This window comes from Homalodisca vitripennis, chromosome 1, assembly GCF_021130785.1.
Source record: "Homalodisca vitripennis isolate AUS2020 chromosome 1, UT_GWSS_2.1, whole genome shotgun sequence".
Taxonomy (NCBI): Eukaryota; Metazoa; Arthropoda; class Insecta; order Hemiptera; family Cicadellidae; genus Homalodisca; species Homalodisca vitripennis.
This window is the reverse complement of record NC_060207.1, coordinates 2,240,776-2,312,864: the sequence shown is the minus strand read 5'-3', so window position 1 is coordinate 2,312,864 and position 72,089 is coordinate 2,240,776.

The window sequence follows — 72,089 nt, the reverse complement described above, 5'->3', positions numbered from 1 at the left end:
TCTCAAAAGTACACATCCCTAACTAAAACTATAATAACTATACTGGTTAGATAGTTCCTCCTTATGGGATCTCAACAGTACACAATCTTACGTAATACTATAATAACTATACTGGGTATAATGTTCCTCCTCGTGGATCTCAAAAGTACACATCCCTAACTAAAACTATAATAACTATACTGGTTAGATAGTTCCTCCTTATGGGATCTCAACAGTACACAATCTTACGTAATACTATAATATCTATACTGGGTATAATGTTCCTCCTCATGGATCTCAAAAGTACACATCCCTAACTAAAAATATAATAACTATACTGGGTAGAAAGTTCCTCCTCGTGGATCTTAACAGTACACATCCCTAACTAAAACTATAATAACTATACTGGGTAGAAAGTTCCTCCTCGTGGATCTCAAAAGTACACATCCCTAACTAAAACTATAATAACTATACTGGGTAGAAAGTTCCTCCTCGTGGATCTTAACAGCACACATCCCTAACTAAAACTCTAATAACTATACTGGTTAGATAGTTCCTCCTTATGGGATCTCAACAGTACACAATCTTACGTAATACTATAATAACTATACTGGGTATAATGTTCCTCCTCGTGGATCTCAAAAGTACACATCCCTAACTAAATCTATAATAACTATACTGGGTAGAAAGTTCCTCCTCATGGATCTTAACAGTACACATCCCTAACTAAAACTATAATAACTATACTGGGTAGAAAGTTCCTCCTAGTGGATCTTAACAGTACAAATCGCTACCTAAAACTATAATAACTATACTGGGTGGAAATTTCCTCCTCGTGAATCTCAACAGCACACATCCCTAACTAAAACTCTAATAACTATACTGGGTAGAAAGTTCCTCCTCGTGGATCTCAACAATACACATTCCTACCAAAAACTATAATATTATACTGAGTAGAAAGTTCCTGCTCGTGGATCTCAACAATACACATTCCTACCAAAAACTATAATATTATACTGTGTAGAAAGTTCCTGCTCGTGGATCTCAACAGTACACATTCCTACCTAAAACTAGTTTAATAACTATACTGGGTAGAAAGTTCCTCCTTGTGGATCTTAACAGTACACATTCCTACCTAAAACTACAATACTTATACTTGGTAGAAAGTTTCTTCTAATGGGATCTCAACAGTACACATCCCTACCTAAAACCATAATAACTATACTGGGTAGAAAGTTCCTCCTTTTGGGATCTCAACAGTACACAATCTTACCTAAAACTATAATAACTATACTGGGTAGAAAGTTCCTCCTTGTGGATCTCAACAATACACATTCCTACCAAAAACTATAATATTATACTGAGTAGAAAGTTCCTGCTCGTGGATCTCAACAGTACACATTCCTACCTAAAACTAGTTTAATAACTATACTGGGTAGAAAGTTCCTCCTTGTGGATCTTAACAGTACACATTCCTACCTAAAACTACAATACTTATACTAGGTAGAAAGTTTCTTCTAATGGGATCTCAACAGTACACATCCCTACCTAAAACCATAATAACTATACTGGGTAGAAATTTCCTCCCCGTGGATCTCATCAGTACACATTGCTACCTAAAACTCTAATAACTATAGTGGGTAGAAAGTTCCTCCTTTTGGGATCTCAATAGTACACAATCTTACATAAAACTATAATAACTATACTGGGTAGAAAGTTCCTCGTAGATCTCAACAGTACACATCCCTAACTAAAACTCTAATACCTATACTGGGTAGAAAGTTCCTCTCATGGCATCTCAACAGTACACGTTCCTTCCTAGAACTATAATAAATATACTGGGAAGAAAGTTTCTCCTCATGGGATCTCAACAATACAAGTTTCTACATAAAAATATAATAACTAAACTGGGTACAAAGTTCCTCCTCGTGGAACTCAACAGTAAACATTCCCACCTAAAACTATAAAAATTATACTGGGTAGAAAGTTCCTCCTAGTGCCTTTTATCAGTACACATTCCTACCTAAAACTGTAATAATTATACTGGGTAGAAAGTTCTTCCTGGTGGATCTCAACAGAACACGTACCTACCTAGAACTATAATAACTATACCGGGAAGAAAGTTTCTCCTCATGGGATCTCAACATTACACATTTCTACCTAAAACTATAATACCTATACTGGGTAGCAACCTCCTCCTCGTGGATCTCAACAGTACACGTTCCTACCAAAAACTATAATAACTATACTGGGTAGAAATTTCCACCTCATGGTATCTCAACATAAAGGGTCCCCACCAAAAACCCTAATAAGTATACTACATAGAAAGTTCCCCTTGTTGGATCTTAACAGTACACGTTAATATTTAAAACTATAATAAATATACTGAGTAGAAAGTTTCCTCCTCTGGATCTCAAGAGTACACACCCCTACCTAAAACTAGTATAATAACTATACTGGGTAGAAATTTCCACCTCATGGTATCTCAACATAAAAGGTCCCTACCAAAAACCCTAATAAGTATACTAGGTAGAAAGTTCCCCTTGTGGGATCTCAACAGTACACGTTCCTACCTAAAACTATAATAAGTATACTAGGTAGAAAGTTTCTCCTCATGGATCTCAACAGTACACATTCCCTACCTAAATACTATTACACTACTATATAAAAGTATATAACTATACTGGGTAGAAAGTTCCTTCGATCTCAACAGTACACATTCCCTACCTAAAACTATAATAACTATACTGGTAGAAAGTTCCTCATGGATTAACAGTACATACCTAAAACTATAATAACTACTGGGTAGAAAGTTCCTCCTCGTGGATCTCAACAGTACACATTCTACCTAAAACTATAATAACTATACTGGGTAGAAAGTTCCTCCTTATGGATCTCAACAGTACACAATCCTTACCTAAAAACTAATAACTATACTGGGTAGAAAGTTCCTCCTCGTGGATCTCAACAGTACACGTTCCTACCTAAAACTATAATAACTATACTGGGTAGAAAGTTCTCCTCGTGGATCTCAACAGTACACATCCTACCTAAACTATAATAACTATACTGGTAGAAAGTTCCTCCTCGTGGATCTCAACAGTACACATTCCTACCTAAAACTATAATAACTATACTGGGTAGAAAGTTCCTCCTCGTGGATCTCAACAGTACACATTCCTACCTAAAACTATAATAACTATACTGGGTAGAAAGTTCCTCCTCGTGGATCTCAACAGTACACATTCCCTACCTAAAACTATAATAACTATACTGGGTAGAAAGTTCCTCCTCGTGGATCTCAACAGTACACATTCCTACCTAAAACTATAATAACTATACTGGGTAGAAAGTTCCTCCTCGTGGATCTCAACAGTACACATTCCTACCTAAAACTATAATAACTATACTGGGTAGAAAGTTCCTCCTCGTGGATCTCAACAGTACACATTCCCTACCTAAAACTATAATAACTATACTGGGTAGAAAGTTCCTCCTCGTGGATCTCAACAGTACACATTCCCTACCTAAAACTATAATAACTATACTGGGTAGAAAGTTCCTCCTCGTGGATCTCAACAGTACACATTCCTACCTAAAAACTATAATAACTATACTGGGTAGAAAGTTCCTCCTCGTGGATCTCAACAGTACACATTCCTACCTAAAACTATAATAACTATACTGGGTAGAAAGTTCTCCTTCTTCTGTACAACACATAAAGTACTAAAAACTATACTGGGTAGAAAGTTCCTCCTCGTGGATCTCAACCCTACTGGGTAAATCTAATACATAAAACTATAATAACTATACTGGGTAGAAAGTTCCTCCTCGTGGATCTCAACAGTACACATTCCTACCTAAAACTATAATAACTATACTGGGTAGAAAGTTTCCTCCTCGTGGATCTCAACAGTACACATTCCTACTAAAACTATAATAACTATACTGGGTAGAAAGTTCCTCCTCTGGATCTCAACAGTACACAATTCCTACCTAAAACTATAATAACTATACTGGGTAGAAAGTTTCCTCCTCATGGATCTCAACAGTACACATCCCTACCTAAAACTATAATAACTATACTGGGTAGAAAGTTTCTCCTCATGGGATCTCAACAGTACACGTTCCCTACCTAAAACTATAATAACTATACTGGGTAGAAAGTTTCCTCCTCATGGATCTCAACATAAGTACACGTTCCCTACCAAAAACTATAATAACTATACTGGGTAGAAAGTTCCTCTCATGGGATCTCAACAGTACACATTCCTACCTAAAACTATAATAACTATACTGGGTAGAAATTTCCTCCTCGTGGATCTCAACATACACATTCCTACCTAAAACTATAATAACTATACTGGGTAGAAAGTTCCTCCTCGTGGATCTCAACAGTACACATTCCTACCTAAAACTATAATAACTATACTGGGTAGAAAGTTCCTCCTCGTGGATCTCAACAGTACACATTCCTACCTAAAACTATAATAACTATACTGGGTAGAAAGTTCCTCCTCGTGGATCTCAACAGTACACATTCCTACCTAAAACTATAATAACTATACTGGGTAGAAAGTTCCTCCTCATGGATCTCAACAGTACACATTCCCTACCTAAAACTATAATAACTATACTGGGTAGAAAGTTTCCTCCTCGTGGATCTCAACAGTACACATCCCTACCTAACACTATATTAACTATACTGGGTAGAAAGTTGCTCCTTATGGCATCTCGACAAAAACCATCCCTACCTAAAACCCTCATAACTATACTTGGTAGAAAGTTTCTCTCATGGGTTTTTAACAATACACGTTCCTAACCTAAAACTATAATAACTATACTGGGTAGAAAGTTTCTCCTCATGGGATCTCAACATTACACATTCCTACCTAAAACTATAATAACTATACTAGGTAGAAAGTTCCTCCTCGTGGATCTCAACAGTACACATTCCTACCTAAAATTATAATAACTATACTGGGTAGAAAGTTCCTCCTCATGGATCTCAACAGTACACATTCCTACCTAAACTATAATAACTATACTGGGTAGAAAGTTCCTCCTTATGGGATCTCAACAGTACACGTTCCTACCTAAAACTATAATAACTATACTGGGTAGAAAGTTTCCTCCTCGTGGATCTCAACAGTACACATTCCCTACCTAAAACTATAATAACTATACTGGGTAGAAAGTTCCTCCTCGTGGATCTCAACAGTACACATTCCTACCTAAAACTATAATAACTATACTGGGTAGAAAGTTCCTCCTCGTGGATCTCAACAGTACACATTCCTACCTAAAACTTATAATAACTATACTGGGTAGAAAGTTCCTCCTCGTGGATCTCAACAGTACACATTCCTACCTAAAACTATAATAACTATACTGGGTAGAAAGTTCCTCCTCGTGGATCTCAACAGTACACATCCCTACCTAAAACTATAATAACTATACTGGGTAGAAAGTTCCTCCTCGTGGATCTCAACAGTACACATTCCTACCTAAAACTATAATAACTATACTGGGTAGAAAGTTCCTCCTCATGGATCTCAACAGTACACAATCCTACCTAACACTATAATAACTATACTGGGTAGAAAGTTGCTCCTCATGGCATCTCAACAAAAATCATCCCTACCTAAAACCCTCATAACTATACTTAGTAGAAGGTTTTGCTCATGGGTTCTCAACAATACACGTTCCTACCTAAATTATAATAACTATACTGGGTAGAAAGTTCCTCCTCATGGCATCTCAAAATAAAACATCCCTACCAAAAACCCTTATAAGTATACTAGGTAGAAAGTTCCACTCATGGGATATCAACGGTACACGTTCCTATAATAAACTATAATAACTATACTGGGTACAAATTTCCTCCTCGTGGATCTCAACGGTACACATTCCTACCTAAAAGTATAATATTATACTAGGTAAAACGTTCCTCCTCGTGGATCTTAACAGTACACATTCCAAACTAAAACTCTAATAACTATACTGGGTAGAAAGTTCCTCCTCGTGGGTCTCAACAGTACACATCGCTACCTAAATCTGTAATAACTATACTGGGTAGAAAGTTCCTCCTTGTGGATCCCAACAGTACACATTCCTACTTAAAACTTTAATACTTATACTGGGTAGAAAGTTTCTTCTCATAGGATCTCAACAGTACTCACCCCTACCTAAAACTATAAAAACTATACTGGTTAGAAAGTTCCACCTCATGACATCTCAACATAAAACGTCCCTACCAAAAACCCTAATAAGTATACTAGGTAGAAAGTTCCCTTTATGGGATCTCAACAGTACACGTTCCTACCTAAAACTATAATAACTATACTGAGTAGAAAGTTTCTCCTCATGAGATCTCAACAGTACACATTCCTACCTAAAGCAATAATACGTATACTAGGTAGAAAATTCCTCCTCGTGGATCTCAACAGTCACATTCCAAACTAAAACTAGTAAAATAACTATACTGGGTAGAAGGTTCTTCCTCGTGGATCTCAACAGTACATATCCCTACATAAAACTATAATACGTATACTAGGTAGAAAGTTCCTCCTCGTGGATCTCAACAGTACACCTTGCTACCTAAAACTATAATAACTATACTGGGTAGAAAATTCCTCCTCGTGGATCTCAACAGTCACATTCCAAACTAAAACTAGTATAATAACTATACTGGGTAGAAAGTTCTTCCTCTGGATCTCAACAGTACACAATCTTACCTAACACTATAATAACTATACTGGGTATAAAGTTCCCCTCATGGGATCTCAACAGTAAACGTTATTACCTAAAACTATAATAACTATACTGAGTAATAAGTTTTTCTTCATAGGATCTCAACAGTACACATTCCTACCTAAAACTATAATAACTATACTGGGTATAAAGTTCCTCCTCGTGGATCTCAAGAGTACACCTTGCTACCTAAAACTATAATAACTGTACTGGTTAGAAATTTCCTCCTCGTGGATTTTTCAGTATACATTCCTACCTAAAACTATAATAATTATACTGGGTAGAAAGTTCCTTCTCTGGATATCAACAGTACACACCTCTACCTAAAACCTTAATAAGTATACTGGGTAGAAAGTTCGTCCTCGGAAATCTCAACAGTACTCATCTCTAACTAAAACTATAATAACTATACTGGGTAGAGAGTTCATCCTCGTGGATCTCAACAGCACACATCCCAACCTAACACTATAATAACTTTACTGGGTAGAAAGTTGCTCCTCATGGCATCTCAACAAAAATCATCCCTACCTAAAACCCTCATAACTATACTTAGTAGAAGGTTTTGCTCATGGGTTCTCAACAATACACGTTCCTACCTAAAATTATAATAACTATACTGGGTAGAAAGTTTCTCCTAATGGGATCTCAACATTACACATTTGTACCTAAAACTATAATAAATATACTAGGTAGAAACATTCTTCTCGTGAATCTGAAGAGTACACATTCCTACCTAAAATTATTTTAGCTATACTGGATAGAAAGTTCCTCCTCGTGGATCTCAACTGTACACATCCCTACCTAACACTCTAATAACTATACTGGGTAGAAAGTTCCTCCCTATGGGATCTTAACAGTAAACAATCTTACCTAATACTATAATATCTATACTGGGTGTAAAGTTCCTCCTCGTGGATCTCAACAGTACATATCCCTACATAAAACTATAATAACTATACTGGGTAGAAAGTTCCTCCTCGTGGATCTCAACAGTACACGTTCCTACCAAAAACTATAATAACTACCGGGTAGAAAGTTCCTCCTCGAGGATCTCAACAGTACACATTCCTACCTAAATCTATAATAATTATACTGGGTAGAAAGTTCCTCCTCTGGATCTTAACAGTATACATCTCTACCTAAAACTCTAATAACATTACTGGGTAGAAAGTTCCTCCTCGTGGATCTCAAGAGTACACCTTGCTACCTAAAACTATAATAACTGTACTGGTTAGAAATTTCCTCCTCGTGGATTTTATCAGTATACATTCCTACCTAAAACTATAATAATTATACTGGGTAGGAAGTTCCTTCTCTGGATATCAACAGTACACACCTCTACCTAAAACCTTAATAACTATACTGGGTAGAAAGTTCGTCCTCGTAAATCTCAACAGTACTCATCTCTAACTAAAACTATAATAACTATACTGGGCAGAAAGTTCATCCTCGTGGATCTCAACAGCACACATCCCTACCTAACACTATAATAACTATACTGGGTAGAAAGTTGCTCCTCATGGCATCTCAACAAAAATCATCCCTACCTAAAACCCTCATAACTATACTTAGTAGAAGGTTTTGCTCATGGGTTCTCAACAATACACGTTCCTACCTAAAATTATAATAACTATACTGGGTAGAAAGTTTCTTCTAATGGGATCTCAACATTACACATTTGTACCTAAAACTATAATACCTATACTAGGTAGAAACTTTCTTCTCGTGGCTCTGAAGAGTACACATTCCTACCTAAAATTATTTTAGCTATACTGGATAGAAAGTTCCTCCTCGTGGATCTCAACTGTACACATCCCTACCTAACACTCTAATAACTATACTGGGTAGAAAGTTCCTCCTTATGGGATCTTAACAGTAAAAAATCTTACCTAATACTATAATACACTGGGTATAATGTTCCTCCTCGTGGATCTCAACAGTACATATCCCTACATAAAACTATAATAACTATCCTGGGTAGAAAGTTCCTCCTCGTGGATCTCAACAGTACACGTTCCTACCAAAATGTATAATAACTACCGGGTAGAAAGTTCCTCCTCGAGGATCTCAACAGTACACATTCCTACCTAAATCTATAATAATTATACTGGGTAGAAAGTTCCTCCTCTGGATCTTAACAGTATACATCTCTACCTAAAACTCTAATAACTTTACTGGGTAGAAAGTTCCCCCTCATGGGATCTCTACAGTACACATTCCTACCTAAACTTTAATAACTTTACTGGGTAGAAGGTTCCTCCTCATGGCATCTCAACATAACACATCCCTACCTAAACTTTAATAACTTTACTGGGTAGAAGGTTCCTCCTCATGGCATCTCAACATAACACATCCCTACCTAAAACTCTAATAACTTTACTGGGTAGAAAGTTCCCCCTCATGGGATCTTAACATTACACATTTCTACCTAAAACTATAATACCTATACTGGGTAGCAAGCTCATCGTCGTGGATCTAAACAGTACACGTTCCCACCAAAAAACTATAAAAACTATACTGGGTAGAATGTTCCTCCTTAAGGATCTTAACAGTACACATTACTACCTAAAACTTCAATAATTATACTGGGTAGAAAGTTCCTCCTCTGGATCTCAACAGTACACACCCGTACCTAAAACTATAAAAACTATACTGGGTAGAAATTTTCACCTCATGGCATCTCAACATAAAACGTCCCTACCAAAAACCCTAATAAGTATACTAGGTAGAAAGTTCCACTCATGGGATCTCAACAATACACGTTCCTATAATAAACTATAATAACTATACTTTGCAGAAATTTCCTCCTCGTGGATCTCAACGATACACATTCCCACCTAAAAGTATAATATTATACTAGGTAAAAAGTTCCTCCTCGTGGATCTTAACAGTACACATTCCGAACTAAAACTATAATAACTATACTGGGTAGAATGTTCCTCCTTAAGGATCTTAACAGTACACATTGCTACCTAAAACTATAATAACTATACTGGGTAGAAAGTTTCTCCTCATGGGATCTCAACATTACACATTCCTACCTAAAACTATAATACGTATACTTGGTAGAAACTTTCTTCTCGTGGATCACAACAGTAAACATTCCTACCTAAAATTATAATAACTATACTGGGTAGAAAGATCCTCTTCGTGGATCTCAACTGTACACAACCCTACCGATCACTCTAATAACTATACTGGGTATAGAGTTCCTCCTTATGGGATCTTAACAGTAAACAATCTTACCTAATACTATAATAACTATATTAGGTATAAAGTTCCTCCTCGTGAATCTCAACGATACATATCCCTACGTAAAACTATACTAACTATACTGGGTAGATAGTTCCTCCTCGTGGATCCCAACAGTACACATTGCTACCTAAAACTATAATAAATATACTAGGTAGAAAGTTCCTCCTCGTGGATCTCAACAGTACACATCCCTACCTAAAACAAAAAAATATACTGGGTAGAAAGTTCCTCCTCGTGAATTTAAACCATACACATTCCTACCTAAAATTATAATAACTGTACAAGTTAGAAAGTTCCTCCTTATGGGATCTCAACAGTACACACCACTACCTGAACTATAAAAACTATACTGGGTATAAAGTTCCTCCTCATGGCATCTCAACATAAAACATCCCTACCAAAAACCCTAATAAGTATACTAGGTAGAAAGTTCCACTCATGGGATCTCAACAATACACGTTCCTATAATAAACTATAATAACTATACTGGGTAGAAATTTCCTCCTCGTGGATCTCAACGATACACATTCCTACCTAAAAGTATAATATTATACTGGGTAAAATGTTCCTCCTTGAGGATCTTAACAGTACACATTAAAAACTAAAACTCTAATAACTATACTGGGTAGAAAGTTCCTCCTCTGGATCTCAACAATACACATCCCTAACTAAAACTATAATAACTGTACTGGGTAGAAAGTTCCTCCTCGTGGATTTTAACAGTACAAATCGCTACCTAAAACCATAATAACTATACTGGGTAGAAATTTCCTCCTCGTAAATCTCAACAGTACCTATCCCTAACTAAAACTATATTAACTATACTGGGTGGAAAGTTCTTCCTCGTGGATCTCAACAGTAAACATTCCTACCTAAAACTATAATAATTATACTGGGGAGAATGTTTCCCCTCGTCGATTTTATCAGTATACATTCCTACCTAAAACTATAATAATTATACTGGGTAGAAAGTTCCTCCTCTGGATCTCAACAGTACACACCCGTACCTAAAACTATAAAAACTATACTGGGTAGAAATTCCCCACCTCATGGCATCTCAACATAAAACGTCCCTACCAAAAACCCTAATAAGTATACTAGGTAGAAAGTTCCCCTTGTGGGATCTCAACAGAACACGTTCCTACCTAAAACTATAATAAATATACTGAGTAGAAAGTTTCTCCTCATAGGATCTCAACAGTACACATTCCTACCTAAAACTATAATACATATACTAGGTAAAAATTCCTCCTCGTGGATCTAAACAGTCACATTCTAAACTAAAACTAGTATAATAACTATACTAGGTAGAAAGTTCCTCCTTATGGGGTCTCAACAGTACACAATCTTACCTAATACTATAATAACTATACTGGGTAGAAAGTCCCTCCTCTTGGATCTCAACAGTACAACTTTTTACTTAAAACTATAATAACTATACTGGGAAGAAAGTTCCTCCTCTTGGAATTAAACAGTACACATCCCTACCTAAAACAATAATAACTATACTGGTTAGAAAGTTCCTCCTCGTAAATTTTATCAGTATACATTCCTACCTAAAACTATAATAATTATAGTGGGTAGAAAGTTCCTTCTCTAGATCTCAACAGTACACATCCCTACCTAACACTATATTAACTATACTGGGTAGAAAGTTGCTCCTTATGGCATCTCGACAAAAACCATCCCTACCTAAAACCTCATAACTATACTTGGTAGAAGGTATCTCTCATGGGTTTTTAACAATACACGTTCCAACCTAAAACTATAATAAATATACTGAGTAGAAAGTTCCTCCTCTAGATCTCAAGAGTACACACCCCTACCTAAAACTAGTATAATAACTATACTGGGTAGAAATTTCCACCTCATGGTATCTCAACATAAATGGTCCCTACCAAAAACCCTAATAAGTATACTACGTAGAAAGTTCCCCTTGTGGGATCTTAACAGTACACGTTAATACCTAAAACTATGATAAATATACTGAGTAGAAAGTTTCTCCTCATAGGATCTCAACAGTACACATTCCTACCTAAAACTATAATACATATACTATGTAGAAAATTCCTCCTCGTGGATCTCAACAGTCACATTCCAAACTAAAACTAGTATAATAACTATACTGGGTAGAAAGTTCCTCCTTATGGGGTCTCAACAGTACACAATCTTACCTAATACTATAATAACTATTCTATGTAGAAAGCTCCTCCTCTTGGATCTCAACAGTACACGTTCCTACAAAATACTATCATAACTATACTGGGTAGAAAGTTCCTCCTCGTGGATCTCAACAGTACACCTTGCTACCTAAAAGTATAATAACTATGCTGGGAGGAAAGTTCCTCCTCGTGGATCGCAACAGTACACATCCCTACCTAAAACAATAATAACTATACTGGTTAGAAAGTTCCTCCTCGTGGATTTTATCAGTATACATTCCTACCTAAAACTACAATAATTATACTGGGTAGAAAGTTCCTTCTCTGGATCTCAAAAGTACACACCCCTACCTAAAACCATAATAACTATACTGGGTAGAAATTTCCTCCTCGAAAATCTCAACAGTACTTATCCCTAACTAAAACCATAATAACTATACTGGGTGGAAAGATCATCCTCGTGGATCTCAACAGTACACAATCCTACCTAAAACTATAATAATTATACTGGATAGAAAGTTCCTCCTCGTGGATTTTATCAGTATACATTCCTACCTAAAACAATAATAATTATGCTGGGTAGAAAGTTCTTCCTCGTGGATCTCAACAGTACGCGTTCCTACCTAGAACTACAATAACTATACTGGGAAGAAAGTTTCTTCTCATGGGAACTCAACATTACACATTTCTACCTAAAACTATAATACCTATACTGGGTAGCAAGCTCATCCTCGTGGATCTCAACAGTACACGTTCCCACCAAAAAATTATAATAACTATACTGGGTAGAATGTTCCTCCTTAAGGATCTTAACAGTACACATTGCTACCTAAAACCATAATAATTATACTGGGTAGAAAGTTCCTCCTCTGGATCTCAACAGTACACACCCGTACCTAAAACTATAAAATCTATACTGGGTAGAAATTTCCACCTCATGGCATCTCAACATAAAACGTCCCTACCAAAAACCCTAATAACTATACTGGGTAGAAAGTTCCTCCTCGTGGATCTCAACAGTACACATCCCTACCTAAAACAAAAAATATACTGGGTAGAAAGTTCCTCCTCGTGAATTTTAACCATACACATTCCTACCTAAAATTATAATAACTAAACAGGTTAGAAAGTTCCTCCTTATGGGATCTCAACAGTACACACTCCTACCTAAAACCATAATAACTATACTGGGTAGAAATTTCCTCCTCGTGGATCTCAACAGTACACATCCCTACCTAACACTATATTAACTATACTGGGTAGAAAGTTGCTCCTTATGGCATCTCGACAAAAACCATCCCTACCTAAAACCCTCATAACTATACTTGGTAGAAGGTATCTCTCATGGGTTTTTAACAATACACGTTCCAACCTAAAACTATAATAACTATACTGAGTAGAAAGTTTCTCCTCATGAGATCTCAACAGTACACATTCCTACCTAAAGCAATAATACGTATACTAGGTAGAAAATTCCTCCTCGTGGATCTCAACAGTCACATTCCAAACTAAAACTAGTAAAATAACTATACTGGGTAGAAGGTTCTTCCTCGTGGATCTCAACAGTACATATCCCTACATAAAACTATAATACGTATACTAGGTAGAAAGTTCCTCCTCGTGGATCTCAACAGTACACCTTGCTACCTAAAACTATAATAACTATACTGGGTAGAAAATTCCTCCTCGTGGATCTCAACAGTCACATTCCAAACTAAAACTAGTATAATAACTATACTGGGTAGAAAGTTCTTCCTCTGGATCTCAACAGTACACAATCTTACCTAACACTATAATAACTATACTGGGTATAAAGTTCCCCTCATGGGATCTCAACAGTAAACGTTATTATCTAAAACTATAATAACTATACTGAGTAATAAGTTTCTCTTCATAGGATCTCAACAGTAGACATTCCTACCTAAAACTATAATAACTATACTGGGTATAAAGTTCCTCCTCGTGGATATCAAGAGTACACCTTGCTACCTAAAACTATAATAACTGTACTGGTTAGAAATTTCCTCCTCGTGGATTTTTCAGTATACATTCCTACCTAAAACTATAATAATTATACTGGGTAGAAAGTTCCTTCTCTGGATATCAACAGTACACACCTCTACCTAAAACCTTAATAAGTATACTGGGTAGAAAGTTCGTCCTCGGAAATCTCAACAGTACTCATCTCTCTAACAACTATAATAACTATACTGGGTAGAGAGTTCATCCTCGTGGATCTCAACAGCACACATCCCAACCTAACACTATAATAACTTTACTGGGTAGAAAGTTGCTCCTCATGGCATCTCAACAAAAATCATCCCTACCTAAAACCCTCATAACTATACTTAGTAGAAGGTTTTGCTCATGGGTTCTCAACAATACACGTTCCTACCTAAAATTATAATAACTATACTGGGTAGAAAGTTTCTCCTAATGGGATCTCAACATTACACATTTGTACCTAAAACTATAATACCTATACTAGGTAGAAACTTTCTTCTCGTGGATCTGAAGAGTACACATTCCTTCCTAAAATTATTTTAGCTATACTGGATAGAAAGTTCCTCCTCGTGGATCTCAACTGTACACATCCCTACCTAACACTCTAATAACTATACTGGGTAGAAAGTTCCTCCCTATGGGATCTTAACAGTAAAAAATCTTACCTAATACTATAATATCTATACTGGGTATAATGTTCCTCCTCGTGGATCTCAACAGTACATATCCCTACATAAAACTATAATAACTATACTGGGTAGAAAGTTCCTCCTCGTGGATCTCAACAGTACACGTTCCTACCAAAATGTATAATAACTACCGGGTAGAAAGTTCCTCCTCGAGGATCTCAACAGTACACATTCCTACCTAAATCTATAATAATTATACTGGGTAGAAAGTTCCTCCTCTGGATCTTAACAGTATACATCTCTACCTAAAACTCTAATAACTTTACTGGGTAGAAAGTTCCCCCTCATGGGATCTCTACAGTACACATTCCTACCTAAAACTTTAATAACTTTACTGGGTAGAAGGTTCCTCCTCATGGCATCTCAACATAACACATCCCTACCTAAAACTTTAATAACTTTACTGGGTAGAAGGTTCCTCCTCATGGCATTTCAACAGAACACAACGCTACCTAAACTTTAATAACTATACTAGGTAGAAAGTTCCTCGTCATGGGATCTCAACAGTACACGTCTCTACCTAAAACTCTAATAACTATACTGGGTAGAAGGATCCTCCTCATAGCATCTCTACAGAACACATCCCTACCTAAACTTTAACAACTATACTGGGTAGAAAGTTCTTTCTCATGGGATCTCAACAGTACACATCCCTACCTAAAACTTTCTGCGTATAATATCATACATATATCACCAAGTGCAAAGAGGGGTCTCCTTATCTATCTTCCTGTTGTATGTGGACAATAAACAGAATATAAATGCGCATTGTTGCAAGAATACTTGTTAGTTTCTTTTTAAACATCTCTAAATAAGAACTATAAAGTCATCATGCTTTCAATTTTCTTAGAAATATTTAGTGTAAAAATTAATCACAATAATGTTTATAGTATCTCTGAATGGAATTTGGATGTTAAGTTATGGCTTAGCTTTGAAATTTTACTTCAGCAGAGAATTGCTATTGCTGCAGTTCATGATCAATATAATTACAAAAACTTGCTTTATTAGTGTTTATTTTGGTAAATTACAAATTAAAACTCAGGTCTTTACAAATTATATTCTATGTGGATACAAATATATGTAATATTATATTATCATTAATGGAATAATTATTTCAGCACCACTATTTGGCCCACAATATATGAGTTTCACTATGAGCTAAAATTATAAAATAGCTTTTAATGTACTTTAAAGGAGCAATTTTGTTCCCGAACATGAAGAACATGATAGATAAACGGGAGAGAAGATTTTGTCGAGTTGGGAGAGAGCGTACTGTGAGTATAGGTACGATTATTATGATGAATATGTTGCAATCGTAGTTATAAGCTAAGCAGATATATTTTATCTTATTCTTTGGTCACAAAATGAGAGTAGTACTGTTGAGACGGAGTTCTTACCTTTACCTGTTATACAGCTACAACAGTCGCAAAGGTATTCTGCTTCACTCTGTATTAGTGTGCATGAACCTTTTACGTTTTAAATTTTCATAAATAATACTTGAGCATTACTAGGTTCAATACCTAGTGTATTTTGAAATAAAAAAAAACCAAATGAAAGAAAATCCTCAACACGAATGTATGATACAAATACATTTTAACGGAGTTATAAAGAGAAATGTTATACTGTATTGTACTTATTTAAGTAAATTTGGACGCTCTAGAAAATAGCCCAGATTTTTAGAGACACCTCAAAATCTAGTAGGTATTAAATGAATACCTTTTACTATACTTTTTATTGTTTGGACGAGGCCTTTCGAAATCAAAATTATCATCGTCATGCGACTCCACATATAAATTATCAACTATTTTCAAACCACAGTCAAAAAAACTAAAAGGTATGAGTGGCAAAAATAATTACACATTACAGGAAAATATGCACTTATAATGCTTTCGAATATTACTTAACAGTTGTTTACTAATTAGCATTTCACTGAACGTGAGATTAACTTAGCTGAGGTATATTAGATAACCGAAAAAATATAATTTCTCATGGTATTTTCTAGTATTTTGAGTTCCACTCGATCAGTCGACTAGTGCGGATGGCTTATCTTATCAAGAGTCTATAGTGCGGTGCGTGTCGTGGCTTGCCGTCCGGTGTGCATGAAAGCATATGTTAACATTTAATCAGATAATTAATAACTATAACTTATAATACTGCTGTCACGTTAAATTACACTGGGAAAACTTGTTAGTGAAATTTACGTATTAGTGGATTTTTTTCTGGTTCACGGCAAAGACATGTTTGATAAGTGCGGGAAGTGCGATCTAGAAATATCACAAACCAAAGATGGTTCGAAGTGCCCAGACTGTAATATTATGTTTCACTTGAAATGTCTAAATCCCGGCTACGCAGAATCGGGAAAGAAGGTTACGCGTAAAAATGCTAAATGTGACGGTTGTTTATCCGACACATCATCGACCGCTAGTCAGGTGCGTGACGATCGCGAGTTTAACTTGACTTCATTAATGGATGCCATCGCCGCCTTCAGGAAGGAAACACAAGAACAATGGAGCCGAGTTCAGTTGCAGTTATCCACGGTCCAAACTGATGTGAAAGAGGTAAAGGCTGAAGTGTCCTTGCTTAAAACGCAACTAGATGAAACGACTGTAAAGACGACCAAATGTGTTTAGTAATAAATAAGCTGGAAACCGAAAAAAAGGAACTAAAAGTCCAATTAGCCGCCCTAAACCTACAAATGTGCGATATCCAACAGCATACTCGTAAGAATATATTGATCACGGGCATACCGGTGACGCCTCAGGAGGACTGTTTGGCGATCTTGGACTCTATTGCACGAGCTCTGGACATACCGTTCCGCATCCCAGATATCTCTGTAGCGCATCGTCTATCCCCAAGGGAAGGCGACTCAAGACCGCCTGTCATAGTGGTCAGCTTCGTGTCACGGGCTGTCAAGGCTGTGTGGTTGGAGGCGAGAAGAAGAGTGAAGAAACTGTCTGCCAGGGACCTGCATCCATCGTTTCCAGACCAACATGTATATATGAACGACCATCTAACGTCTCACACCAGAGCCATATTTAATGGGGCGCGTGAACTCATAAAAGCAGGCAAGTTGTCATCAGTGTGGACCAGTGACGGACGAATCCTCGCGAAGAAACATGAAGGGGGGAAACCCTTTCGCATCCTACATCAACAACATCTGGATGAATTGAGAGCAGCATCCTACTCAGCAGCTGCCAAATCCGTACCGAACCCCGCTAACCCCCTACCAGTCTAATGTAAGACGAGCTTAACCTACTATACGCTAAGTGGCAATAATTGTTAAAATTGTAGACCTCAATTGATCCAAAGGAGTTACATTAATTTGGGGTGATTTTCTATGAGTAGAATTTTATTTATCTGTTTTTTACTGAAATTAAACAATGATTTTTTTTAACTGAAGTCTAAACTTTTGCTATATATCCTTTCAATAAAAACTGTATGAGTTAATATTTGATTTTTGATTATTAGAAGTAAGTAACAATATAAGTAAGTTCTATTTATAAGGTAATATTCTTCTGTCGCATTTATCAATACGCATATAAAAGCGTACATATGCGTTTTGTTTACATTATTGAAGGGAGTAGCTCTCAAAAAGTATGCTTAAGAAAATACAGTTGCAAAGTCAGAAAAATGTTTTTCTGTTTAAGCTTAATACAAGTCAAGTATTTATTTTGTTAGTATGTAGATACAAATATTATATCGAATGTTTCATTATTTTGTGAAATAGGTGCGGTTGTGTCTATTTTATCTGGGACGTATTGTTGTGAAAATGTCCTAGAAGTAAAATTTGTAGAAGCTCAGTTGGTTTTAGTTTTATTTCCATATCTCATGTGAGAGATTTTTTGTTTGTACAAAAGCATAGTAAAATAATTATAGTATGAGATAAACACAAGAAACATTATAAAACTATTTTGTATTTATTGATCAGATATCGAGAGAAACCACTTTTCTAATTTGGATAGGAATTGTAGTAAGTATTAATGTTATACAAGACAATTCAAACATAAAGATTGTTTGTATGGACTAATCAACTTAATTAGTTTTAATATTTTAATTGCCAGTTCATATGTGTGTGAGCGCCCGCGAGTGTGAATGAGAGTGTGTATGTGCATGTGTGTGTGTGTGTGTGTGTGTGTGTGTGTGTGTGTATGTGTGGGCGTGTGCGTGTGTGTGTGTGCGTGTGCATGTGTGTGTGTGCGTGTGCACGTGTGTGCGTGTGCATGTACGTGTGCGTGTGTGTGTGCATGTGCGTGTGTGTGCATTTGTTTGTGTGTGTGCAAGTGTGCGTGCGTGTGAGTGTGTGCACGCAAGCGCATGCATGTATACAATCCAATCTCTGTGTAGTTCTGCAAGTCATACTTTCCTTTTTAAATAATTTACTTGTCTTAATAGTTAAAAGTCATTATTTATAAGGAATAATAAACTGAGGTATGTACTGTTATTATCTTATCATTATACATTAAAAGTAAATTGATTACGATATGCATGTATTTAATCATCTATGTTGCTCTCAAATTACAAATTATAAATTATATCCCACGATCGTATGTACGTATGTATGTAGGCATAGAATGATAATAATCTAAATTAGCCTGTTATTTATAATTATGTTGCTTATCATACGTCTGATAAACGGACTGAGATAGAATGGTATTTTTCATGATAATTTCCACAGGTTTTGTCATTAAGTTCTCATATGTACTATTTGCTCCTGTAACGTGTCTATAGTAAGGTTATCTTCTATAAACAAATCACAACTATTTTTGTTTTAGTATAAGAGCGATCAATTGTGTTCTGAACTAATAACCCTTTATCTTAAGAATGCACAAGTTCCAATGGAATTCAATAATTATTAAACTCAGTATAAAATAATATTAATTTTAATGAAATTTTAAAATCAATAATACAGCAACGCCAAGCTTTCCTTTTTTACTTTTAATTTATTCTCAATTAAATCTTATTTATAACTCATCAAAACTTTACAAGTCCAGTCTTAAAATTAACAATCAGTCAGTCATTTAACAATTGTATCCTTCTAGTTCTCAGTGCTAATGTTTTCCACAGAAACTCAAAATTAAAATCTTCATTAAACTTCAAAATAAAATAATCTTCTTCAAATATAAAATGATATAAATAATAAAATAATACTTCTTCTCAAAATAAAAATTAAACAAATTAAGGTAATATTAAAATATAATATATGAACCAAGACAATGTCCAACCAGTTAAAGTAAAAAATTTATCAATTTCAAACTACTTATTTTCTGTAAGTTTCCAATTTACAAATCATTGAATTATCCAGAATTATACGCTTGGCTTTGAATGTTAAATTTAGGAACTTGTTAAAATATTTATAGAATCTCAGAAGATTAAATAAATTTTCTTTTTCAGTAGGCTATTCCTGATTAAACCAAATTGTACAGGAAAATATCATCAAGTAATTTTCTATTTCAATATTAAATTCTAACCTTCACAGTACCTCGCACTTCTCCTGAAGACTTCACCAAGTAACCAAAATGACTATTATATATTACTTAATTGAAACACAACTTTAAATTTTGAAAAGAATTTTAAATCTTACAACTCAACCTTCTTGCCGAAAAATCAATACGGCAAGAGTAGGCTATCACTTAACACGACTACACTCTCTGAGCACACAGCAAAGAATCCCCTGAAAACGTGGTTGAAGCCACCGGAAGGATCTAGAAGTCCCTCCCACCATCTAATCAAGCTAACATTGGCCAATCAAAATTGAGCAACACAATGTCTGTGTTGAATGGTACCTATCCAACCCAGACATGTAACCTGTGCTCAATACCTACATACAAAAGGAAGCTTCTAGCATTCCTTGAACCCGAATTGACAAGAAATTCAGCACTGCTGGAAGGCTCACAATCTTACAATTCAACTATTATATAAGTTTACAATTCTCTTAATTAAAAATAAAAATATTCCTACATTCAATAATATAGGAAGCATCCTATAGCTCCCTTTACTGGAATGTTTCTAGTTATATAATTAGTTCTACAAAGTGTTATGTACTAGATGTATAAAAAAGACAATTGTTAAATGGCATCATTTAACCACGAACCGGAATTCTAGGATCTAGTCTAAATCCACAGAGTAATTATATATTAAAATTAAAATTTACATACAAGCTTTTTTTATTAGAGATGTGTTCAAACACTTGCTATATACCTAAAAATATAAGTACATATATGTGATTTCAGCCTACATATGCCATTGTTAGATGCATAAATTGACAATTAATTAGAGGTTAATATTTTAATCGCCAAATGATTATCTATAATATAATCCTAACACCGGACGGCGGCATCGAAATCCCAGAATGATTCTAGAGGACGATCCCCTCGACGAGCCGATAATTAAAATTAAAACCTGTTCGGATATCAACAATTTTACAAATTCGACATATTTCAAGCGGTCCACTAGTAACCGCGGATCCACATTCAATATATTACACCAAAATATTCGAAGTTACAATAAAAATATAGATGAATTTTTAATTTTATTGGATAGTTTAAAAACTAAACTGCATAGTCTTAACAGAAGTATGGCTCGATAACGAAAGTGAACTAATGCATTTGAATGGGTTCAAATTATTTGGATCCTACAACAACATTAATCGATCAGATGGGCTTGTTATCTATATAGATAGTGCGTTATCGGTGTCTTGCAGTAAGCTGAGACTTGGAGGGGTGGCCACCGCCTTATCTCTTGACTTCAATTGGGCCGGTCTCCCTTGTCAATTATTGGCTATTTACCGCAGTCCTAATTTAAACATTGTCCTCTTTAATGACGCCTTGGATGAGTAATATAATATCAATAGAAACAAATTTTGTTTCTTAGTAGGGGATATTAATTGTGATATTCTTAATATTAATTCGAATTCACAGGAAGAACGGTACATGGATATTCTGAGCGATGCAGGTTTCGTGGGGTGTATAGATAGAGTAACGCGACAGTCTAGTAACACTTGTATTGATCAGATTTTTGTAAAATTTCATAATTTGAGTCAAATTAATTCTATAATTCTAGAAACTACAGTGACTGATCACTATTCAGTTTTGGCCCAGCTATATTTACAAAAACATACACACTACTCAATGCCTGAACCGTTTTATAATACGTATGACTGGGTAAATATTGGTAAAGATCTTTTAGACACGAATTGGGAACCTGTTTTAGAGAGTGCGATGTTATTTTCGGGGCAAGCGAAAATATTCGCAACTTGCCAGATAGCCAGTCGAGCTGGGTTAGAAATTTCCAGGGTTCGAGAATTTAATATAACTAGTATTTATTGTTAGGAGTCGAATCAGAGGGCCCTGCGGAAGAAATTGATACTTCCAAAATAACGTTGGGCTTACTTCATCACGTCAAACTCCAATAAAATTTTGGAAGAAGTAAAAAAATAAAAAAAATAATCTTGCTCAGAAAAATAAAAAATTTCTTGTTCTAGGAAAAGTTATTGTTCAAGCGAGTTCGATTTTCGAAAACAACTGTATTGTTTATTAATACGTCGGTCAGTGAGGAATTACAAGTAAGCTGAGTAGTCTCCACTGATAACTTGGTCGGGGAGTCGTATGCAGTAATTATTGTAAGAGCCAGGGGGTTGGAATAATTAATCGGTTTAAATAATGATGGTTAGTAGAAGCAAAATACAAAATCAAAGCAAAAATATGAATAGCAATGGCAAACAAAAGCAATATTCAAATAACACCAATAGCAAATATACAATCTTATAAATTAAAAATTAGCCATGCACCAATATCACAGTGCAACTACTATATACATAAAGCAATCACTAACCATTAACAAAAAAAATATTTCTACGGGATGCAAAAGCTAGATGAATTTATAATATAAAATTAGACTAAGCTGTATTTATTCTGTAGGCAAGTGTATAGCTCCAAAATAAAATATCAAGTTTACTTTCTCAGGCATATAATTTTGGAAAATAAAAAAAACAAAGTAATCACTTATAAACACACCATGCAGAATTACCCTACCATATGGAAGCTAAGATAAAGGTAAATGATTTAAAACCATGCAATAAGGCTACTAAGCTAAATTACTATAATATTAGGGCTCTATGAATATCAAAGAAAAATTGAACACTCACCCTATCTGCACAGTTCACCAGAAAAATAAACTAAAATATCGTTATATAAATATTTTGATGGAGGTTATCGGGGTGAGGGTGTCCAGGGACGTTCGCAAAAATAAAAAGAAAGGGTTGCGAGTCCCGAAATAGATAAAGGAGAAAAATAAAGATAATCACTTACAAAGATATAAATAATTAATAAAATGAAAAATTAGATTGAAACTTCAATAAGAAAGAAAAATATTTCCGAGTAGATTAGAGATTCGCCAAGAAATAATGTGATAATAATCAGACAGCAGAATGATGGTCGAGAAAACTTTATACCTAATATAAAAATTTACATCGATTGAACATAAGATTTAGTTTATGAGGACGGGGTCGGTGGGGAAAGAAAAGTATTTATAAAAGGAAGTCGTGGGTTTATAGGATGCCAGTACTATCGCCGGAAAGAAAGCAGTGGTAAGGCGAGTCCCGACTGTTATAATTTTTTTTCGGGTAGGAGATAATTGGTAGGAAAGTTCGTAAAGGAAATTCGGGATGAGGTGCCAGATCGATCGCCAGGAAAAGAAATGCGAGATCTGAAAATTTAGAAAGGAAAATTTTAACACAGTAATTAAAATTTAGTCGAAATGACAAAAAAAAATAATCTGAGTAATTGAAATTCTAAATATAAGTTAAATTGAAGAAAAGAAGAATAACTTTAGTAATTCAGGTTGAAAAAGTAATCAAAGTTTCAGTAAATTGAGAAAGTCAAATATATTCTATTTAAATTTAATGATACCCTTAAATATCAAATAAATTATTAAGAGTATATTTAAAATCAAACAATTATCTTATCAAAATAAATCTATAACCATCAAACATTACTAATATATTTCAGATCGATTAATTTTCATAAATGACAAATAAAATATTAAAATTCTGTTTCACATAAAAAAAAAATTTTGAAGAATTGTTGATGGCGGAGATAAAACACTTTAGTAAGGAACAGGGTCGTTGTTCCTTACCTGGTGCTGGATATCGGCGACGGGCGTCGAGTCGCGATGTAGTCGTTCAGCGAGCGGGGTGGTCGGGGGAAGGGGTCGAAGTAGTGGTGAGCAGCGGTCGTCGTCGGTGTCGCGGTCACTGGCTGTCTCTCTGTGTCTTCAATCGGCCGTCATTATATAGGTTCGCGCGATCGCGGGGGTGGGGGAAGCCTTCTCCTCTCGCCGTAATCGGAGGGGAAGCGGCGATATCCGTGCGGGCACGGACCTGCCAGATAGCGTCTGACTCATCGTCAGTAAAATAATTATTTCGCTCCTTTTTAATGGTAATTATAAAACTCAAGTCGTTATTCATAATGTAAAAAAAAATTGTCTGTTCTAATTTTGCAATTTTACTAATGAATTATTTTAAATTTAAATTTAATTTTGTATGTTAAAAAAAAAGTAACATGTTACACCCCATCTGTACTTCGGGAAACAAAAAAAAGAAGAAAAAAGTTAAATGTGGTATTTGTATATAGATAAACAAAAAAAGGTTATCGTAGTTTAACCTCCTCTTGTATTCGTTTTTAAAGTTTCTGAAATGAAATGAAACAAACTAAAAGACTCTTTTCGTACGAAATTAATGTTTTAATCAACAAAATAAAATAAAATGATAACATATTCTGGTAAGAAAATATAACTAAAAAACAAATTGCAATCTGCATAACCAAAAAAAATTATTTAACAAAACACTAAAATTTACACTAAAATATATTACGGGCCACAGTCTTTCACAATACATATAATTGCTAGAAAACAAAATCGATCTCGCTTTACTAGTAAAAATAAACAAAAATCGAACTCGAAAATATAAAATCTCTAAGGGAAGGATATTAGACACGCCGGGTACAGGAGAGTGGCAGTCTTACAGGAAGAATTTGGGATAGAAAGGTGATTTGTTGTAGGAATACTAGTCTACTAAAGCAAACTTTGGCGCCAAAAAAAAAAACACATCGGGCAACCAAGAAATCATACAATAATATAGGTTAGTAGAAAGGAAATTATGGGCACACAACAGGGCAACAGGAATCTAGTGTGCCTCCAAGGAAGAGTATGCCTTCAGATCCTTCGTATGGGCTCGGCCTACGTCTTTTCCTTGGAGATCTCGAAGTTCGAATATATTCCATCCTATTTTTCTATATAGGATGTATGGTCCTTCAAACCTTTGGTGCCAATTTTCCTGCTATATTCTCAGCCGCTGCGGAAAGTGTATGGCTGCGCCTCAAAACTCGTTGACCTATTACAAAAACTGTTATCTCTTCTTCTGAGGTTATAGTACTGGGCTTGGCGACTGTGTGCTCTTTCCATATTCACCTTACATTTTTTCCCTTAATTTTAGCATGAAGTTCATTCGAGATTCATGTATATCGATTTCGCTAGGTTTAACAGCACCTTGAGTGGCATTCTCTAATACCTGACCGTAGATACAGTTTGGAGTTTTAAGTTCTCTGCCAAAAATTGAGCATGGCCGGAGTAAATTTTGTTGATTCGCTACAACATGTATTCAACGCAAATCTAAATTCATTTAAATGTTGATCCCAACTACGATGATCATTTCGCACGAATGAGAAATCATAGTTTTTAATACGCGGTTCGTTCGCTCTGTTGGATTACTCTGCGGACTATAAGGTGCGGTTGTTTCGTGAATTATTCCCCAATCACTTGTAAGTTTTTGGAAGATTTTCGAGAGGTACTGCGTTCCGTTATCTGTCAGTACTACTTCTGGAGCACCATATCGCATCAATATAAGGTCTTCGAACTTTTCTGCCACCTTCTTAGCAGTTGCTGATGGTAATGCTACAATTTCTACCCATTTGGTAAAGGTATCTTGGAACACCAGGATAAATCTGTTTCCTTTACGAGATCGAGGTAAAGGTCCCATCAGATCGCTGGTTACTGTGAACCAAGGTCCTTGGGGGCGTCTGAAATGCATTTTCCCCCACCGGTTTACATTGTTCCACCTTGTATCTCTGGCAAGTGTCGCAATTTTTTACATATTTTCGAATATCGTTTCTCCATCCAGGCCAAAAGTATCTGGCACTGATTTTCTGAATCGTTTTGTTTACACCTAAATGGCCAGCTGTTGCGCTGTCATGATTTTCTTTCAGTACATCGGATTTTAGAGAATCTGGTACGCAAAGTTTTCCAATTTGCTTTTGGGTCGGTAGATGATTTATCGATTTTTCGGTATAGTTTATTTCCTCGAATGGTGTAATCTGCATATTTACTCGGACTTGCAGATACCTTCCGAAGCATTTTCGAGTGCCAATCGGGCATAAGTTCGCCTTGAAGCTTTTTCTAGCCTTGGTTCCTTGGTTTTGAGCGATAGTTGCCTCCGAGAGTTATTCGAACTCTCGTTGGCGGTGCTACAACCAAACGGTTGAAACCGACTACAGGATCACAGCTTGACGTGTCGATCGGATACCGGGGAGAGTGCGTCTGCTACTCGGTTCAGGACTCCCCCTGCGGTATTGGACTTCGAAGTCATGTTGCTGTAGTTCCAGCATCCAGCGAGCAAGTCTTCCAGATGGTTTCTCCAAAACTCATCAACCACTTTAAAGCTTGATGGTCAGTTATCGCAATAAAATTGTACCCTTCGAGGTACGGACGAAATTTTTTGAACGGCCCATACCAGAGCTAGGCATTCTTTCTCGGTTACGGAAAATTTCTTTTCATTCTCGTGTAAAAGTCGACTCGCATATGCAATAACCTTCTCCCGCTTGCCAATAGTTTGGGTAAGCGAAGCCCCTAAACCTTCATTGGAGGCATCCACGTGGACCGTAAAAGTTTCCTTGAAGTCAGGGCAGGCTAAGACCGGTGCGGTAGAAAGTTTTGCTTTAAGGGAATTTGAATGCTCGTTCTTGAGAATCCGTCCATTCCCATCTATTCCCCTTTCTTAAGAGTTTCGTCAATGGCTTAGATATGTTTGCAAAGTTTTCGATAAATCGTCTGTACCAAGACGCAAGTCCCAAGAAACTCCGTACTTGTTTTTACAGTTTTAGGTGCTGGAAAATCTACAATTGATTTAACCTTTTTCTGGATCCGTCTGGATTCCTTTCTCGTTTATTACGTGGCCAAGGTATTTCAACTCCTTTTTACAAAAGTTACATTTTTCCATATTTGGTAATAATCCTGCATTTCTAAGGCGTTCGAACACTTCTTTGAGAAGTTTTTTAAATGTTCTTCGAAAGTTCGGGATACCAGCACCAAATCGTCTAAATAGGCAAAAGCGTGGGGCTCAAACTCAGGTCCTATCACTTGGTCTAGCAATCTCTGAAAGGTAGCCGGAGCAGAGTGTAAGCCAAATGGCATGACCTTGAATTGGAACAAACCCTCTGCCGGGAACAGTGAAAGCCGTAATTGGTCTACTGTTAACTTCAAGATGGTACCCTGCCAATAGCCATCTTTTAAGTCGATCGTGGTTATATAGCAAGCATTTTCTCAGTTTGTCGAGTATCGCACTTATTTGGGGAAGGGGATATGCATCCTTCTCACTGACCGCATTAACTCGCCTTAAGTCGATGCAACACCTTACTTTTCCATTCGATTTCTTAACCAGCACTAGTGGAGAGCTCCAAGGACTAGATGATGGTTCAATGATGCCTGACTCCAGCATCTTGTCAACTTCTTTGTCAATGATCGCCTGCATTGCCGGGTTGCGATTAATAATACCTCTGTTTAATGGGTGTATCAGTTTTAAGGCGAATTTTATGTTCCACTAATGTCGTGCGACCAATAAAACCATCGAACAAATTCAACTGATAATCAAGGAATTCTTTCAGTTTTTTACTTTCTACTTCTGTTAGTGTCATAACGGCATCAGTATGAATAGTCTTTGAATTATCGCATCTAGTCATGTTTCTGCAGTACTTTCATGAGGAGTGATATCGATCAGTTTTAAAGGCATTATAACGTCCATACCCAAAATCATCGGCGTAGTTAAGCCTGGTAGAAACAGGGGCGCGTACCTTAGTTCTAATATTGGCTATTTCACAGTTAAATTCGAAGGCCTGAGGATATCTGGCTATTTGAGCTATCGGCCATATTAATATTAACATTTACGTTCTTAGGCCTAACGCCTAACTGTAATAGATGATGAGCTACTCTTTTCCCCTATAATAGTCACCATCGATCCCGTATCAAGCAGTGCACAAAAAGGTAGTTTCTTGAATATTAATGGATACAAATGGTCTAGGATCGTTCGATTTAACTTCTGCACAGCTGCTTTTGTTAAATTCTTTTATTTGGTTGAGCCACTTGGGCCATTCGATTGAGGTGATTTGTTGCCCCAGAGTCCCGGGACACCTCTGGACGCTCCGGGCTCCGGAAATGTTTCCCTGCCTGCAAGGGCACTGGACGGTTCGGATTCCTACTTTTTTACAGTTAAAAACAGCGAATGGTTTTAGGGAGAGGACACTGGTGGTATTTATGCCCTTTAGTTTCGCAATTCCAACAAGTAGGAATGGTAGTCGTTGTATCTGTAGTAAGATGCCTTGGCTGTGTAGTGTTAGTCGGGACAGTTGTAGAGGGCTCGAACCCTTCGTTTATCGGTAAAAGATTTTGGGTTTATCGTGATACAGTTCTGGCTTATCTATCATCTGAAACTGGGTATGACTTAAAAACTCTACGTTTTGAGTCGTATGCCGTCTCAGGTACCATGGATTGAGCCGGATTTGGAGGAGGTCGGTAACTATTCTTCTCTCGCAAATAACTTTCATAACCTTCGGCAAGATGAATTAATTCACTAATCGAGTGAAAAACTTTCCCTTCTGATCGTTAATTTGTATTCAGGTCTCATGTTTGAATATATATCGGTTTAGTGTTTGGTTTACAGAGAAGCCACCACGTCGTCGAATTAGAGTCGTAAGGGGCGACAATAAATTTTCGCATTGGCTCACTCTCGCCCTGAGTTCTTCGAGTTATTTCCTCATCCAAGTTACGTCGGTAATCTGGAGGAAGATACTGCTCTTCGAAGCTGATTATAAAGTCGTCATAGTTTGTCCAAAATGACTTATTATTTTCGGTACCAGAAAAGAGCGTTTCCCTTAAAAAGTTCCGGTAATGCTTTTAGTAGCCGATCGGGAAGGTATTTCATAAGATTCGGCAAGTTCATTGAGACGCTCAATGAAAGAGACTGGGTCTCCATCCATCCATCGAATCGAATTCTCAAATTCCATTTCCGAACTTGATTGCAGATATGGGAGATATCCGGATGTCTAAGTTCAGAGGGGCCTGCTTGCCGTGTTAGCGCCACTGTACAATCCAAAATTCGGGTCACAAGGCTCATCACCTGTGAGGGATCTTGCTCTCGGCATTCTCAACGGGTGAGGTGTTGTTATGTCTTGTGTGTTTGTTGGGGCTATGGAATTTACAGATTTTTCGTGCATTAAAAAGGGCTAATCGTTTCTGTACTAGTCTAAAACTAGCTGTAGGAGGGAGGTTTAAACATTTCTCGAATGCTAACTTCCTCATGTTGTATATGACCATCAACATGAGAGGCACTAATCGGTCCTAATGCTGAGGAAACTACATTTGGTCGCGAGGTTTTGTCCGTATGACAATAATTCTGTTCTTAGTGGAAGAGGTTCAGGAGGTGTTTTTCCAGACCTAAGGAAAAGTTACAAGTCGCTTTCGTAGTTCAGCCACATTACCATCCGGATTCAGATTAAATTTTCTTAACTCTTCTGTAGGTCGTTCTTTTGTAGTTTATAAATCCAGCCCACTCGAGGATCATTCTCCGAAGGGGAAGGAAGCATAATTTGGGGATTGGGAATAGTTGTAGGAGGGATCGGTAGGCCCATTGTAGTAGCAGTAGTACTAGTAGTAGTGGTGGTGGTAATAGTAGCAGTAGGCGTAGTAGTAATCGGTGCGGACTGTAGGGGGACAAAGTTTTGGTAATGTACCAACAGAAGCCTGTGGTGTCGTAACCCGAGTTGAAGTCGTAGTAGTCGTAGTTGTTTTTCGTTTGTTTGTGTCCCCTTGTCCATCATTTCCGTTTACATACATGAAGAATAAAATTTGATAAGGGCGGAGAAAGAGGTTTAGTAAGTACATCATTATTGTACGTATAAAAATTTCTTAAACAAAAAGTTGTTGTAAAACTTTAACAATTTTTAGTCGTAAATTGTAAAGTATATTCACAAAAAAAAGTGTAAAGTAAATCGTTAAAGTCCGTAAATTAACGTATATTACAGTCCCAGTTGTTCGGGCGCCACTTTGCGATGTTATTTTCGGGGCAAGCGAAAATATTCGCAACTTGCCAGATAGCCAGTCGAGCTGGGTTAGAAATTTCCAGGGTTCGAGAATTTAATATAACTAGTATTTTTTGTTAGGAGTCGAATCAGAGGGCCCTGCGGAAGAAATTGATACTTCCAAAATAACGTTGGGCTTACTTCATCACGTCAACTCCAATAAAATTTTGAAGAAGTAAAAAATAAAAAAAATAATCTTGCTCAGAAAAAATAAAAATTTCTTGTTCTAGGAAAGTTATTGTTCAAGCGAGTTCGATTTTCGAAAACAAACTGTATTGTTTTATTAATACGTCGGTCAGTGAGGAATTACAAGTAAGCTGAGTAGTCTCCCACTGATAACTTGGTCGGGGAGTCGTATGCAGTAATTATTGTAAGAGCCAGGGGTTGGAATAATAATTAATCGGTTAAAATAATGATGGTTAGTAGAAGCAAAATACAAAATCAAAGCAAAATATGAATAGCAATGGCAAACAAAAAGCAATATTCAAATAACACCAATAGCAAATATACAATCTTATAAATTAAAAAATTAGCCATGCACCAATATCACAGTGCAACTACTATATACATAAAGCAATCACTAACCATTAACAAAAAAAATATTTCTACGGGATGCAAAAGCTAGATGAATTTATTAATATAAAAATAGACTAAGCTGTATTTATTCTGTAGGCAAGTGTATAGCTCCAAAATAAAATATCAAGTTTACTTTTCTCAGGCATATAATTTTGGAAAATAAAAAAAACAAAGTAATCACTTATAAACACACCATGCAGAATTACCCTACCATATGGAAGCTAAGATAAAGGTAAATGATTTTAAACCATGCAATAAGGCTACTAAGCTAAATTACTATAAATATTAGGGCTCTTATGAATATCAAAGAAAAATTGAACACTCACCCTATCTGCACAGTTCACCAGAAAAATAAACTAAAATATCGTTATATAAATATTTTGATGGAGGTTATCGGGCGTTGAGGGTGTCAGGACGTTCGCAAAAAATAAAAAGAAAGGGTTGCGAGTCCCGAAATAGATAAAGGAGAAAAATAAAGATAATCACTTACAAAGATATAAATAATTAATAAAATGAAAATTAGATTGAACTTCAATAAGAAAGAAAAATATTTCGAGTAGATTAGAGATTCGCCAAGAAATGTGATAATAATCAGACAGCAGAATGATGGTCGAGAAAACTTTTATACCTAATATAAAAATTTACATCGATTGAACATAAGATTTAGTTTATGAGGACGGGGTCGGTGGGAAGAAAGTATTTATAAAAGGAAGTCGTGGGTTATAGGATGCCAGTACTATCGCCGGAAAGAAAGCAGTGGTAAGGCGAGTCCCGACTGTTATAATTTTTTTTCGGGTAGGAGATAATTGGTAGGAAAGTTCGTAAAGGAAATTCGGGATGAGGGTGCCAGATCGATCGCCAGGAAAAGAAATGCGAGATCTGAAAAATTTAGAAAGGAAAATTTTAACACAGTAATTAAAATTTAGTCGAAATGACAAAAAAAAATAATCTGAGTAATTGAAATTCTAAATATAAGTTAAATTGAAGAAAAAGAATAACTTTAGTAATTCAGGTTGAAAAAGTAATCAAAGTTTCAGTAAATTGAGAAAGTCAAAATATATTCTATTTAAATTTAATGATACCCTTAAAATATCAAATAAATTATTAAGAGTATATTTAAAATCAAACAATTATCTTATCAAAATAAATCTATAACCATCAAACATTACTAATATATTTCAGATCGATTAATTTTCATAAATGACAAATAAAATATTAAATTCTGTTTCACATAAAAAAAATTTTGAAGAATTGTTGATGGCGGAGATAAAACACTTTAGTAAGGAACAGGGTCGTTGTTCCTTACCTGGTGTGGATATCGGCGACGGGCGTCGAGTCGCGATGTAGTCGTTCAGCGAGCGGGGGTCGGGGGAAGGGGTCGAAGTAGTAGTGGTGAGCAGCGGTCGTCGTCGGTGTCGCGGTCACTGGCTGTCTCTCTGTGTCTTCAATCGGCCGTCATTATATAGGTTCGCGCGATCGCGGGGGTGGGGGAAGCCTTCTCCTCTCGCCGTAATCGGAGGGGAAGCGGCGATATCCGTGCGGGGCACGGACCTGCCAGATAGCGTCTGACTCATCGTCAGTAAAATAATTATTTCGCTCCTTTTTTAATGGTAATTATAAAACTCAAGTCGTTATTCATAATGTAAAAAAAAATTGTCTGTTCTAATTTTGCAATTTTACTAATGAATATTTTAAATTTAAATTTAATTTTTGTTATGTTAAAAAAAAGTAACATGTTACAAGAGCACTTGTGTTAATGCTTCTGTTGATACATTTATTGATATTTTGCGCCCGGTGATTAATCGTAATTCTAGAAAAGTAAAGATAAACGCAAAAAATAAAAAATTAAAACCATGGATAACTATTGGTTTGTTAAAATCTATTCGATATAGGGATAAACTCAGTAAATCGTTAATAAAAGAGCCATTTAATACTCAACTGCGAAATAAATTTATTCGGTACCGTAACACGTTACACTCGACCATAAAGCGAGCTAAATTTGTTTATTACAATAATAAAATTGCTGAAACTGCAGGTAGCATGAAAAAGTTCTGGTCCGTGGTTAATGAGGTGGCTGGTAGGACATCTGATAAGGAGCGATTTCCTGTTGAGGCATTCTGTGATCCGGAAAGCTCTGATACATCGCCATCTTTGGAAATTGTCTGCGATTCATTTAATAACTTTTTTGCCTCTGTGGGACCGATGCTGGCGGGAGCTTTGCACCCCAGCGTCCCTGCGGTGGTGGACGACGCGGACCACGCCGCGAGTGCTGTGTTTGATTTCCGCCCGGTTACTCGGCAGGAAATTTTTAATATAGTAGCTGGTCTAAGAGGAAGCTCTTCACCAGGATGGGATAACATTGCTACAAAATTAATTAAAGATAATATTCAAGCACTGTCGGAACCCCTTTATCATATCATTAACTGTAGTATCAGAACAGGAGAATTCCCCAATGCGTTTAAAGTTGCCAAAGTTGTTCCCATTTATAAGTCAGGTGTTAAATCAGCAATGAATAATTTTAGGCCGATCTCTTTGCTTGCTGTTGTATCAAAGCTACTAGAAAAATGTATCAAAGTCCAATTGATGAATTATCTAGAGAAGAAATTATTCCTTTCAAATAACCAATATGGCTTTAGGAGTGGTAAAAATACATCAGATGCTCTCTATGACATAACTACATTCATATCGTCAGAAATTGGTTCTAAAAAGCGAGTCCTAGTCACCTTTCTTGATCTTGCTAAAGCTTTTGACTCTTTAGATAGGCGGAAACTACTATCAAAATTAGAATATGCTGGAGTAAAAAACGTTACGCTCAATTGGTTTGTCAGTTATTTTAATAATCGTCAGCAATTTGTTTCAATTAATGGAGTTAAGAGTAACCAAACAAATGTGGACTACGGAGTGGTGAGGGAAGCACCCTTGGGCCATTGTTGTTCTTAGTCTATATAAATAATATAACAAACATTGACATAAATAGTAAGTTGTTTCTGTTTGCTGATGACACAGCTGTGGTGTCATCTGGCAGTACGTGGGAGGAGGCATTTGAACAAGCTTCCTTAGATCTGTCAAAAATAAAAAATTGGTGTGATCACAATACTCTGACTATTAACTTAACAAAAACAAAATATTTACCATTTGTTTCTAGAATAGATTTTAATCCGGGTCAGAGATGCCTCAGACTGCACTCCTGCGGTGATCCTTACTCCGAGTCCTGCGGTTGTGGTATCATTGGTCGTGTGGACCAATACAACTATTTGGGAGTAATTTTTGACACTAAATTGAATAGGGTACCTCAAATCCAGTACGTCAAGAAAAAAGTTAGAAAATTGTTATTTGCATTTAATCAACTCAGCGGGGTATTGAGTGGGAATCGCATTAGGTCAATTTATTTTGCCTACGTGCAGTCGGTTCTGCAGTATGGTATTCTCGCGTGGGGAGGAGTGTCGTCTGCTGTTCGTCTGCGGTCACACAAAGAAGTATATTAAGGATCATTTTGAGGAAAAGCCGCAGATATCCTTCTAATCTGTTATATAATGAGTTTCCTGTTTTAAGTGTAAGGCAATTATATATACAATCCTTTTACTGCATATACAAAAATACAAAAATTTTATTTTTATAGCGCTTCACCACAACTATACTACCAGAAATAGAATACAGTTTGGATATCAGATACCAAGACCAAATTGTTCCATAGAAAAATTTAACTCTTTTTACATAGCTCATGTGCTTTATAAAAATCTACCAGAGCACATTTTGGAGGCAGAGGGTGGAAGTGTAGTCGAGTACAAACGTAGGGTGGGTCGGTGGTTGCTCAGCCTGGGTGATGCTGCTGCAGAGGCACTGATTCGTTCCAGTTACCAATAAACTACGAAGAAGCCTGTTAATAGCAAATTATTTGGGAATTTTGTGTAAGTAGGAATTATTATTGTGGGATGTGGTTTGGTAGTGCTGTTGGATTGTTTCCATCCATCTATAGTAATATGGTGGTTAAGCGGTGCCTAAACACTATAGAGATGGGTGTGTGTGTATGTGTGTGTGTGTGTGTGTGTGTGTGTGTGTGTGTGTGTGTGTGTGTGTGTGTGTGTGTGTGCGCGCGTGCGTATCATGTATGTAAGTATATGTATATACAATTTTTACAATAATGTATTTTGTACTACTTAAACAGATCTTTGGTAAATCTTTATGTTAAGCTATGGTACACAATTACAATTATGATTACAATTAAGAACAATTAAGTACAATTAAGAAAAGACTGATTGATGGACTCTTCCCCTTACACAGCCTATAGTCTATATGGGGAATTATTCATTGCAATTATGGAAGTGTATATGTTATTGTTTTGTGTGAATGAATAAAAAGATTTTGAAGATTTTTAGATTTTACAGATAGAATGTGGAATAGAACTCAGGAGATTTAAACAAAGCCGTCACAGGACACACCTTTGTTTTCGTATTCTTTGACAATGTGACGTTCTGTTTTGTTTTGTAGAAGTTCAATATAGAAAACAACCTTCGGCACTTTGATGTTAACATATGAAATATACATGTTTACTTCTAAAACAAATATTAATGTCATTAGCAGGATATTTTAACTAAAAAATAAATCTGCATGAGCTATTGAATAGTAAGATTTAAATGCTAGTACAATAGGATATAGCAAAGTTGAGCACAAACCTAAATTCAGCTTAACATTTAGGTTTATAATCCAAGGAAAGAAACAACTACGTACTACATTTACTACTACTAAGAATTAATGTGCCTATTTGTGTCAGATAATGAAAATTAATTACTGATCGCATAGCTCAAAACGATGCAAGTCAAATTTCTGACAAATGATGGCTTGGAGGCATCGTTAAACCAAACAACGAGGAGTAACGACGTGCGAACTCCACACCATCGACTTTAAGATTAGACATTTCCTTATCCCAGAAAATATTCAAACTTTGTCACGAAATGTTGCTTGGCTTACAAAATCACCTTTATTTACTGAGCCCCTGATGTCTTGGACTAAAAATACACCATGATATGATTTTAACTGATTATATAATCGTGCACTTATTTTATTATTTTGCTTTAAATGTGTGTAACTGAACATTAGATCCCCTTCCCATTTCTTTCGTTGGATTATAAACCAAATATAAATAGAATTTATGTTTGTGGCTTTGCCTTATCCTAATTCCATAGCATAAATGTTCTTTCAAACTTACTGTTCAATATCTCATACATTACACTAATATATGTTTTATAAAGTGAATAAGTAAACATGTATATTTCATTTTTAACATCAAAGTGCCGAAGGTTGTTTTCTATAAAGAACTTTTACAAGACAAACAAAAAGTTTCAAAGGGATTGTGTCCTATGACGGCTTTGTTTTAATTTCCTGAGTTCTAGTCCACATCCTATCTGTAAAATACTAGAAGCTACCATCAGAAATTGATTGCGTTTCATCCAATCTGTAGAACATTCTGAGCATTTATTTATAGTAAGAAAGAAACAAAACTTTTATCTGGACAGTAGGTGAGAAGATAATTAGAGAACACAAATCAACATGATAAACTACTCCATTCTTATGTAAGATCACATAAGAAGTAAAGGGCCCAACACAAATCCTAGTGAGCATTAGCAGCTGTCAAAGCCACTCGCCCTTTGTGGTAACGGGCCCTTAAATGAACCATTTCACTAAATGGGGCCTGGTAGTTTAGGATCATGTGTGATAATAAACCCTATGTACCAGAGTACTAATTAGAACTTTATATCATATTTATAGTTTTATAAATTTACTTAGAATTATGAGCTAATAACACTATTTTTAAATATAGGTATATATGAAAACTAAATAAAAGTAACTAAAAAAATAAACAAGTATTAGGGAAAAAATTAATTAGCCTTGATCGAGTTCAACATGCAGTGTAGCATTGTTTTGTATACGATTGCTTAATACAGGGTGGCCCATAAGTCAGTTGTCAGAAATGAAAATCAAAGTTACCAGAAAAGTAAAAATACTTTATTTGTACAAAGTACAGTATTATTAATGTAATTATTATTATTTATTTTTAATTATTATTTTAAAGAGTATCTAACCTACAGTAGGTGCTGAAAGTGGCTTCCACGTTGTTCTATACAAACACTGCATCTTTTCAACTCTGATTTACAATTCCGATCGCAAATGTACAGGGGTTTTCAAATTCTTATTCTATACGTTCTTTCAAATGATCAACGTGACGATTCTTGAGAATACCCCAGACTGAAAAATCCATGGGCGTAATATCTGGGGATCTTGGAGGCCATTCAATAGTGCCCCGTCTGCCAATACATTAATTGAAGTTAAAATTGAGAAAGCCTCTCACAATAACTCCATAATGAGGGGGAGCGCCATCTTGTTGCCATATCAACCTTTTCTTAACCGGCTGGTAATTTTCACATAGTGGATTGTTTTCTAGTTCAATAAGCACTTCATAAAGCATTTCTCGGTAATTTTCAGCATTGACAGTCCCATTAAAAAAATACGGCCCGATTAGCCCACCGCTGAATATCCCTGCCCATACACTCACGCCAGGAGCGTTCGGTTCTGTCTTGTAAGGTTTTGTAGTTTGGTTTAGTTTAAGATTAAGCTTGTGACATACTATGAGCAAGGGTTGCTGTGAGAGGATTTAATAATAGGTTAGATTGGCAGTACAAATACCCTCAAATGAGCCAACACATATTTTATTTTGACAACATCTCTTTAAATTGATTAAAAATTTTAATTAACAATTGATTGCGTCAATCGACATATTAAGCACAAATTTTAATGTCTTAATACTTTAAAATATGTTTGATATTAAATTATTCATTACAATTTATTTTAAATTTAATTCATTATAACATTTACTAGTACTTTTGTAGTGTTGCAATAATAATGAGTTCATGGACTAACATGAGAAACTTTCTTTAAAATAGCTAAACATTTACATGAATTTACATTTTCGAAATTGTGAACATTTAAATAGATATGGAATTGAAAATCATTAATGAACCCTAAAATATACTAAGTTCTTAAAATTACTTACATTTTATTTCACATCACACTTATTACGCCTAGAGATATTTTTCCGCACACGAACACAAACACTCCCGAACTTCACTTTCCGAATTTCCGGCCTCCACTCCCTTCTGTCCTCCTTGTTCTTCAGTTTTGATGTTCTTCTCCCGCCAGCTCATTGACCACGCCTCTGCCAAATCTCTCCATCATAATTGGTGAGTACCAATTTTTCATATTAGCATGGCTGTCCCTTACATTGTCGCACGGTTTTTACAAATAAGCATTTCCTGTTTGTTCACCATCGGCGTCTGGGCGGATATGCGCATCCAGTTACATCCGGAGGATGTTTGTATCGAATTGTAATACAAGACTTCCTTTCCAGCAACTATCTGTACATTGATTCTATGAATTTTATTTTACTAATAATTACGTATGTCTTACATTCCCCTGGCTTAATGACGATTCTACCTACGAATCGTACTTATTGTCTAATTAAGGTTATCCATTGGGTAGTCACGTTCATGTACTGTAGGCTTCAGGAATTTTATTTTGATGTTGTTAATGTGGATGAAGTAGAGGGCTATAAAAAGAAGTAGTGTTAATATAGAAGTCCAGGCTAATAACATGTACAAAATGAGTTCCGTGTTGTTTACTATGTTGTTGTCGTCGTGTTTTAGCTGGAAGTGGTGTTGTCTTTGTAGATTGTGAACGAAGCAGGTGAATGTGCAGGTAGCTCGGAGAGTAGGTAGTGGTGTTGTGTTGAGAATGCTGTGTAGACATATTCCTTGTTGTCTGCCAAGTCATGTATTTGGTGTTCTGTCGCAATGTCAGAACACAATTCGAAGAAATCTCCGACGAACGTGAGCAATATTCTGTTTCTATCTGGTTGTTGTCTTTGGATGAATGGGAGGTGTTCTGCTACCATTTGTTGATGTATGAGGGTTTGTAATGTGGAAAGGTTGTTCTGTATCTTGCAATAGGTTTGAGAGTTGTTGAGGGTTTTTAGGGCAGAAGTTTAGAGAGGGTTCGTTTTTGGGTAAATTTTGTTGTATGTTGAAAGGAATTTTGTATGTGATAGGGATGGAACTGATATAAGGTAGTGTCTGAGGCATTGGAGTAAAGTACGCTCCTGTGAAGATTTGTACTAGAGGCTTATTGGGTTCTTCTGTGTTGTGGGTTGATGTGCTGGCAAAGGTGGTCGAAAGAGGCATGGCAAGTGCTGTGAGTAGTAGTAGGAAGTGCTGTAAAGACTTCATTTGTCTCGTGGGTGGTCGGGAACGGTTAGAGTGCTGTAGACTGGTGTCTTGTAGATTGGTGTCTTGTAGACTGGTGTCTCAGGTTGTAGTTGGCGTTTTGGTGTCGAAATTCTAATACTAAATATCTACATATACATATACATATATAGGTTACATATACATTTCAGGTTAATATTTTATAATTAATACACATTTATGTCTAAGCTTTTTATTTACAGAAATCTTTTAATGACCTCTCCGATGGTGTGTCGTATTTCCCTAGCTCTATGTAATAATGTTTTTACTAAGCATCTTAATTCTAGTGTTCTTAAATAAGGTTCGAAATTATGTTATTTTATCATATTACAAAACGATACTACGCACCTTTGTTTCTGAGGAATATGTAATATCCCTTCTTTGTGCTTATTGTCCATAGTCATCATCATGATCATAATATATGTTGCCAAATCAAGGCTGTATAGTTTGTTTATGAGCAATATTGCCGTGTTAATACATACTATGTTAAATATATGTTACTTTCCTTCAATGTTAGATTAGCTATGTAATAATTAAACATGTTATATAAGTCATTTACATATCATATATTGAAGTATTTGTTTATCCTAGGATTATATAATATAGAACATGTATGTCTCTTTCTTTGAGATGCATCTCAGGAAAATTGAGTCCTTGTAGGGTATATTATGTTAACACTGCTATCTACTAACTTAAATAAATATGATATATGTAGTACACTTTATCATATTTTATATTCTTTATTACTAGGCTATGTATACACGTATCCCTCAGGTAAGTATAATATGTACGTTGTGTCAAGTTAGAGTACGCTTTGTTATTGTAGTAAACGAGTACGTGGGAAACATTACTTGCACACTAAGCTGTCTGAGCCACCAGGGCCCTTGGCGACCCAGACCGCCGGTACAAGGCAATGCCCCCCAGTCATAGTCATAACACAGTCGGTGTAGTATAGCGTGGGAAGTTAGTTGAGTTAGCAGAAAACTTATCTGCCTGGGAGACATACCAGAGTCACGGTCAAGTCTTACTAGCCAGTCTAAGTACGGTTACCGTGGGTTACAGGCTCTGCTCGTATCGTGTCGTGTGTGCTGTGTTAGTGTCCTGTGTATTGGGATTATCTATACCAATATCTTTGGTACGTGTAACCTATCACTTAATCACTAAATTACACTAAACCTCACATTAAAATACAAAGTTAGACGTTTTAATTTTCTAAAACTTTTATGTCTTTATTCTCTATCGTTTTCCGACACAACATCGAGATTTTAATATACATTTTTATTTCTGTTATACTTACTTCAGTGACTCTCAAGGTTATATAACGTTATAATGAATCATTCAAACCGTAATCAAGTTAACCCGGTCTCTCAACTCCTGGAGTATAATACCTATTTTTTTAAGCGATTCTTGCGTGACTATGTAGTAGCTTTTTACCCTCATATATTATGAAATTATTGCGAATATACTTTTCACTCTCTTAAAATTTTACTACAAGGCAGTGAGTGCATAGTGATGTTCATGAGAAATATTGTATATATTATTCTTGAATATTTTATTATTGCTCAAGTCCCTTCATATTTGTTTTATATTCTCTTATAGAATAATTTCATTCTAGCAACATGTATTGGTTGTTCTGTTAACCTTCCCCTGTGGTAAATTTCTACTGCATATGTCACTTCGTTAATTTTTTTTCTTGACAACGAAAAGACCTCTAAATGGTGTTTGAAATTTACTATATTTTTTTTGTGTGGTCTTTCGGGAAATGGACCAAGACTTCATCGCCGGGGTTTAAATCCAAATGAGTTTTGTCACGGTCAAAGTATTTCTTTTGCGCTTCCTGGGCTTTTTTCATGATTTTCGGCATATCTTTGCGTATTTGCTCTAAAATTTCTATATTTTCCAACACCATTTTTTCGGGATTAACCTGTAAATACATACAATCAGACGGTAAGTTAGCTTCGTAACCAAACATGAGGTAGTGCGGTGTGTAGCCTGTTGAAATGTTTACAGACGTGTTGTAGGCAAATGTAACTATTTGTACATATTTTGACCAAGTTTGGGGTTTTTCCACAACGTAATGAGATATTGCCTTTATTAGCGTGTGGTTGTATTTTTCAACCGCACCTTGTACTTGTGACATATAAGCAGCGCCTGGCCTTTGTTCAATCCCGAGTGCATTTAGTAACTGTGAAATTACAGAATTCATAAAGTGTGTTCCTCTGTCATAATTAATAATTCTAGGAAATCCAAATGTGCAGAATAGATTTAATAATTTTTGCGCTACCGTGTTCGCATCTGCATTTCTACAAGGGGTTGCAAATGCCATTCTAGTGCAGGCATCGGTTGCAACTAGGATATATTTGTAACCATTATTTTGTGTAATATTACCTACAAAGTCTATTGTTATTCTGTCAAAGGGTTTTATGGAGGGTGCAATAGGTTGTAGTAGGCCGTAATTTTTGTTCGTTTTTGGCCTACGTAGTTGACATTCTTCACAAGTTTTTGTATATTGGAGGATATCACGGTACATATTCGGCCAGTGATATCGTAATTTTATTTTTGAAGCTGTATTGTAATGTGATAAGTGTCCACCCGTGTAGGGGTTGCCATGGAATATTTTTAATATTTCTTGTGTTTGTTTTTGGGGTATAGCCAATAAGTTTCTAGTTTCTCGTCCGTTGAAAGTTTTGAAATATAACAATCCATCTATTTCTTCGTAATGTCTTGAAGCCCGTCTGATTTTTTTATTTACCGCCTCAGGTGAGGTCATCGCAAGGCGTATTTGTTTCAAATAACTGTCTTGAGCTTGTAGTAGGGGTAGATTTGTCTGTATTAAAGTATTGACAGTTAAACACACGTCCGTAAATTCTTCATCCAAAGGTTGTTCTAAAGGATTTCTGCTTAAGGCGTCTGCTAACACGTTTGTAGCACCACGTTTATGTTTTACTACAATGTCGTAGTCTGTTAATGACAGTGCTAATCTGTTTAATCTAGTGGAAGTGTGCTTAAAATTTTTATAAAACTGTAATGCGGCACAGTCCGTATAAACTGTTGTTTGTCTACCAAGCGTGAATTCTCTGAAGTAGTTCACAGCATAGGTTAGCGCTAACATTTCACGTTCAGCATTGCTGTAACGCATTTGGGATTTGAATATTTTTTTGACATGTAATAAATTGGGTACATTCTATTATTTTCTTCATCTAACTGTACTAACGCTGCTCCGCATCCAATCAAACTGCTATCTACATAAATGTGTGCTTCCCTGTGGTCCTTCCAATGTGATAGTAATGGTGGGTTTGTAAAAATTTGTTTGATTTTTATAAAAGCCTGTTCACATAGATCCGTCCATTTAAATGCCATGTTTTTATTTGAATCTTTTATTATCTCAGTAAGGGGTTGTGCTATTTTGGCATAATTTTGGATGAATCTGCGGAAGAATCCTGAGCATCCTAAAAATTGTCTCACTTGCCTTACACAAGTGGGTCTTTTAAATTCGGTGATAGCTTCTACTGACTGTTTTTGGGGTAAAATGCCTTCTCCAGATACCTCGTGCCCTAAAATGTTTACACTTTTGTAGAGAAATTTACACTTTTTTGTATTTAGTTTCAAATTAGCTTTTTCTAGTTCTTCTAATATAGTTTCTAGATTATGTAAGTCATTTTCAAATGAGTCACCATAACAAATTAGGTCATCCACGTAACAGATGACTTTATTATAAAGGTGACGGTTTAATATCGCATTCAAAGCTTTACTAAATAATGTGGTTGAAGTTGAAAGTCCCATCGGCAGTCGGCAAAACTGTAGAAGTCTATCGGGTGTTTTTATGGCTAGGATATGCCTATCTTCATTCCTAACCTCCATGGAATAAAATGCATTTTTAAGGTCTAATTTTGTAAATGTGTGCGCTTTGTTCAAAGAGCTTAAAACCAGGTTTACTGAAGGAATGGGGTGGGCATCTGTTTTCAACTGTGCATTAACCTTCCTGAGATCAGCTACCATTCTGTCGCTTCCATCTTTATTTTTCACTAAAAATACTGGGCTTGCATATTCTGTGTAATCCTGACATTCCTCTAATATTTTTGCTTGTACTAAATCGTCCAATAATATGTTTAATTTTTCCCTTTCTGTTTTACTCTGCTTATACGGTGGTGAGTTTACAGGTTTCGTATTCGGTTTTAATTCGAGTTTAACAGGAGGTATGTTTGCAGGAGTTAAATCGATTACCTTTGTTGTAAATATGTGTCTGTATTTTTGTAAAACGTCAAGGACTTTTTTGTGTTCTTGGAGGGTTAAATGTGGTGAGATATCAAATACTATGCCGTCCTTATCTGTCAATATTGTTTTTCCTGTGTCACTTTTAGTGGGATGGTGTTCCAGGGTAGGCTGTGCTTCAAGAGTTGGGTAATGTATATGTCCTATCGTAGTATGTGCGGGTATCCTTTTTGGGAAATTTGATGCATTATAAATATTTACAATTGTATCTGTATCATCTTCCCCTTCTGAAAGATATGCATGACATTTCTTTTTTATTCTTAGATTCCTATCTGTTTCGATGGCTGTTCGAGACTCGATACCTTTTAAGGAGCTAATCCTAATATGCTGATGTGGTGCTATAATTATGTCTTGTGGGGCTGTTACATCTGTTATTTGTTGTACTTCTAACTCCTGTGTGTTTTTAAAATTCTTGATGTCTAACTGCCACTGTTCATTCATAGGTATTATATGTTCAATCTGATATTTGGTAATTTTTATTGTTTTATTTTTATAGTTTAACTCCACGCAGTTCTGAAATAGGAATATGTTTCCTACCAATATTGGGCTGTTTAGATCAGGTGTCACATAAAACGTGTCTTCAAGTATTACTTTGCCAATTTTTATGGCGATTTTTGTCGAACCCAAAACTGTTAATGGTATACCGTTAGCCGATATCAACGAGGGTATGTTGCTAGTATTTAATTTTGTTGCACAAACTAGGTCTGCTCTAATAATGTTTACGTTACATCCTGTATCTATAATGCAGGGTACTGGATGTCGAGGGTTTGTGGTCAAGGCTACGCCTATTGTTAGGACAGGTATCTTCTTCGTAGTTTTATTTTCGCAATTAAATATGAGTTCATAAATATCCTCTAATAATAATGTTTTATTTTTCCTCGGTCTGCGTATCCTGTCTTGCGTTATTTCTTGCAAGTTAGTACAGTCTATCATATTCTGTTTCTTCTGTTGCTCTATGTGATTTAAAATATGTATAGTGTCTATCTCAATGGTTTCTTCCAATCCAGTATGTGTGTTTACCTCCCCCATATTACAATCTGGGTCCTGTTTTACGTGCGCTACTACCTTTAATACGCTAGGTTTTATCTGTCCTGTGAAATTTTCTGAGACTGCAAGGTTTCTTGTAAAACTGGGTTTATTTATATTTGTTGTCCCCGAGGGGTTTGGTTCACTTAGGGTTGGGGTTTGATTGAACGCAGATTGAAGTTTCATGGTGTCTATAGGCTTCTGCATAATAGGTTGTTCAATTTCTTGCATCTTCTTTAAGGGTGGGAATTCTTGATTATAATCTATGGCTTTAAATATCACTTCTGAATTGGTCTTTCCAGGGGTTGATAGTGGTAGTACTTTGGGGTTAGTTGGAGTAAATGTCATAGACTTTATACATTTGTAAGTTTGTCTATTCCTTTGGTTAAGATCTATGGTGTTATTTGTTTTCGCTTTTGAGAAGGGGGAAGTTCGGTAAGGGTTAGTGTGACCTCCCCCTATTTCCAGTTTTTTTGATGATTTTGTTTATAATAATTAGACTTGTAACATGATTCGATATTGTGGTTTGTTCGCTTGCAGTACCTGCAGAACAGCTCTTGTGTATTGTTGGTTTTAGGTGCCAAGCAGTTACTTTGGGTTTGAGAAGTTAATGAACGTTGCTTGAACCAGCATTGTTCAGTATTATGGTTGTCTTTACGGCAAATAGTGCAATACCTATTTTGTCTAGCAGGTTGTATTTGGGAATGGTTTTGTCTTCTCCTATCACTGAAAGTAACGTGTTTAATCATAGGTGGCCTTTGGGTTTGTTTGGGGTAGTTTGAGCTTTCCATATATCTATTCTGGTGAGGACTAGGTGTTCTATCATATCTTAGCTTATATTTTGAGTTTTCATACGGGGATGGAGACCTTTCGTACCTGTGGTTATGATTTGAAATTTGGTTTGTAGTTAGGGTAGCTACTAAATTGGTTAGGGTGTTAACTTCTGTTTGTAGTTTATGGATGATGTTTTGTTCATATCAGGGTGTACTATAGGGTCTGTTTGCTGCAACCCTATTGTACCTTTCTTTGTTTTTCATTTGTATTAGAACTAGCTGTTCTGTAATTTTTAAATTATTCTCTAGATCACTTAAGGTGTCGTTTTTAAGGCCTATAACTCGTTCACAGATTTCTGGTTTTAGTCCCTGTATGATAAAATGTATAATTTGCTTCTCCTGTATTGTGGGGTCATATCTTCGGCATGTTGTTAATATATCTAAAAAATAGGTTAGTGTTGGCTCGTTCTCTCCCTGTATTTTGTGTTCTAAAATAATTTTTAGACTCTGGGTTTGTGCTAATGGAGTGAAAGCCTCTATGAAACTTTTAGCAAGTTGATCCCATTGTATGGCTACCCCTCGTTGTTTTTGCTTGTAGTATTTGAACCAAGTTAGTGCTGTGCCTGATAAATGCGCTGGGAATAAATTAACTTTAGTGTTATCTGTCCATCTGTTTGAAGTTGCTGCAACTAGGAATTTGTCTAAAAAATCTTGTGGATTTTCGCTCTGGAGACCTGTGTAAGTCCCAGCTGATATTAGCGGTATGTTTTTCCCCATGGTTGCTGTGTTAGTTCTGTCAGGTAGTGTGAGTGGCTCGTAATGTTGTGCTAAGGTTGGGGGTGCTTGTGTCTTGATGTCCGCCTCAGGGTTATGTACTATGTCGTATAAATTTGTTCTCTGCACTAGAAAATCCTCGATTGTAGCTAGATCCTTATAGTTTTCCCTGTCCTCTTCACTTAGGTGAGTTTTTCGTGTAGTTAAATTATTAAATATGGTTTTAATATTAGGGTGACTTGCGCTTATACGTGTTAAGTTCTTAAGTGCCGCTAGGATAGGTCTGAGGTCTGCTACAGTGTCTGTGTCTCTAGATAGTATTCCATTTTTATTTAATATTTTTATTATGTCACTGTTGGAAGTCCTATATGTGTCTAATGGTATTAAATCTTCATGTAGTATGGTTTCCATTTAATTATACATGTCCATTGACGTACCTCGTTAGTTTACTTGGCGTTACTCTAATTACGGGTTTGAAAATATTTTTGAGTTATTGGAAATTTAATTTGTCTTTTAGGTAAATGAGTGGTTTGTCACTGAAGTAGGCTATTTTAGTTAAATACTTTCTTATGAATATTATTTAGTTCTAATTTATACCTAGCCTATGAAACTATGTGCTTGCCCATGTGAGGAATTTGAATGCCAATCGAGTTTTAGCGCCTCCACCATGTAAGGTTTTGTAGTTTGGTTTAGTTTAAGATTAAGCTTGTGACATACTATGAGCAAGGGTTGCTGTGAGAGGATTTAATAATAGGTTAGATTGGCAGTACAATACCTTCAAATGAGCCAACACATATTTTATTTTGACAACATCTCTTTAAATTGATTAAAAATTTTAATTAACAATTGATTGCGTCAATCGACATATTAAGCACAAATTTTAATGTCTTAATACTTTAAAATATGTTTGATATTAAATTATTCATTACAATTTATTTTAAATTTAATTCATTATAACATTTACTAGTACTTTTGTAGTGTTGCAATAATAATGAGTTCATGGACTAACATGAGAAACTTTCTTTAAAATAGCTAAACATTTACATGAATTTACATTTTCGAAATTGTGAACATTTAAATAGATATGGAATTGAAAATCATTAATGAACCCTAAAATATACTAAGTTCTTAAAATTACTTACATTTTATTTCACATCACACTTATTACGCCTAGAGATATTTTTCCGCACACGAACACAAACACTCCCGAACTTCACTTTCCGAATTTCCGGCCTCCACTCCCTTCTGTCCTCCTTGTTCTTCAGTTTTGATGTTCTTCTCCCGCCAGCTCATTGACCACGCCTCTGCCAAATCTCTCCATCATAATTGGTGAGTACCAATTTTTCATATTAGCATGGCTGTCCCTTACATTGTCGCACGGTTTTTACAAATAAGCATTTCCTGTTTGTTCACCATCGGCGTCTGGGCGGATATGCGCATCCAGTTACATCCGGAGGATGTTTGTATCGAATTGTAATACAAGACTTCCTTTCCAGCAACTATCTGTACATTGATTCTATGAATTTTATTTTACTAATAATTACGTATGTCTTACAGTCTCCATCAACACATGTGGATTAGTTGAATCCCAATAAACACAGTTATGTCGATTCACTCTGTCATTCACTTTAAAAGTCGCTTCATCGCTCCAAAGAATGCATTTTGAAGACATTGGATCAGCTTCAGCTCGGATTGTGTACCATTCGCTGAATTCCAAACGCGTGTCGGGATCATCTTCATTTAGGCCTTGAAGTAAAGTAGGCCTATATGCTTTCAATTTCAAAGTTAACTGCATCCTTTGTAGACTTGTTCTTGGTAATCCATATTCCTTGGACGCTTTCCTTTGAGATTTAGTAGGCGAGTGCACAAAACATTGCGCAACAAGATTAAGATTCTCTTCTATAGTTACAGACAATCGCCTACCTGAACGAGAAAGCTCCGCCTCTGAAACAGTTTCTTCGAACCTTGCATTTAATTTCCGAATACCTAGTCGAGATGGAGGTCTAACGTTTGGAAAACGTTCCACAAACGAATCACACTCATCAATGTAATTACGATTATACTTCCACCATGATTGTAACACAAATACATGATGTTCTGTACTTAACTTCCCATTCATCGTTTACTAAATAACATACAACATAACCTCAAACTGATATTGTAAAGTAACTTAGCGTAACTGCTGCCGGGTTAACAACTGTAGTCAAGTTCCACAACAGACTGCAATTGCGCTAGTCAAAACATCGTCTAAAAAAATTGCAAGTGACAACTGACGTATGGGCCACCCTGTATATAGAATAATCATATGATTCTATCTAAAAAAGATACTGTTCCGCTTTATTTTCCTTAAACAAACAAGGTATTTAATATTGTATTTGTTGGTTCCATAATTATTTTATTTTAATTTTGTCGTACATTTCCCCATTCTAAACATGTAGGACTTGTAAACACAAATTAGTGAGGACATGCTTGATGTTTTGATATGGATATTTGTAAATATATATTAAGTAAAAACTAAATGTATGTATGTTTATTGCATGAAGAAAATTGTATAATTTAATTTGAAAAAATAATACTGTAATTATAGGCAAAGATGTAATACGGCAAGACTTATACGTTGGAATGAACCGATTGAAGGTAAATAAATGTATTTATTCAAAATACATTTAAATCTATTGGGTCAAAGACAAATAAAGCTTGAAACATTTCCACGTCGGGCTTAATTCCAATTAGTTGGTGGTTTGCAATTTACATTCTTTTTTTCCCTCACTCACACCCCCCACGGATAGTGAATGTTACTAAATACCCTTGGAGCACTAATAAAGTATTATAGGAAAACGAGAGTTCTGCAAGGCCACTTAGCGTATCAAGGGTTAGTTGAAAAAGATTTATTTAATAAGACACCTCTTACTGACATTTTTATATTAAAATTACTCCCAAGTTTTACATTAAACCAACCATCTTTTATGTTTGGGTTTCATACATTTTTAGTTCCAGTTCAGCTGGCACTGGGTAAGCTCTGATTTCAAACGCCCATCCTAAGATTTTATGGTGTACCAAAACCCGTGCCTTCGGTGGCAAAGAAACAGTTTGTACAGCACGTTCAAGCCTTTATTGCATTATAATGTCGCTATCACTTGATACTAATCACGATAGATACATTTTGTATTGTGTTTAATATGTGAATTGTGTGTAGATGAATTCCAAACTCTTCTATAGCTGCGCTAATCTTTAAATCTAATTCATGTTCCAGTATTAAAGAGTTTGTACACTTTAAAAAGTTACATCGTTAAACTCATCAACAAACATATCTGTAGAAGATATAATGCTGTGTGTCGGGCTCTGGAATTTATTTGGGATAAACTGTGCGAGCAATTTGTCTCAAACTGTTTCCTGTCCGCCCTCTTTTATTCTGTTTGAGAAATATAAAACGTGTAAGAAATTCAGAGACAAACTGTCAGGACCCTTGATTTATAGCTATGTTTCTACGCCCTCACAAACTTTTTACTGTTCAGTAAATCTTTGGTTTAAATCTCAGTTTACTGAAACAATTCCTCACATAGTAGAAACATTGATAATACTTCAATGAATATATATTAATGCAATTTCTCGGATAACTAAATCTCCGAAATGTTTTATTATACAAAATTACAGTAATATGAAATAATGAATAGGAAAAATCCCTGATCTCTTTGCTTGCTTGTGCGTAAAGTTGGTTGATAATTTAATTTTTAATTCAGACGAAGATTTAAAGCTGAGACTGAATTTTAAGAGACAAATTTCATTCCTGTGTTCGCCAAACGATAAGAATCTAAATTTGCTTTTGTCCAATAAATAATGTAATATAATAAAACCTACGGTTAACGAAATGCTCGAGAGTTCACGTCCGGCTAGTTTATACCTTCTAGTTGAACCTACACTGGGTACAGCAATAATCGACTTGTCACTTCAATCTGAGCAACCGTATGGATGCCCACTGTCCAGGAGCGGCACATCACTAACCGCAATTGTCGGGATATTGATGTATAAGGATTGATGAATAATGCGGTGTGGTTTACTGCGACACAGGACTATCGAAATGGGTTCCTCCCTTATTGTTAACAGCTGATGCTACCCTTACAATAAGGGAGTACTGTCCCTTACACGCTTTGGCTGGAGAGAGTGATACAGTGCTGACCTCCCTTTCTTCGAAGGAAACATGACACATATAATACCAAAATGAAATCAATATAAATTACAAATCTTTAATTTTGTTACAAAGTTAATTTGGAAACATTAATGAACTATATCTTAAAAATGGGAGTCAGTAGTAAATAAATGCCATAATATTCTTGTCACAAACTATTTTCGTATTTTATGTAGCATTCATTGCTGATTTAGTTTTTAAATTAATAATCCTTTGAAACATTACTCAGTTCTTTATTTTGTTTATTCGCTCTTAAATTATGATTTATATTTATTTTAAATTCTAAGAAATCTACTTGTCAAATACGTTTTAAAAGCTCCTTTCGTGTAAAATCATGAGTATTTATTGTTTTCTTTGTATTTAACTGGTGATAGATCTAAATGTACCAAATGTCTATAATACTAGCTGTTACCCGCGGCTTAGAATGCAATTTCCTGTTGAAAAACAGGACACTATATTTACGTATTGTTTTTCTGCCATTTAAAATGCACCTGAGATAATTGATAGTCACTCAAATCTATTCTAATCTCCTGATCCATTTAGATTTAAATTTAAAGTGTTTTTTGTCCCTGAAGTCGCAGAGTAAAACAGTTTTTATAAGATCAGAAGTTCCCTCCAATGTTCCACAATGATTTATTGAATTGCTCTGATGATTTCAATTACAACTGAACTAAAGTGCCAGTGTGGCAGAAATGTGGCACAATTTAGTGTGGAGGAATCCTTAAGCCGAACACAAAAGCAATTAATCATATAATGCGGTGATATAGTGCATAATGATATAAGGCATTATATGCAGTTTAGGAATAGAAGTAAACTTATCTTAGATATATATTACGTTAGTGTCCATGTTACTTTTATGCTTACTCTATGGTTTCAAAACTATAAAAAATAATACATTTCTAATGGTACTTAAATTAATTAAACATACGATTTTGTTTTAATATTGTAATTTTTTATATAGAACAGCAAATTACTTTATGTTCTTTTAAATAAGACAATGCATTTCTTATAAAAATTTTCACATCTTTATCACCAGTACGGTACTGATGTAGAAATAAGCCATTCCTTCGTTGATAAGTAATTCAGGACACTTCATTTATATAGATAAGTCTCTATAAAATAACTTGGTTATAAAGGTTTACCGTTATTTAGTTATACTTCATACAGTACACATTTTCGCAACCCATTTACTTGTTACTGGCTAGTATAAGTTACATCCAATGTTCTTGGAATTACATTCTTGGCGGAATGATAACCTAATTGGCACGCGTATTAATTTTCCCTCTCGGGAACTTTGTAGCTGCCGTTCCTCCTGCCAAGTAACATTTCTTGTCCGTAAGTAAAAATTTATATTTTCGTATCGTAAGTTAGCCCTTTCATGCGAGACATCTAATTTGTATGTATTGTAAAGTAAAACTATAAATTGTAAAGTAACTTACCTTGAATGTGTTTTATTTGCCAGATCAACTTAAATAATATTTGTGGCGATGTCCTTCTGACGAGACCACGTTGTCGTGATTATAAGTTGTCTCGATAAATGGCGAATACAGTCGCGATTTTTATTTAAGCGAGTTCAAGCCCAATTACTTCATGTTGTAGAATTCCAGTCTACTAATCTTCCCCTTTTCCGTCTACAGCTGCATTGTCAAGCCAAGAATACCCACGTTTGTTAGTCAAGTTAATCGTAAAGGGAAGTTATTTGTAAAGTTTTAATGATTATTAATTTCGAAGGTACAATCCATAGAACATTGAAATATTTAGGCCCATCCCATGGTATCATATTTTAGTTAATTCATACTCTATTTGGCACCAACGTGGCAATACTTTATTTTATTTTACCAACTAGAAGAGTACGTTCATGTTTATTTGCCAATATTATAATATACGCAAACTTCAAATTTCTAGTATTCATTACTACGACATCAGCGGTATCCAACCCCATGTGTAATGTCCATTCTGTACAAAGGATCAAGTTCCGTCCGTTTAAATTCACTTCTACGATATTTCCAGTAGCATTGTAGAGTTTGAATTGTGCTCCGATCAAATAAATATATACCAATGAAAACAAACTTCGATCATAACACTTTTTCGGCCCTTATACTTTTCTTTCGATGTACGATTTTTCAATTGACATGGATATATTTTGCCTCTTTGTTTCAATGTAGAAAGTCTATAAATTATTGGTACTCCTTAAAGGTTACTACGGTAAAAAAAATCTGTTCCTGCTGGTTAATTAACTTCCGGTATAGTTTTATTTCTTTTTTTGAAATTTATTTTTTACAATGGAAGAATTGTAAAAGAAACAGGATTTTCCCGGACATGTTCCATTGTTCAGTGATGAAAAAGCAGTATCAAAAGGTTTCGATATCTTAAATCTAATCCATTTTTGAGACCCTCTAACTTAAAACCATTGCATTGAGTGCATAATTGTAACAGTTCCATAATTACTGGCACGGGAACTTTAGTTCATTTCTTTACTGTTTGGCCTTCTTTGAATTCTTTGAGCTTGGAATCATTGAATCACGTCTTCAAATTTACTGTCAAGATGACGGGATGACAATGGACTCTCCACTGTCATATTTTCGCCAATATCTTTATGGAGGAATTTGAGCAAAAGGCTTTGGCTTTAGGTCAGTTCAAACCGAAGATTTGGTGGAGGTAATTCAAATACTATTTAAATTATTTAAGTGGCCCCTGTAAGAAATTCAGGCTTAGTTGGGGAGTTTAAATTTCACTACTAAAAAAACCTATTTTGATTTTAAATTTATCAGTGAAATTATTTAAATAATTATAACTGCTATATTTCATTCAGTTTACAATTTATATCATTGAAAACAGTAAACACCAGAGTGTAAAGCAGGAGCAAATTAGGTGTTGTGACTGGTGATCCACTGATTCCTTGTGTTTCTAGATGGCCGCAATGTACAATGGGCGGCTCGCAGTTTCAGGCCTCACAGATGTTAGTGAAGCAAATTATGTGTTGTGAATGGTGATCCACTGATTCCTTGTGTTTCTAGATGACCGCAATGTACAATGAGCGGCTCGCAGTTTCATGCCTCACAGATGTTAGTGGAGCAAATTGTGTGTTGTGAATGGTGATCCACTGATTCCTTGTGTTTCTAGATGACCGCAATGTACAATGAGCGGCTCGCAGTTTCAGGCCTCACAGATGTTAGTGGAGCAAATTATGTGTTGTGAATGGTGATCCACTGATTCCTTGTGTTTCTAGATGACCGCAATGTACAATGAGCGGCTCGCAGTTTCATGCCTCACAGATGTTAGTGGAGCAAATTTTGTGTTGTAAATGGTGATCCACTGATTCCTTGTGTTTCTAGATGACCGCAATGTACAATGAGCGGCTCGCAGTTTCATGCCTCACAGATGTTAGTGGAGCAAATTGTGTGTTGTGAATGGTGATCCACTGATTCCTTGTGTTTCTAGATGACCGCAATGTACAATGAGCGGCTCGCAGTTTCATGCCTCACAGATGTTAGTGGAGCAAATTGTGTGTTGTGAATGGTGATCCACTGATTCCTTGTGTTTCTAGATGACCGCAATGTACAATGAGCGGCTCGCAGTTTCAGGCCTCACATATGTTAGTGGAGCAAATTATGTGTTGTGAATGGTGATCCACTGATTCCTTGTGTTTCTAGATGACCGCAATGTACAATGAGCGGCTCGCAGTTTCATGCCTCACAGATGTTAGTGGAGCAAATTGTGTGTTGTGAATGGTGATCCACTGATTCCTTGTGTTTCTAGATGACCGCAATGTACAATGAGCGGCTCGCAGTTTCAGACCTCACAGTTGTTAGTGGAGCAAATTTTGTGTTGTAAATGGTGATCCACTGATTCCTTGTGTTTCTAGATGACCGCAATGTACAATGAGCGGCTCGCAGTTTCATGCCTCACAGATGTTAGTGGAGCAAATTGTGTGTTGTGAATGGTGATCCACTGATTCCTTGTGTTTCTAGATGACCGCAATGTACAATGAGCGGCTCGCAGTTTCATGCCTCACAGATGTTAGTGGAGCAAATTGTGTGTTGTGAATGGTGATCCACTGATTCCTTGTGTTTCTAGATGACCGCAATGTACAATGAGCGGCTCGCAGTTTCAGGCCTCACAGATGTTAGTGGAGCAAATTATGTGTTGTGAATGGTGATCCACTGATTCCTTGTGTTTCTAGATGACCGCAATGTACAATGAGCGGCTCGCAGTTTCATGCCTCACAGATGTTAGTGGAGCAAATTTTGTGTTGTGAATGGTGATCCACTGATTCCTTGTGTTTCTAGATGACCGCAATGTACAATGAGCGGCTCGCAGTTTCAGGCCTCACATATGTTAGTGGAGCAAATTATGTGTTGTGAATGGTGATCCACTGATTCCTTGTGTTTCTAGATGACCGCAATGTACAATGAGCGGCTCGCAGTTTCATGCCTCACAGATGTTAGTGGAGCAAATTATGTGTTGTGAATGGTGATCCACTGATTCCTTGTGTTTCTAGATGACCGCAATGTACAATGAGCGGCTCGCAGTTTCAGGCCTCACAGATGTTAGTGGAGCAAATTATGTGTTGTGAATGGTGATCCACTGATTCCTTGTGTTTCTAGATGACCGCAATGTACAATGAGCGGCTCGCAGTTTCATGCCTCACAGATGTTAGTGGAGCAAATTATGTGTTGTGAATGGTGATCCACTGATTCCTTGTGTTTCTAGATGACCGCAATGTACAATGAGCGGCTCGCAGTTTCATGCCTCACAGATGTTAGTGGAGCAAATTGTGTGTTGTGAATGGTGATCCACTGATTCCTTGTGTTTCTAGATGACCGCAATGTACAATGAGCGGCTCGCAGTTTCATGCCTCACAGATGTTAGTGGAGCAAATTTTGTGTTGTGAATGGTGATCCACTGATTCCTTGTGTTTCTAGATGACCGCAATGTACAATGAGCGGCTCGCAGTTTCATGCCTCACAGATGTTAGTGGAGCAAATTGTGTGTTGTGAATGGTGATCCACTGATTCCTTGTGTTTCTAGATGACCGCAATGTACAATGAGCGGCTCGCAGTTTCATGCCTCACAGATGTTAGTGGAGCAAATTATGTGTTGTGAATGGTGATCCACTGATTCCTTGTGTTTCTAGATGACCGCAATGTACAATGAGCGGCTCGCAGTTTCATGCCTCACAGATGTTAGTGGAGCAAATTGTGTGTTGTGAATGGTGATCCACTGATTCCTTGTGTTTCTAGATGACCGCAATGTACAATGAGCGGCTCGCAGTTTCAGGCCTCACATATGTTAGTGGAGCAAATTTTGTGTTGTGAATGGTGATCCACTGATTCCTTGTGTTTCTAGATGACCGCAATGTACAATGAGCGGCTCGCAGTTTCATGCCTCACAGATGTTAGTGGAGCAAATTTTGTGTTGTAAATGGTGATCCACTTATTTCTTGTGTTTCTAGATGACCGCAATGTACAATGAGCGGCTCGCAGTTTCAGGCCTCACTGATGTTAGTGGAGCAAATTATGTGTTGTGAATGGTGATCCACTGATTCCTTGTGTTTCTAGATGACCGCAATGTACAATGAGCGGCTCGCAGTTTCATGCCTCACAGATGTTAGTGGAGCAAATTTTGTGTTGTGAATGGTGATCCACTGATTCCTTGTGTTTCTAGATGACCGCAATGTACAATGAGCGGCTCGCAGTTTCAGGCCTCACAGATGTTAGTGGAGCAAATTGTGTGTTGTGAATGGTGATCCACTGATTCCTTGTGTTTCTAGATGACCGCAATGTACAATGAGCGGCTCGCAGTTTCATGCCTCACAGATGTTAGTGGAGCAAATTGTGTGTTGTGAATGGTGATCCACTGATTCCTTGTGTTTCTAGATGACCGCAATGTACAATGAGCGGCTCGCAGTTTCATGCCTCACAGATGTTAGTGGAGCAAATTTTGTGTTGTGAATGGTGATCCACTGATTCCTTGTGTTTCTAGATGACCGCAATGTACAATGAGCGGCTCGCAGTTTCAGGCCTCACATATGTTAGTGGAGCAAATTATGTGTTGTGAATGGTGATCCACTGATTCCTTGTGTTTCTAGATGACCGCAATGTACAATGAGCGGCTCGCAGTTTCATGCCTCACAGATGTTAGTGGAGCAAATTGTGTGTTGTGAATGGTGATCCACTGATTCCTTGTGTTTCTAGATGACCGCAATGTACAATGAGCGGCTCGCAGTTTCATGCCTCACAGATGTTAGTGGAGCAAATTGTGTGTTGTGAATGGTGATCCACTGATTCCTTGTGTTTCTAGATGACCGCAATGTACAATGAGCGGCTCGCAGTTTCAGGCCTCACAGATGTTAGTGGAGCAAATTGTGTGTTGTGAATGGTGATCCACTGATTCCTTGTGTTTCTAGATGACCGCAATGTACAATGAGCGGCTCGCAGTTTCAGGCCTCACAGATGTTAGTGGAGCAAATTATGTGTTGTGAATGGTGATCCACTGATTCCTTGTGTTTCTAGATGACCGCAATGTACAATGAGCGGCTCGCAGTTTCAGGCCTCACAGATGTTAGTGGAGCAAATTGTGTGTTGTGAATGGTGATCCACTGATTCCTTGTGTTTCTAGATGACCGCAATGTACAATGAGCGGCTCGCAGTTTCAGGCCTCACATATGTTAGTGGAGCAAATTGTGTGTTGTGAATGGTGATCCACTGATTCCTTGTGTTTCTAGATGACCGCAATGTACAATGAGCGGCTCGCAGTTTCATGCCTCACAGATGTTAGTGGAGCAAATTTTGTGTTGTGAATGGTGATCCACTGATTCCTTGTGTTTCTAGATGACCGCAATGTACAATGAGCGGCTCGCAGTTTCATGCCTCACAGATGTTAGTGGAGCAAATTTTGTGTTGTGAATGGTGATCCACTGATTCCTTGTGTTTCTAGATGACCGCAATGTACAATGAGCGGCTCGCAGTTTCAGGCTTCACATATGTTAGTGGAGCAAATTATGTGTTGTGAATGGTGATCCACTTATTCCTTGTGTTTCTAGATGACCGCAATGTACAATGAGTGGCTCGCAGTTTCAGGCCTCACAGATGTTAGTGGAGCAAATTTTGTGTTGTAAATGGTGATCCACTGACTCCTTGTGTTTCTAGATGACCGCAATGTGCAATGAGCGGCTCGCAGTTTCGGGCCTCACAGATGATAGTGGAGCAAATTGTGTGTTGTGAATGGTGATTTACTGATTCCTTGTGTTTCTAGATGACCGTATTGTACAATGAGCGGCTCGCAGTTTCAGGCCTCACAGATGTTAGTGGAGCAAATTGTGTGTTGTGAATGGTGACCTACTGATTCCTTGTGTTTCTAGATGACCGCAATGTACAATGAGCGGTTCGCAGTTTCAATCCTCACAGATTTTTTTTTACAAAAGGGAGAAGCCGGTCTGCTCTCAAGCCTTACTCTGCCCGTCCTCATGGGCCACTGGCCTTTGCGAGGATCTTATTAAACAGAATAAGGAGGAGAGTCGATACAGTACAAGGTAGATGGTACTGATAAAAAGTGCAACGGTCACAGACAGGATTCGAACCTGCAGATGGGATAACAGATGTTAGTGGATCAAATTTAAAGTTTAGTTATCTTAGCATAGTATAATTTTAAAATTTGAATTTACTAATTTTCTTTTAATGTGCGGAATTTTTCTGTTCTTTTAGGACAAGATGCTTAGAAATTGCACTTAGTCAAGAAGCATGATTGCACTGCTTTCGGAGTGATAGGGCATTCTTGATTGTGGGGTTATGGGTACCTATTTTTGAGATCTATGTAGAAGAATTTTGTTCATTAATGTAATTCATGTCCCCTCAACAGAAGGGGGGATAGCTTAGCAACATCCTATGCAGTCAAATCAGACAGGGGGTGGCATACACTTATGTCTAGGCTAGCAAGAACCTTTGACTATTAGGGAATCTCACCACCTCCTACAGTCATCTCGAGCAGTAGACTAGACGTATCAAACCACTCTTGCAACCCAGAAGGTCGACAGTGGCGGTTAGTGATGTGCCGCACCTAGATGTCCACAAGGTTGCCCAGATTTAATTAACACAAAATGTTTTGCTGTACCCAGTTTAGATTCAATCCGAATGTATAAACCAGCCAGAAGTGAACCCTCCTTCTAAAATAAATTTGATCTTATTTAAGAAGTATTTAATTTTTTATACAGTTAATTTGTTTGACAGATTTATTTGTGTGGATATTTTGTGACATTAAATTTCGGTCCAAAATACTTGACAGAATTATAAGTCAAAGTTAAAAGTAGTCTTAAAACTTTGTGTAAGAACAAATTAGTTGTACGCTACACCCCTTACAGGCTTCGTTGATATATACCCATCAACTAACTAACTAACTAACTATATATATATATATATATATATGTAGAAAAAGGCCAACATATTAATATTAATTGACTATATTTCGCATTACGCTTCTTCAGGTCAAAACAACATAACAAAACACATAAAATAATTAAAAACATACATGTAAACAGATAAATAAATTAATAAGTATTCTTGAAATGATAAACATATGTTCAAACTGTGGGTGTAAAGATGTGATGAGTGTTCAGATGATTTAAATTTATCGAAGGTTTAATCCATAGGGAAATTTAGATTTTGTGACAATTTGACATGCTTGTTCTAAGTTTCTTAATTTTGATGTATTTGAATTATTTTTTATTGATCGTATTGGTTTTACTGTATATAAATTTTCAAAAGATTCTTTGTGTAATTTACTATGAATGACTAATGGTTTTGATTCATCATTATGCTTAAAATCATAACGGTGACCTGTCATTCTTATTCTTAAATTATTTGTTGTAGAGCCAATGTAGTCTTTAGGACATTTTTTACACTGAATTTGGTATACTACATTTTTTTTATCACATGTCAAATTTCCAATGATTTTGTATACTTTTTTAGTTGAACTACTTTCGAATTTTGATGACTCTTGTATTTGATTGCACACCATGCATCTTGATTTATTACATGGATGTGCTCCTATCAAATTTATTTTCCACATCAGAATCAGCTGGTAATTTTGGTTTCGATATAATGTCCTTTAAAATAGGAGGTCTTTTAAAAACAATACGTGGAATACTTTTTAAAAATGAGTCTGTCAGTGGAGAATTTTGAAGAATTTTGTAAGCTACTTTAAAAATGTTGTTAATTTTGTAAAGACCAGGATGATATTGTGTTATTAATTTAGGCTCATCATAATATTTCTTTTTGACATAATTATTATTAAGTTTACTTTCATTGAGCTGTAGCTTTTCATTCAATAGTTTCTCAGGATATCCTCGTTTAAAAAAAGCATCATATATGTTACTAAAATAATTTTTAAGATCTTCACTCTCACTGCATAATTTAGTTGCTCGTGTAGCCAAGCTTTTGGGAATTGATCTTTTTACATATACAGGGTGACAACTGTTGTAGTGTAGATATTGAAAAGTGTTGGTAGGTTTTACATTAATTTTGTGTTTCAAGTAACCTTTGTTGATGTAAACGTCAATATCCAGAAATGTAACTGACTCTGTTGAAATTTTCCAAGTAAATTTTAAATTGTTATCGAATGAGTTCAATGCGTTTAAGAAATCTAAAAGTTTTTCATTACTCTCTGTCCATAACATAAAAATGTCATCTATGTATCTAGTCCAGAATAATGGTTTAAATGTTTGAGAATGTAGAAAATCTTGTTCAAATTTTGCCATAAAAAGATTTGCGTATGATGGGGCCATTCGGGTACCCATGGCTGTTCCTTTCTTTTGTAAATAAAATTTGTCTTGAAATCGAAAACAATTGGAAGATAATATAAAATTTATGAGAGTAATGATGAAGTTAGTGCTTGGTTTTGAATTTCCAGGTCTTTTATTTAGAAAGTGTTTCACAGCTTCAATACCTTTATTGTGGTCAATATTAGTATATAAGGAAGTTACATCAATCGTAACTAACGTCACATTTGTTGCAATAGGCTGGGGTATTTCTTTTAATCTTTCAATAAAATGATCAGTGTTTTTCAAGTAGGATGGTACATTTTTGACAAACTCCTGTAGGTGTACATCTACAAACCCTGATATTCTTTCTGTGGGAGATGATATTGAGGCGACTATGGGACGGCCAGGTGGTGATATCTTTGTTTTGTGTACTTTCGGTAACAGGTAGAAAACGGGTGTTTGAGGATTTGTGTTTATTAAAATATCAATTAGCTCTTTTGGCAATTCCTCTTTAATAGAATTTTCTTTCAAATATTTCGTTATTTCTTTATTAAATTGGTTTGTCATATCAGATTTTAATAACTGATAAGTGTCTTTATGTTCTAATTGACGGTTGGCTTCTCTAATATAATCTGAAATGTTCATGATTACTGTTACATCACCTTTGTCAGCAGGCAAAATTACAATATTTTTGTTATTTTTCAGTGATGAAATGGCTTTAGATTCTTCCTTAGAGAGATTTGATGACGTTGGCAAATCATCAGAAAAATTTGGGTTAGCAATGTTAGATAAAATAACGTTCAAAAATTGTTCGATAGGGTGGTCTGGACTTAATGGTGGTGGTTCCCAACTTGATGTATCTTTAAAGTGTTCAGTGAACGTTTTCATTTCAACAGTCATGCAATGTAAATTGTTAATATTTTTTGTGTTCATTTGAGAGTCATTGTTGTTATCAAAAAAATATTTTAATCTCACATTTCGGGCAAATTGAATAGTATCCATCACTAATTGAATGTGGTCAAAAATTGGAGTTGGAGCAAAGTTAAGTCCCTTAGACAACAGAGAAATTTCATTTAGTTGCAGATTATAATCTGATAAGTTAATTAAATTCATCTCGTCACATTGCATTGAAAATTGTGTAAGGTTATTGTTTTGTCGAGATGGGGAAGTTTGCGATGAGAATGGGACTGGAGATGAAGACGGAGGTGGTGGTGGAGGTAATCTGAAGCTATTCAATAGAGACGAGTCTATGGATATGTTTTTGGTGTTTGAAGTGGGCTGTAATTCACATGTTACTGAGGATTGCAAGGGTAAAGGAGTTTGTTCTAGTTGTTGCGTAGGCAATATATTTTGTGTCACTACTGAGCAATTTTGGAACTGTGGTATAAATTCTCTCGAACATAGAATATTATTCATATAATCAGAGTGTTGTATGTACACATTTTGGGCAATGTTAAAACCATATGTTTCATAATAAAGATTGGTAAACTTTCGCTGATGAATTTTACATTTGGTAGAAATTAAATTCATGGCATGTTGTCTAATTTCATCAATAAATGGTAGCGTGCATGGAAAGCTATAATACAAAAACTGTTGAAATCTGTATGCTTGATGATAGTGGAATGACAGTTGTCTTCTGTACAGATCATAAACTGTATTTCTGAGAATTGTGCTAGTGTTAACTGCTAAACTGTTAATTTTTTGGTGCATGAAAACTGGTAAACCAGATATAGGAAATCTCACAGTAAGACCTTTTGGTAAAAGCCCAAATTGTATGCAGGCCGAAAGAAATATAACGTGACAATAACATTTTACTGATTTAAACATGTGAAATTCAAAGTAGCTTTTGAGTTCATTCCTGTTATTCATTAGTGTATTTATGTTGAAATAAGTAAAAAGAAAAGTATATAACAAAAACGGAAAGGGGCAAACGTCAAGAGACTTACTTGGATAATCAATTGAATGTCATTCGACTAATACATGTAGAAAAAGGCCAACATATTAATATTAATTGACTATATTTCGCATTACGCTTCTTCAGGTCAAAACAACATAACAAAACACATAAAATAATTAAAAACATACATGTAAACAGATAAATAAATTAATAAGTATTCTTGAAATGATAAACATATGTTCAAACTGTGGGTGTAAAGATGTGATGAGTGTTCAGATGATTTAAATTTATCGAAGGTTTAATCCATAGGGAAATTTAGATTTTGTGACAATTTGACATGCTTGTTCTAAGTTTCTTAATTTTGATGTATTTGAATTATTTTTTATTGATCGTATTGGTTTTACTGTATATAAATTTTCAAAAGATTCTTTGTGTAATTTACTATGAATGACTAATGGTTTTGATTCATCATTATGCTTAAAATCATAACGGTGACCTGTCATTCTTATTCTTAAATTATTTGTTGTAGAGCCAATGTAGTCTTTAGGACATTTTTTACACTGAATTTGGTATACTACATTTTTTGTATCACATGTCAAATTTCCAATGATTTTGTATACTTTTTTAGTTGAACTACTTTCGAATTTTGATGACTCTTGTATTTGATTGCACACCATGCATCTTGATTTATTACATGGATGTGCTCCTTCAAATTTATTTTCCACATCAGAATCAGCTGGTAATTTTGGTTTCGATATAATGTCCTTTAAAATAGGAGGTCTTTTAAAAACAATACGTGGAATACTTTTTAAAAATGAGTCTGTCAGTGGAGAATTTTGAAGAATTTTGTAAGCTACTTTAAAAATGTTGTTAATTTTGTAAAGACCAGGATGATATTGTGTTATTAATTTAGGCTCATCATAATATTTCTTTTTGACATAATTATTATTAAGTTTACTTTCATTGAGCTGTAGCTTTTCATTCAATAGTTTCTCAGGATATCCTCGTTTTAAAAAAGCATCATATATGTTACTAAAATAATTTTTAAGATCTTCACTCTCACTGCATAATTTAGTTGCTCGTGTAGCCAAGCTTTTGGGAATTGATCTTTTTACATATACAGGGTGACAACTGTTGTAGTGTAGATATTGAAAAGTGTTGGTAGGTTTTACATTAATTTTGTGTTTCAAGTAACCTTTGTTGATGTAAACGTCAATATCCAGAAATGTAACTGACTCTGTTGAAATTTTCCAAGTAAATTTTAAATTGTTATCGAATGAGTTCAATGCGTTTAAGAAATCTAAAAGTTTTTCATTACTCTTTGTCCATAACATAAAAATGTCATCTATGTATCTAGTCCAGAATAATGGTTTAAATGTTTGAGAATGTAGAAAATCTTGTTCAAATTTTGCCATAAAAAGATTTGCGTATGATGGGGCCATTCGGGTACCCATGGCTGTTCCTTTCTTTTGTAAATAAAATTTGTCTTGAAATCGAAAACAATTGGAAGATAATATAAAATTTATGAGAGTAATGATGAAGTTAGTGCTTGGTTTTGAATTTCCAGGTCTTTTATTTAGAAAGTGTTTCACAGCTTCAATACCTTTATTGTGGTCAATATTAGTATATAAGGAAGTTACATCAATCGTAACTAACGTCACATTTGTTGCAATAGGCTGGGGTATTTCTTTTAATCTTTCAATAAAATGATCAGTGTTTTTCAAGTAGGATGGTACATTTTTGACAAACTCCTGTAGGTGTACATCTACAAACCCTGATATTCTTTCTGTGGGAGATGATATTGAGGCGACTATGGGACGGCCAGGTGGTGATATCTTTGTTTTGTGTACTTTCGGTAACAGGTAGAAAACGGGTGTTTGAGGATTTGTGTTTATTAAAATATCAATTAGCTCTTTTGGCAATTCCTCTTTAATAGAATTTTCTTTCAAATATTTCGTTATTTCTTTATTAAATTGGTTTGTCATATCAGATTTTAATAACTGATAAGTGTCTTTATGTTCTAATTGACGGTTGGCTTCTCTAATATAATCTGAAATGTTCATGATTACTGTTACATCACCTTTGTCAGCAGGCAAAATTACAATATTTTTGTTATTTTTCAGTGATGAAATGGCTTTAGATTCTTCCTTAGAGAGATTTGATGACGTTGGCAAATCATCAGAAAAATTTGGGTTAGCAATGTTAGATAAAATAACGTTCAAAAATTGTTCGATAGGGTGGTCTGGACTTAATGGTGGTGGTTCCCAACTTGATGTATCTTTAAAGTGTTCAGTGAACGTTTTCATTTCAACAGTCATGCAATGTAAATTGTTAATATTTTTTGTGTTCATTTGAGAGTCATTGTTGTTATCAAAAAAATATTTTAATCTCACATTTCGGGCAAATTGAATAGTATCCATCACTAATTGAATGTGGTCAAAAATTGGAGTTGGAGCAAAGTTAAGTCCCTTAGACAACAGAGAAATTTCATTTAGTTGCAGATTATAATCTGATAAGTTAATTAAATTCATCTCGTCACATTGCATTGAAAATTGTGTAAGGTTATTGTTTTGTCGAGATGGGGAAGTTTGCGATGAGAATGGGACTGGAGATGAAGACGGAGGTGGTGGTGGAGGTAATCTGAAGCTATTCAATAGAGACGAGTCTATGGATATGTTTTTGGTGTTTGAAGTGGGCTGTAATTCACATGTTACTGAGGATTGCAAGGGTAAAGGAGTTTGTTCTAGTTGTTGCGTAGGCAATATATTTTGTGTCACTACTGAGCAATTTTGGAACTGTGGTATAAATTCTCTCGAACATAGAATATTATTCATATAATCAGAGTGTTGTATGTACACATTTTGGGCAATGTTAAAACCATATGTTTCATAATAAAGATTGGTAAACTTTCGCTGATGAATTTTACATTTGGTAGAAATTAAATTCATGGCATGTTGTCTAATTTCATCAATAAATGGTAGCGTGCATGGAAAGCTATAATACAAAAACTGTTGAAATCTGTATGCTTGATGATAGTGGAATGACAGTTGTCTTCTGTACAGATCATAAACTGTATTTCTGAGAATTGTGCTAGTGTTAACTGCTAAACTGTTAATTTTTTGGTGCATGAAAACTGGTAAACCAGATATAGGAAATCTCACAGTAAGACCTTTTGGTAAAAGCCCAAATTGTATGCAGGCCGAAAGAAATATAACGTGACAATAACATTTTACTGATTTAAACATGTGAAATTCAAAGTAGCTTTTGAGTTCATTCCTGTTATTCATTAGTGTATTTATGTTGAAATAAGTAAAAAGAAAAGTATATAACAAAAACGGAAAGGGGCAAACGTCAAGAGACTTACTTGGATAATCAATTGAATGTCATTCGACTAATACATGTAGAAAAAGGCCAACATATTAATATTAATTGACTATATTTCGCATTACGCTTCTTCAGGTCAAAACAACATAACAAAACACATAAAATAATTAAAAACATACATGTAAACAGATAAATAAATTAATAAGTATTCTTGAAATGATAAACATATGTTCAAACTGTGGGTGTAAAGATGTGATGAGTGTTCAGATGATTTAAATTTATCGAAGGTTTAATCCATAGGGAAATTTAGATTTTGTGACAATTTGACATGCTTGTTCTAAGTTTCTTAATTTTGATGTATTTGAATTATTTTTTATTGATCGTATTGGTTTTACTGTATATAAATTTTCAAAAGATTCTTTGTGTAATTTACTATGAATGACTAATGGTTTTGATTCATCATTATGCTTAAAATCATAACGGTGACCTGTCATTCTTATTCTTAAATTATTTGTTGTAGAGCCAATGTAGTCTTTAGGACATTTTTTACACTGAATTTGGTATACTACATTTTTTGTATCACATGTCAAATTTCCAATGATTTTGTATACTTTTTTAGTTGAACTACTTTCGAATTTTGATGACTCTTGTATTTGATTGCACACCATGCATCTTGATTTATTACATGGATGTGCTCCTTTAAATTTATTTTCCACATCAGAATCAGCTGGTAATTTTGGTTTCGATATAATGTCCTTTAAAATAGGAGGTCTTTTAAAAACAATACGTGGAATACTTTTTAAAAATGAGTCTGTCAGTGGAGAATTTTGAAGAATTTTGTAAGCTACTTTAAAAATGTTGTTAATTTTGTAAAGACCAGGATGATATTGTGTTATTAATTTAGGCTCATCATAATATTTCTTTTTGACATAATTATTATTAAGTTTACTTTCATTGAGCTGTAGCTTTTCATTCAATAGTTTCTCAGGATATCCTCGTTTTAAAAAAGCATCATATATGTTACTAAAATAATTTTTAAGATCTTCACTCTCACTGCATAATTTAGTTGCTCGTGTAGCCAAGCTTTTGGGAATTGATCTTTTTACATATACAGGGTGACAACTGTTGTAGTGTAGATATTGAAAAGTGTTGGTAGGTTTTACATTAATTTTGTGTTTCAAGTAACCTTTGTTGATGTAAACGTCAATATCCAGAAATGTAACTGACTCTGTTGAAATTTTCCAAGTAAATTTTAAATTGTTATCGAATGAGTTCAATGCGTTTAAGAAATCTAAAAGTTTTTCATTACTCTCTGTCCATAACATAAAAATGTCATCTATGTATCTAGTCCAGAATAATGGTTTAAATGTTTGAGAATGTAGAAAATCTTGTTCAAATTTTGCCATAAAAAGATTTGCGTATGATGGGGCCATTCGGGTACCCATGGCTGTTCCTTTCTTTTGTAAATAAAATTTGTCTTGAAATCGAAAACAATTGGAAGATAATATAAAATTTATGAGAGTAATGATGAAGTTAGTGCTTGGTTTTGAATTTCCAGGTCTTTTATTTAGAAAGTGTTTCACAGCTTCAATACCTTTATTGTGGTCAATATTAGTATATAAGGAAGTTACATCAATCGTAACTAACGTCACATTTGTTGCAATAGGCTGGGGTATTTCTTTTAATCTTTCAATAAAATGATCAGTGTTTTTCAAGTAGGATGGTACATTTTTGACAAACTCCTGTAGGTGTACATCTACAAACCCTGATATTCTTTCTGTGGGAGATGATATTGAGGCGACTATGGGACGGCCAGGTGGTGATATCTTTGTTTTGTGTACTTTCGGTAACAGGTAGAAAACGGGTGTTTGAGGATTTGTGTTTATTAAAATATCAATTAGCTCTTTTGGCAATTCCTCTTTAATAGAATTTTCTTTCAAATATTTCGTTATTTCTTTATTAAATTGGTTTGTCATATCAGATTTTAATAACTGATAAGTGTCTTTATGTTCTAATTGACGGTTGGCTTCTCTAATATAATCTGAAATGTTCATGATTACTGTTACATCACCTTTGTCAGCAGGCAAAATTACAATATTTTTGTTATTTTTCAGTGATGAAATGGCTTTAGATTCTTCCTTAGAGAGATTTGATGACGTTGGCAAATCATCAGAAAAATTTGGGTTAGCAATGTTAGATAAAATAACGTTCAAAAATTGTTCGATAGGGTGGTCTGGACTTAATGGTGGTGGTTCCCAACTTGATGTATCTTTAAAGTGTTCAGTGAACGTTTTCATTTCAACAGTCATGCAATGTAAATTGTTAATATTTTTTGTGTTCATTTGAGAGTCATTGTTGTTATCAAAAAAATATTTTAATCTCACATTTCGGGCAAATTGAATAGTATCCATCACTAATTGAATGTGGTCAAAAATTGGAGTTGGAGCAAAGTTAAGTCCCTTAGACAACAGAGAAATTTCATTTAGTTGCAGATTATAATCTGATAAGTTAATTAAATTCATCTCGTCACATTGCATTGAAAATTGTGTAAGGTTATTGTTTTGTCGAGATGGGGAAGTTTGCGATGAGAATGGGACTGGAGATGAAGACGGAGGTGGTGGTGGAGGTAATCTGAAGCTATTCAATAGAGACGAGTCTATGGATATGTTTTTGGTGTTTGAAGTGGGCTGTAATTCACATGTTACTGAGGATTGCAAGGGTAAAGGAGTTTGTTCTAGTTGTTGCGTAGGCAATATATTTTGTGTCACTACTGAGCAATTTTGGAACTGTGGTATAAATTCTCTCGAACATAGAATATTATTCATATAATCAGAGTGTTGTATGTACACATTTTGGGCAATGTTAAAACCATATGTTTCATAATAAAGATTGGTAAACTTTCGCTGATGAATTTTACATTTGGTAGAAATTAAATTCATGGCATGTTGTCTAATTTCATCAATAAATGGTAGCGTGCATGGAAAGCTATAATACAAAAACTGTTGAAATCTGTATGCTTGATGATAGTGGAATGACAGTTGTCTTCTGTACAGATCATAAACTGTATTTCTGAGAATTGTGCTAGTGTTAACTGCTAAACTGTTAATTTTTTGGTGCATGAAAACTGGTAAACCAGATATAGGAAATCTCACAGTAAGACCTTTTGGTAAAAGCCCAAATTGTATGCAGGCCGAAAGAAATATAACGTGACAATAACATTTTACTGATTTAAACATGTGAAATTCAAAGTAGCTTTTGAGTTCATTCCTGTTATTCATTAGTGTATTTATGTTGAAATAAATAAAAAGAAAAGTATATAACAAAAACGGAAAGGGGCAAACGTCAAGAGACTTACTTGGATAATCAATTGAATGTCATTCGACTAATACATGTAGAAAAAGGCCAACATATTAATATTAATTGACTATATTTCGCATTACGCTTCTTCAGGTCAAAACAACATAACAAAACACATAAAATAATTAAAAACATACATGTAAACAGATAAATAAATTAATAAGTATTCTTGAAATGATAAACATATGTTCCTCCTGTGGGTGTAAAGATGTGATGAGTGTTCAGATGATTTAAATTTATCGAAGGTTTAATCCATAGGGAAATTTAGATTTTGTGACAATTTGACATGCTTGTTCTAAGTTTCTTAATTTTGATGTATTTGAATTATTTTTTATTGATCGTATTGGTTTTACTGTATATAAATTTTCAAAAGATTCTTTGTGTAATTTACTATGAATGACTAATGGTTTTGATTCATCATTATGCTTAAAATCATAACGGTGACCTGTCATTCTTATTCTTAAATTATTTGTTGTAGAGCCAATGTAGTCTTTAGGACATTTTTTACACTGAATTTGGTATACTACATTTTTTGTATCACATGTCAAATTTCCAATGATTTTGTATACTTTTTTAGTTGAACTACTTTCGAATTTTGATGACTCTTGTATTTGATTGCACACCATGCATCTTGATTTATTACATGGATGTGCTCCTTTAAATTTATTTTCCACATCAGAATCAGCTGGTAATTTTGGTTTCGATATAATGTCCTTTAAAATAGGAGGTCTTTTAAAAACAATACGTGGAATACTTTTTAAAAATGAGTCTGTCAGTGGAGAATTTTGAAGAATTTTGTAAGCTACTTTAAAAATGTTGTTAATTTTGTAAAGACCAGGATGATATTGTGTTATTAATTTAGGCTCATCATAATATTTCTTTTTGACATAATTATTATTAAGTTTACTTTCATTGAGCTGTAGCTTTTCATTCAATAGTTTCTCAGGATATCCTCGTTTTAAAAAAGCATCATATATGTTACTAAAATAATTTTTAAGATCTTCACTCTCACTGCATAATTTAGTTGCTCGTGTAGCCAAGCTTTTGGGAATTGATCTTTTTACATATACAGGGTGACAACTGTTGTAGTGTAGATATTGAAAAGTGTTGGTAGGTTTTACATTAATTTTGTGTTTCAAGTAACCTTTGTTGATGTAAACGTCAATATCCAGAAATGTAACTGACTCTGTTGAAATTTTCCAAGTAAATTTTTATTGTTATCGAATGAGTTCAATGCGTTTAAGAAATCTAAAAGTTTTTCATTACTCTCTGTCCATAACATAAAAATGTCATCTATGTATCTAGTCCAGAATAATGGTTTAAATGTTTGAGAATGTAGAAAATCTTGTTCAAATTTTGCCATAAAAAGATTTGCGTATGATGGGGCCATTCGGGTACCCATGGCTGTTCCTTTCTTTTGTAAATAAAATTTGTCTTGAAATCGAAAACAATTGGAAGATAATATAAAATTTATGAGAGTAATGATGAAGTTAGTGCTTGGTTTTGAATTTCCAGGTCTTTTATTTAGAAAGTGTTTCACAGCTTCAATACCTTTATTGTGGTCAATATTAGTATATAAGGAAGTTACATCAATCGTAACTAACGTCACATTTGTTGCAATAGGCTGGGGTATTTCTTTTAATCTTTCAATAAAATGATCAGTGTTTTTCAAGTAGGATGGTACATTTTTGACAAACTCCTGTAGGTGTACATCTACAAACCCTGATATTCTTTCTGTGGGAGATGATATTGAGGCGACTATGGGACGGCCAGGTGGTGATATCTTTGTTTTGTGTACTTTCGGTAACAGGTAGAAAACGGGTGTTTGAGGATTTGTGTTTATTAAAATATCAATTAGCTCTTTTGGCAATTCCTCTTTAATAGAATTTTCTTTCAAATATTTCGTTATTTCTTTATTAAATTGGTTTGTCATATCAGATTTTAATAACTGATAAGTGTCTTTATGTTCTAATTGACGGTTGGCTTCTCTAATATAATCTGAAATGTTCATGATTACTGTTACATCACCTTTGTCAGCAGGCAAAATTACAATATTTTTGTTATTTTTTCAGTGATGAAATGGCTTTAGATTCTTCCTTAGAGAGATTTGATGACGTTGGCAAATCATCAGAAAAATTTGGGTTAGCAATGTTAGATAAAATAACGTTCAAAAATTGTTCGATAGGGTGGTCTGGACTTAATGGTGGTGGTTCCCAACTTGATGTATCTTTAAAGTGTTCAGTGAACGTTTTCATTTCAACAGTCATGCAATGTAAATTGTTAATATTTTTTGTGTTCATTTGAGAGTCATTGTTGTTATCAAAAAAATATTTTAATCTCACATTTCGGGCAAATTGAATAGTATCCATCACTAATTGAATGTGGTCAAAAATTGGAGTTGGAGCAAAGTTAAGTCCCTTAGACAACAGAGAAATTTCATTTAGTTGCAGATTATAATCTGATAAGTTAATTAAATTCATCTCGTCACATTGCATTGAAAATTGTGTAAGGTTATTGTTTTGTCGAGATGGGGAAGTTTGCGATGAGAATGGGACTGGAGATGAAGACGGAGGTGGTGGTGGAGGTAATCTGAAGCTATTCAATAGAGACGAGTCTATGGATATGTTTTTGGTGTTTGAAGTGGGCTGTAATTCACATGTTACTGAGGATTGCAAGGGTAAAGGAGTTTGTTCTAGTTGTTGCGTAGGCAATATATTTTGTGTCACTACTGAGCAATTTTGGAACTGTGGTATAAATTCTCTCGAACATAGAATATTATTCATATAATCAGAGTGTTGTATGTACACATTTTGGGCAATGTTAAAACCATATGTTTCATAATAAAGATTGGTAAACTTTCGCTGATGAATTTTACATTTGGTAGAAATTAAATTCATGGCATGTTGTCTAATTTCATCAATAAATGGTAGCGTGCATGGAAAGCTATAATACAAAAACTGTTGAAATCTGTATGCTTGATGATAGTGGAATGACAGTTGTCTTCTGTACAGATCATAAACTGTATTTCTGAGAATTGTGCTAGTGTTAACTGCTAAACTGTTAATTTTTTGGTGCATGAAAACTGGTAAACCAGATATAGGAAATCTCACAGTAAGACCTTTTGGTAAAAGCCCAAATTGTATGCAGGCCGAAAGAAATATAACGTGACAATAACATTTTACTGATTTAAACATGTGAAATTCAAAGTAGCTTTTGAGTTCATTCCTGTTATTCATTAGTGTATTTATGTTGAAATAAATAAAAAGAAAAGTATATAACAAAAACGGAAAGGGGCAAACGTCAAGAGACTTACTTGGATAATCAATTGAATGTCATTCGACTAATACATGTAGAAAAAGGCCAACATATTAATATTAATTGACTATATTTCGCATTACGCTTCTTCAGGTCAAAACAACATAACAAAACACATAAAATAATTAAAAACATACATGTAAACAGATAAATAAATTAATAAGTATTCTTGAAATGATAAACATATGTTCCTCCTGTGGGTGTAAAGATGTGATGAGTGTTCAGATGATTTAAATTTATCGAAGGTTTAATCCATAGGGAAATTTAGATTTTGTGACAATTTGACATGCTTGTTCTAAGT